Below are 72,089 nucleotides of genomic sequence, written 5' to 3' on the forward strand. Positions count from 1 at the left end.
ACCTGGTCAGAATAATCAAAGAACTGTATGACAATGCAACCATGCAGTGCAGTCCTCTAGAACAATACCAACTCGGCGACTTCTTCAGAGCGACGGTCGGAGTCCGACAAGGATGTATCCTTCCCCTGCACTCTTCAACATATTCCTGGAAAACATCATGCAAGAGTCGCTGACAAACTTTGAATCATCAATTTCCATTGGAAGCAGACCACTCTGCAATCCGCGCTTTGCAGACATAAGCGACCTGATGGCAGGTGACGGAGGAGAACTCCAAGATCTCTATATTCGGGTCGAAAGAAGTAGTGGTGCCTATGGTATGGAAGTCAGCACCCCCAAAAGCAGAAGAATGGCCTACAGTGCAGTACAGGGTACCAGAACAGCTGTAACAATGAGCAGCGAACTCCTCGAAGATATGGACCATCCGGGCCGAAAGAAGCAGTGGTGCCTATGATATTGAAGTCAGCACCCCCAATAGCAAAAGAATGACCAACAGTGCAGCACAGTGTACCAGAACAGCAGTAACAATGAGCGGCGAACTCCTCGGAAGATATGGACCATTTTAAGTTCCTAGGGTCCACCCTTAACAGGGACGGTGCATCAACTCGAGAGATAAAAGTCAGAATCGCTCAAAGAGCAACATCAGCATTAGCCAGACTCCATCCCATTTTACAGAGCAAGAACATCAGTCTGCAAGTAAAAGTCAAACTCTACAGGCCCCTCGCAGTCCCCATCTTCCTCTACGGCTGTGAAAGCTGGACGACAAACGCCGAGACAGAGCGCCACATCCAAGCGTTTGGGATGAAATACCTGCGGAAACTACTTGGGATCTCATACCTACAACAACGAACCAATTTGTCAGTTCGACAAGAGGTGGAGACAACATGTGGAACGCACGAGACAACCTGACCGCCGTAAAAATACGGAAGCTCAACTGGTTTGGACATGTATGCCGACATGACCCCAAAACCTTTTGATAAAAACTGGAATATTTGGAAGGGAAAGATAAAGGCCATTCAAAGAATGGGCTTGGCCTTAAAGGGGGACTTTAGGCAGGAGCAGAGGGGCTAATTTGGTCATCTTCAGGTGACTAATATATTAGGGCCCTGGGTCATGTCTGATTCAGCACTAAATATATTCCTCGTACAAGTGTGAATCATTTCGACGTACTGTGAGATGTGAGAGACCCCTATTAGCGACTTTGTGAAACTTTATCTTACCTGCCTAGCTGCTGCCTATATTGTCCCTTTTTAAAAACTTTTGTTCTGTGGCATTTGCCTGGTTTTGACATCGCATGGACATCGCATGAGTTCATCAGGTTTGCTTCTCTTTCAGTCTGAGGTAATAAGGACAAAAATTCAGGTGTGATGTCATTCCCGTTGGTGATAGCTAATGTGATAGTTGGAGTTGAGTGGTCGTTGTACGGTGTGTTACGACAAGACAGATTCCTTCAGGTAGGTGACACAGATTCAAATTACCACCCAGCCCGTGGCCTAGTATAATGTCCTTACGTAGAACATAAAATCATTCATAAGATTGCAAACAATTTCATATACATGCTGGTTCCTGTGAGTCCACATCAGTCCTCATTGCTGTTAGCGTTTAAACGGGTACATTAAAATGAGACCACATCCTGTCTGGAATGGGGTTCGATCGGATCGGATCGGAATGCGGTCTTATGCGGTATTTTTGGAAAGCGTCTAAACGGCCCTAATATCATGATTATGCCAGCACAGCAGGTAGCAAGTCCACTCCCAGACCAAAGGTGGATTACATAAGATTACTACAGCATGCTTCCCCCAGCTATCAGACAAATCAGAATTATCAACAATACTCAGCAGGAAGGACATCGGAGATGATTTCTTATTACTGAAAGTTTCTCTGAACCCAAATATCAAATACCAGTTCTCTAAAAGGGTCGCCAGCTAGCTATGTATTGAATTCCGAATGCGATCTACGTGTGTCTTTTTTACCTCATCTCAACAAGCATGAAGTCCTAATTAATCTGTTCTCCTCCAGTCAGCTCTAGTAAAGTTAGGCCAATTCGGATTCTATGAACGAGAGGAGAGGTTGATTAAATCCAGGCTATGAATACGATGATGCAACATCCCGCGTCCAGCATCTAGAATCCGTCATGTTGAGTCCCGCTTTTATTAACACCATTCCCAGAGCGTCAAGAATGCTATCCTCTATATGCAATCAAACCTTGATCGTAGAAATAACAGACGTGTAACCGTTATGTAATGAAACCAGGACATCTGGGTGTGAAATATATCAAGCTCAAAGACTTTGACAAGGAAAAAGATGCAAGCTGAAACCTCCGAATAACGCATTCTTTCAATTTCAATTTCCAACATCATGTGTAGAGCTGTTGGCAATAGAAGTATGGTGGTCAAATTCTTCTCACCAATTCCCTCTCACTTGCCAGGTCGAGGGCAGGCTCTCATTTGAAAGGCGGTCACCTACTTAAAAAGCACGTCATTCAAACGAGATGTGCAATTTTACCTATACAAGGCATCGTGGAGTATAAATAGTCTTATCGGGCAAAACATCAATCAATGGCAAAGTCTTGCGTACTGTTGAAATGTGGAATGCACCGATGTTTAGCCAGTTCAGATGTATAGATTTAAACCAGTTTCCACTCGTCATCAAGATACCATCAATGAGAAATATAGGTCCATCCGTATACAATTTGTTTCCTTCACACAATAAACACTTTTGCTGTCAACTTCTTACCAGAGCCAGTTTTTGGCCAGGCGATTATTCTTTCATTCGCATCAACAATAAGCATATGATTCGAGACAAACTGTGCATCTAAGGTCATTAATAACGTAGGCCTAGCTTCTACAACTGATTGTTCAAGGCATGGGCCAAAATTTAACATAAAAAGAAACAGAGTGTGTTTCTCAGACTGAAACTTGTAGGTATCTTTAGGGTCAGGAACGGTGCTGGTGACAGCCTTCGGCCGATGATCATCAATGACAACGTTATAAGATCCGAGCCAAGACACAATTGGGGAGTCTCCCAATTTTCTGAAGAAATTATCACGAAAAACAATCGTGTTGGATTTATTGTACTCGTACGGTTTTTCTAAGATGGAGATTGAGTGCGCGCTGCTTGAGTATTTATAGAGATAACCATTTAAATCGCATTTTATATATGTTAATATGATTTGATCTATATCAAGATTATCAGATATAGAAGTGTAGCGAATTCCTTTCAGGGTTTTAACATACTGAAGTTTAAGAACGAACCCTACGTTTACTATTTTATACCAATCCAACCAAGATAAAGATTGGGTTTTTTCCCTGTTCTTGTGCTTCGGAAATTTGTATCGAAAGGTCAACTCCAAGAAAACATTCTCACCACATGAAACCATTTTGAAATATTCGAACGTCGAATTTTTTGGACCGAGGCTTTTCTTGAGTTCATCATACGGTAGAATCAACTCTCGGCAATTATCATTTCCATTCAAATCGAATCGAAATGCTCGAAACGTTTCATAGGCAGAATTCCTACCAAGACTAGTGCTAACACCTATGACATCATCGCCATATTCGCCAGCAATGCAGGTGAGTTGGTTAATATGAAAATGAGATATCATTTTAAAATCTCCGGTTCTATCATCTTGGCTGAATACGTAGACGTTACGGTGTGGACTCATTGGGTAATGAAAAAGAGCCACTGTGACTATGACCCTTAACTTCGTGTGGTAAAAGACCGATTCCGTCCACGGTGGGAACTGACCATATATCCTTTCACCACGGTACGACCGATAGTTTCCCCTCTGTTAGTTCGGCGTTTTGGTTGAAAGTTAAGATATAACATCTTCAGGTTATGTAGGTTAATATGCTCAAGTTAATATATTACATGTGAGAGATGGAAGGCTGCTGCTCTCTTGCTCTTGAGTAGACAATCGTCAGTAATAATGCACGCATCTTGATTATATCTACCCATTAATGCCACTTATACACTGTGTACTAGAGAGGTTGCGCTCCATATAGACTCCCATCCGAACGGCCATGGCAATTCAACGGAATGTATGAAAACTCCAGAATCCGGGAAAACCTGCGGAAACAATATTTGTATATCCAGCCTGGTAAAATCACACGCCTCCGTATGAGATCTCGTGATATTAGGGTGGTCGTTCGCACCGCATCTCACGCCTTGAAGCGAATACCCAGTATGAATTGAGCCCGAACGCTCTCGCGCCAGGCCCGAGTGATATTAGAGTAAAGTAGCGTAAAAAATAATGACCGACTGGGTGTACGTACCTAAACTACAAAAACTACTCACTGGCCCTATTGGTCGAATTTTTCACATTCTGATATCAATAATTCTTCCATTACTAGTCGCTTCAGTCAAAATACTGCAGTCTGATGCTGCAATAAAACGAATGTGTAAACATGGTCTGCCATCTTTTTCAAAATCATATTGGTCGGCCATTTTCACCCCGGCTATTCAGACCTCCAAACTGATGGGCAATTCCCATTGTGACGAGCTGCCGATGCCAGATTTGATATGCACATAGCGATGATTTTTCAATAATTTTTCAATTTCTACAACAAGGAATTGCCTGACCAAGAAAAATTAATGCCTCCTTCGGATCTACAAACATTAACCAAGATATTTAACAAGATACATAACATTCGGTTCAGTAATAAGGTAGATTTAGGTAAAAAAACATGCTCGCAATCAACGATCGATGAGACTGCTCTGTTTGCCTTTGAATCGGCACAATCCACGATCATTTGAATCGCTCTAATTTAAAACATTAAGCATTCAAATTACAATATACAAAAATTTCTTGCAGTACAAGACGATTTTAGGAGACTTCATAGAAAATTTTCCATGGGGTGTATATAAATTATGGTTCCGGCAGATAGTTGGTATGGCAGTTGCCCGTCAGAATGAAGATCTGATTAACCGGGGTGATTTTTAGCCGAAGTAACTCGATCAGATGATCGCTTGCCCGGCCTAACACGAGATGAGGCGCCAGGACCAAAAAGAACGCAGTGGCGCTTACTCCCGCTTGGTAATCAAACATGCTATTAAACAGCGAATACGAGAATATCGATATTCAGTATGAATACGTTGTGTCTCCTCCCCAACACAGCCACGTGGAAATGGTCCGTCAAAAATGATGCAGATTATTTTTTCATGCACGTTTTTTTCCTAAACATGCCAAATGCTTGATATGTATTGCGGTTTAAACAGTTTCATAGCTATGAAAGAAATATTTGTAATATTCCATTGAATATCAAAGTGTTGATATTAAAACATCGATATTCTTATACTGTTTTTTTGTGGGTTTTTCCGCTAAATAGGCGCCATGGCCCATTTCGGAGTTCTTATTTCGCATTTCAGATGAGCCTTCTGGGCTTTTGCACGTTACTTTATCCCCGAGGTTCAATTACATTCAACGTTATCTGGTAATTATCCATTATAATGTATTCAGTTAATCGACGAAAATTGTATCAGTGCATACGATGGATACAACGAAGTGGTTATCCAAGTTGCAGTCCACGGCTTGGAATACGACTTAATTATATACACCTAAGGCACAGGTCAGAAATTCAAAAGTAATTTGGTGCAGGTACTCGTAATTCATCACTGTGGAATGCTTACCAGTTCAGTTCGGTCGAAGTTATCACCAGACTACTTTATTCACCAGTTGAAGTGTAGGCGTAAACTTAATTCTTCAGATGACTTTACGCCGTGATTTCGAATGAGAATTGGGTTTCTTCTTCGACAGTGACATTTACGGTGGCCCATAGAGGACATGCGTTTATTTTCAATATATTAGAATATTTTTCTTTTTACAATACGTTTTTTTTCTCTCGAATTACAACCGCCGTCGGATTTATTTCTCAACGCCGAAAAAATAATTCCCACCGCCGGGTTAAAAATAATAATTCCCACCACCGCCAAGGAAAATAATATCCACCGCGGTGGAAGTTAATATCCACCGCGGTGGAAATAATATCCACCCGGTGTCAATAACGAATTAGCTCCCGCTCCGATCTTTCTTATGTTGTTACTCTCCTTGACCTGATACTAGTCCAGCCACAATCGTGGTTGTAAACATATTATTTCCACCGAGGTGGATATTATTTCCACCGCGGTGGATATTATTTTCCTTGGCGGTGGTGGGAATTATTATTTTTAACCCGGCGGTGGGAATTATTTTTTCGGCGTTGAGAAATAAATCCGACGGCGGTTGTAATTCGAGAGAAAAAAAACGCATTGTAAAAAGAAAAATATTCTAATATATTGAAAATAAACGCATATCCTCTATGGGCCACCGTAGACATTGGTAAAAAAGTTACATAGTTTTTTTCCAGTTCAATTTCACTGTCGTCCGAGTTCCACATTTAGCGCACACGAATCATCGCCAAGTCGAGCATATTCCTCAACTCCAATGGTACTCGTGATAGGTTTATTACCTCGAAGCTCGCGCATATAGTGTTGACAGTTCCATGCTATTGTGTGTATATTTCAAGGGCATCGCATCGGCAATTTATAGGGAGCAGCAGATAAGCTTTATCAAAATAGGTGGCGTTGGTGTTCTATAAGGCATAGACTTACCTGTATCAAGATGTCTGTGTATAGGAAATTGACTCCAAAGGTGCATAACTTTTGAACGGAAAGATATTTTTGCGAATTTCAAAAGGTTTATGATGTGGAAATCTGGTACAGTTCATTGAGGTGGATTGCTTTGCTGGAAATAGATTTTAAAATTTCAGTAAGAATGATATTTTTCCTTGGAATTGAACTAAATGTAAGTTCATAGTTTCCGTGTTTTATTGGTTACATTAGTCACAATCTGTTCATGCCTAGTCAATGAAGTTAAATGGGAAGTAGACTAAATAAAAAACACTTGGCCTAAGTCGATGATTATTAATCAGCTATTTAGGTTACTTTGTCTGAACATGATAACGACGGACCACATCATTCTCCTTTGGAATCCAAAGTTTTTTTCGTTTCTTGATGGCAATCCTCCATTTCAATCTTAATTCATCATTTGTTGGGTACCCGTGACCCTTAATGTTTTGGCAACCGGGGACCGAGCAATAATCAGATATGTTCACTGGGATCCTGCTCTGCTGTGCCTGAGCATATGCTCTAAAAAAACAAATAATGCCTTATAGAACAGCTCTGCCACCTATGATCAACAGGCTTAAATATTCATTGGTGCTCCCTATTGTACGAGTCGTACAGAGATGACACGATTGCCAAAGAAAACCGTGCAGTACACTGGATTGTCGATCAGGCAAACGGACAGTTGTGCACGCAACAACAGCAAATATTGCCTTAATTGCAAAATAGGTTGCGAATATGAAAACTGAAATATTGGCTACCTGCTTTTTCCAAAGCCGATGTCTTGTTTTCCGGTCACGGCAATTCCAGCGCTTGGTAGCAGCATCGTTGTGAAGATGGCAGGTTCCCGTTTGATCATGGTCGTCATGGCCGTTCTGGGGGGTGGTGAAAAAGGCACCGCATATCTGAATATTCGAGCACGCCATACCACATCGAAGAATTGACTGAACTCGTAAGATTGCGAAAGTTAAATTGTTATCAGTTCCGTTAATGTGCATTGTCACGAAATGGAATGAGGAAAACACTAAACTTGCTGAAGCTCTGTCCATATTGTTCAGGACATGCAATAATCCCCATCTAAAGTATGAATTGCATTTACACGGTCTACCAACTCATCCAATAGAATTCTTGATTGGACGACCTGCTTTCTCGAGATATTGATGGTCTCATCGCAAATTAATACCACAGCAGCATCCCTGTGAAGATGACAGGTTCCCGTTTGATCATTGCCATCATGGCCGTTCAGGTTGGTAGTGGAAAAGGCATCGCGCCTCTGAATATTCGAGCATGCTACGCCACATCGAAGAATTGACTGAACTCGTAAGAATGCATTAGTTAGATTATTATCGGTTCCGATAATGTACATTGTTATGAAATGAAATGAAGAAAACACCAAACTTGCTGATGCTGTGTCCATGTGGGTCAGAACGTGCAACCATCTCTATTGATTTGTCATGAATTGCATTTACACGGTCTACGAGAATTCTATATCTGACGACCTGTTTTCTCGAGATATTGATGGTTTCATTGCAAATTTCACAGACAAAACTTGCCTTGGCCAATCTTTAAAGAAAATGGAATGAATGATATATACAATCTACACGTATAGAATCTGTATAGGTTTCGTAAAATACAACCTTATACTAGATCCTCTATGAACAAATTAGATACGGATTTTAAGTGGATTTGATGTATACTCAGATTCGTTATAACTTATACATAACTTTTTAAATCCTACATGAAAAATCTAAATAACACCTATTATAATTCAATTCAGAATTAATGAAATTCTGAATAGAAATTGTATTCATTATAGTGCGTCATGTTGGTTGATTTATGTTCACATGTTATCAGCTTGAAATGGAGACCCCTGATGTCTGAATCGCAGGTACTCCTCAAAACAAGGTTGAATAATGTAAGGTATGGACATGATTCCTCCAGGGGTGCTCCCAGGTTTTGGAATTGCCTTAACAGTTATATTTCATTCGAAACAGCACGTATGCAACATAGGCAGTAAAAAAGGTAATTAAGTAGGCAGGTAAAAACCATAAGGAAGTGACTATTTGGCAAGCCCGGCTCACCAAACAGCGCCTTTTTCTGCCCTAGATGGAGAGCCGAACTCATGCATATTCAACCATTCAGGAGCTCATTATCATTCGTGGCAACACGGTCAGCAACACTGGAGTACAGTGAAACGCCTTTAGAAATGCACACTAATGCATTTAACATGCTTATCAGTTAAATCACGTTTATGACTTTTTTTGTAAATCCATACAGTCATGTACATGTACATGCTTCTTCATGGATTATTGACCAAAACCCGAGTTTAGTAACAGAAATTGAATCTAGAGCGGGAAGTCGGCCATTGTTAAATATGCGCATATAAATTCGAATATGACGTCACTGCTCTCTGATTGGCCAACATGTTGTAACCTCTCCGGCTCGCCAAAGAGGGTAGTATTTTTGCCCTGTTTGGCAAGCCCGGTGTAATGTTTTTGAGTGTTTCTGTTTTTGAGTGTTTCCCCTCATTGTTTGGGAACGCTCAAAAATAGATTGACGAGTTTTTCTGTGTATCCCCCCTATTGAAAAGTCATGGTCTCTCTAGCTGCATATTGTTTGGAAACACTGAAACATGGGGAACAACCACAGATGTTACACCGGCTCGCCGAACAGGGTGGCTTTTTAGTGCTGTTTGGCAAGCGGCTCTCCAAACAGGACAAAAAAAGATGCCTGTTCGGCGAGCGGCTTGCCAAATAGACCCGGCCAAACCATAAAGTACTTCAGGCACAGATGGGAGGTTGTGCATCTATTCTAGATTTGAAATAGTATTTCCCGGCTACATTTAAAAGGGAGTATACGACTATGAGGTTCAGGACGTGCATAAGGAGGAGTTCATAATGTTGCGTGACGATGTGAAAAACACAGAATCATGGCAACCGCTTTATCAGTAGCTGCATTATTTTCGGAAATTCACTAGGTTTTAAATCATTCCATTGAAATCTTATATGCACGCTACTCCGTATCGGCTAAGCCCTGGAAAATGCACCGCCGACTTGTCCTACAGATAGCCAACAAATTGGAAAACATGCATGGGTTGGTTTTATGCGTTCACCGCAAAGTAAAGTTATATTGTCCATGTTGCCAGATGAACTGGTTATTTTAGTGTATCACTACCATAATGGACGTAGAGGTGTAAACGTTTGTAATCTAACTCCTCCGTCAGTTTAGATCGAATGACAACAAAACTTCTCCTTTGAGTCGAGATTGATAAAGAGTAACTCTTGGCGGGATTTAATTTTGGAATTCCGGGGCGATTATGGAGAAATTGCATTTTGTGTTGTTTCCATACAAGGGCATGGTCATCATCATAAGGCAGATTGTCTAAAGTCAACAGGAGTTCTCATTAGCATATGGAGCCATTTCATGAGTCAACAGTGTGGAAATATACCGAAACAAAACCAAATTGCAAAACAAATATCAGCGTAAATTGTTCAGGTACCTACAAATGCTATTTATTCTGCCATTTCATGTTGATTTCAATTGCTTTATTCACTTTTAACCGAGAGAAACAACCCCTTTGACCAGTTGATGGCTTTGCATGTGACCATACGATTCACCACCTTCACGACATGCAAATATTTCTAAACAACTTTATACTAGCCTCTTTGCACACAACAAGATAAGGGATCTACACGTATTGTGGCTCTGGCGCGTTAAGCATACATGTATAGCCTATAGACTAATCTAATATGGGAGAGACTGAGAACCTATTCTTAGTAAAGCAGGTATATCCCCGGGGGGGCTGATGATGGGGTGAAAATGCTCTGGTTGAGGAGATATTCCGAGGGACCCGATAGGGATATTGTTTATGGGTGCTGTGTTGGCCACATCTAGCCCTTGATTATAAAGGGATTTTCAAATGAAGGTAACCATGGTCTGTCTAAAAGTGCTCTACCACAGCTTTCAATACTTGGTGTATCTGAAGAGGCACTCATGGGATGGCCTATCAAGGAGCTGCTGCGCAATGCTGAACCTCTAGCTTGCCTGTCGACTAAATGCCTTGCCCGAGACCTTGCTCGGAGGAGCACGCATTTTAAAGTTATAGTGTGATATTGTAATTGGTTCGAACCATTGGGCAGCCGACATGACATATGATGGCATATCAGAGTTCTCCTTCTTTTTCTCCGTATATAAAATAGCTTTGCGCAGCCGACAAGACATGTGAAGGCCTATCTGAGTTATCTTTCTTCTTTTCCATATGAAAGGGGGCCAATTGCTGACTAAGGAACAAGGCATGTTGACACTGACTCATCATCTATATCGGACAAATTGATATACTTTTATACGCAAGCAACAGCACAGAGTCTGGGTCTGTGGACAATTGGATGGTTGAATTTGTCTCTTCGATATGGCCCCGTTGATATTGCATTAGATTTTCATTGCAATTCAATCTTTGGGCCCATGCAATTCAAGGTATAGCCCATTTGAACCTGCCTGCGCTAGGGGTATAATCAATGCTAGTATTTACCAATTAGGGCGCATGCGTGCTGCTTTTATAGTGATGCAGCCATATTCTCCTACAATAGCTCTATCCAGAAGTACTAAGGTAGCAGGAAGGGTTGGGCGTTTGTGGTTTCTGAGTCTGAGGGGGTTGGTGTCTGTTGACTGTGCTTTAAGAGAGACTAGGCATGGCGCCAGTCTCTCTTAAAGCACAGTCAACAGGCATTTGGTCTCAGTATTTGGGTTTTGATTGCCATGACTGTACCCCTGTAAAAGTCGGAGGAGGAGAAGTTTGGAATGATGAAAGCATTGAAGAAGAAGAAATGTTATTATTGAGGAAAGCAAAATTTATTATGAGACTAGAAGGCAGTGTCAGCTGCATTTGCAATGGCAGTACAGTACATGTAGGTGGAACAGGTCCCCCGTGGCCTTTGAAATGGGTGGGGGGAGAATGTGCCAAGGAAGTATAATGACTTGAGCTGCCAACTCTTAAGAGGCCCTTCGAGGGTTTGTGCATCTGAAATTAAGGATTTTGCGGGTGTGCTCCCATAGTTTAAGGAGCGAATTCTCTGACCTAAAGATGCCACGGATTTTGGTTGGATTTGGGGGAAAATAATGAGTGGGTTGTGAAAATCCTTAAGGGTTGGCAGCCGTGACTTGATTATTTTGAAAATGGCGATCTGAAGACATTAAAAGGTGGAACATGGCATTTTATCGGCTTTGAAGTGTTCCGCAGTTAAAGGGGGATTATAGGCAGCAGCTAGGTAGGCAAGATAAAGTCATACAAATTCGCCAATAGGGGTATCTCATGATTTAAAGTGTTCCGCAATCCTACTGAAGAAGTGGACTGCTGGGACAGCTCGCAGTTTACCACGATGCAGATCATCCGGATACATGAAGCAACCCATAGGACACCTGACAATTGGGTAACAGAATTCGTTCAGGGCTGACCCAGTTGACCACTTTGTATGCATTCGTGGAAAGTGCCCAGTTGTTTAGTAACATCCTGAAAATGTGGCTGCAGGTGTTGGGATCGTTGCATTTCAGGTGTCCAAATGTCCAGCACTGGTAGCCACGAGTCTCTGAGGGGGTGAGGAAGGAAGCGCATAAGTGTTTCACTATTTGCATACCCAGGTTTACTGAGTCATGTCCATATGACAGCAGGCCAACAATCCGCCCATGTAGCGGTCCGGAGTTTCTGTGTTCGAGGGCAGACAGAGGAGCAGCATTGATGGCAAACCAGCTGACCAGGTACTATACCAGATTTGTCACCATATTGGCGCTTGATGATATGTTTGTTGTTCGTATTGTCTGCATTTAATTCCTTTAGCGTGATGGGGTAGTGAAGAGTTGATGTGCGATGGCAGATAGCACAGTCGTTGCTTTGCATGACAGCTGAAAGTGAATGTGATATCATAGAACTGAGGCGTTTGCAATGAGACTATAGGTGAAGTAGAAGCAATGAGTGAAACGGGCCATCTTCCGGTGACTAATTTACAGAGTAAGGGCACTTGGTGTTGTTAGATTCAGCATCAAATGTATTCCTCGTACAAGGGTGAATAGTGTGGACATACAGTGAGAGGTGAGATACCCCTATTGACTACTTCTTGTAACTTTATCTTGGACAAGCCCTTCGGCGACATAGGCTCACTGGTTTAATGATGGTTTAGGTGGTGCATTGATCACTTTCTGGATGTGCGCTTGTTTTCGATGCGTGGAATTCATTTGAGGTGAGGGAGTTCAATTGTTGGGGTGTGGTAGGGATAGGGGCCGGCAGCATTAGGATGTGTGAGGGCCAATATGATAAATGTACAGTTTGGTTGTGGGCGAGGGGAACTCGAAACTGCTATTGTAAGGTACCCCACTCAAGCCTAAAGCCCTATTGACAAAGTTAACTGCCAGATTATAAAGTGCCGTGCCGGGGGGGGGGGGGGGGGAATCACTGTCAATTACAGTTATATTACATCTTTATTACGTACCGGTAATTATTACTTCATTAGGACTTAGAGTAACCATCAGACTGGTACCAATTTATAGGGCAAGTAACTGCACTGACTTTTTATTAACCGGCACAGGGGTAATTAGTGAAAGTTGGGGGGGGGGGATGTTTATGCAAGAATGGAAATTGTCCAAATAACCTCCTGTTCATTCTAGTGAGTGAAGAGTTCGGAGATAAATGTCTTTGTCAAGCCCGTTTCTTCATATTTCAAATAAAGCAGGTTCTTTTAATGGTTTCTTTTCAAAGAAACGTAGTGTCTTCATGGACCTATCAACTAAACTTTAGTTTATAAGGTCCAAGTGTCTTTTCAAAAAGGTTTCATTTAAAAAAACTTTTCAAAAACCTAGTTTCGTTTCAAAAACCAGGTTTCTTTACAAATAAACTTGTTTTTTATAAACCTGATCAAAGAAACGAAGTTTCGTTGAAAAGAAACCAAGTTAATTTAAAAGAAACCTGGTTTATTTGAAACTGATGAACAACGGCTTGCCATAAACGGCCGAGCAATCGATAATCTGTAAGTCAAGATGATAAGGCCCACCCAATCACAAGACACTGTGAAGGCATCAGATGCACAGGAACTTGACGCAAAAGAAGAAAAAAATGAAATATGTAATCATATAACAGATTCTCTTATGATTACTATGTTTTGCATCAAGTTCCTGTGATCAGATGCATCCTGCATCATCTTTTTACATATATGCTGAAACATGAGCATCAGTAAAAGTAACGGGAATTGATACAAATTTTCAATTGACAAGCCCAAGCCTTCTCAAGAACGAAAAAAGTTCCGAGTCCAAAACGTAAACAACAACACGTGGTTATGATCTTTAAAAAGATACGGACACGGAATTCTATGTGACGTCATTCGCGCCAAAGGACGGCACGATCTTGTCTGATTTCCCGCGTGCTTTCCCCCACAGATTTGTCTGACAATCGAAGAAACCTGTAATTGCCATTTTTCTTTGAACGTTTATGAGAACGATTATAGAATAGAAATATGCAACAGGTTTTATGTCTTTGTTGAAATGACGTACTAGATGTTTTAAGTACTACTTTCGTGTGCGATTCGCTCTGGGTGGTGGAATTAGTGGCGCGGTGGCAATATCATGAGATGCCGAAAGCGTGGTTACCTCGTTCCGAATGCTCACAACAACCTTCTTTTCATAAAGTCATACATGTGCAATACTTCATCAATCCCAGGTTGATCGGATAAATCGTTCCCACATCATGACGTTCCAATTTAATTTTGCTACATTTGATTTGCAATATCGTACATTTCTGAGGAAATAAGACGTATTATATATGTTCTAAACACCTTAAACCCAAATAAAGCCGCATTGAAACATCCAATTTTGAGCACAGAAACATTACACCAATTTAAAGCATGGCCGAGGGGACGAACTGTCAAGGGGTCGATTTGTACCAAGGACGATTTGACCGCTTTGCTCGTGCCATGCGGTATCTGCCCATTCCGCCTTAACCTTATTCGCCTTATCCAATTTTGCCTTCTCCCATTTAGCCTTCTCCTAACTTGCCTTTTCTCAATTCGCCTTCTACGATTTCGCCATCGTCTTATCTCGCCTTTGTTCCAATTGGCCTTCTTCCTAACTCGCCTTCCTCTCATCTTGCCTCATCCTAGTTTGCCTTTTCTTATTTCGCCTTTGTCCTATTCTGCCTTGGTTCCATCCTGCCTTATCTCATCTTGCCTTTTCTTGATTGACCTTTATGTCAATTCGCCTTCTTCCCGTTTTGCCTTCTCCCGTTTCGCCATATCTCACCTCGCCTTTTATCAATCCAAAAGTTGGTTTTGGAGATACATGTAAGCTTACATGTAGATGGTTCAGAAGTTATGAAGATTTGAAAATATTGGTAATTAAGCAACAGCCTTGGGTAGGGTACAAAAACATAATTCGTGGAAACACTCTTATATGAAAGATTGGCCCCACAAACATGGGTAAAACATGGGTAAAAGAGACAAAAGTCTTTTGTAATATGGTATGTAATGTAATATGACTATAATGGCTGAGAAGTTATCTACACTTGTAATTTTGGCAATGTCCACCGGGTTTTGGTTGCGGGTAACCCCGAATGGACCCTAGAAGCCCTTCAACACTGTTGAAGACACTTTCATATGAAAGATTGACTCAACAAACATGGGTAAAGACACCAAGTTTGTTGCAAAGTAGGAAGAAGGCGAAATGGGAAGAAGGCGAAATAATACAAAGGCGGGGCGGGTAAAGGCGAGATAGGATGAAGGCGAATTAGGACAAAGGTAAATTAGGACAAGGTGAAATAGGAGAAGGCAGATTAAGACAATGGCAAACTGAGACGAAGGCAAGAATGGATAAGGCAACTTGTGATAAGGCAAGATAAAACAGAGGCAAAATAGCATAAGGCGAAAAATGAAAAGGCGAAAAAAGACAAAGGCGAGATAGAATAAGGCGGATTGGGAAGAGGCAAAATTGGAAAAGGCGAAATAGGAGAAGGCGAAATGTATATTTTTTAAAGGCAAAATGGGAAAAGGCGAAAAAAGACAAGGCGAAATGGGCATGAACCTGCCATGCATAAACTCGTACGAAATTCATTCCTTTATCTGCACATGTTTGTCGGCCGTTTGTCGATCGATTCGATATAAATACACAATATATAAATATGAAATAGATAGTTTGTGGCGATGACGCCAACACTCGTGGATTTGCACTGCTCGGGTTTTTTCCAAAAAATATTCGAAATTGCGAAGGTAATGGATTCGCTGAAACATAGAACGCTCGTCCCCATGCATGAGCTTACGTACATAAGACCATAATAAATCCATATTACTCACCCCCTGGACAAGGGGCGTTCCTAAATTACATGGCAAATCGACAAAAACGGATATATTCGGTGGTTTATGGTCCAAAATCACTTCACGAGACACAACTACGACGCTGAACGCAGCCACTGATACCAATTGCGCCCACATCGGTCAACGCATATAGACAAACGGTGTAAACGCAAAATGAGGTTGAAAATCTGACATAAAAATAATGGTCACTATGGGACAGTGAGCCAATAGACAGTGAGCCATGACAGATTAGCATGATGATTGAAGTGGTCGTTTATGCCATGCTACTTGCTCTGGTGCAGTAGGCGTTAGGAGTATAGTCTGCTGTATACTTTTTTAGCGAGTTTAGGATGACGTTGACACTTGGCAGGGGTGATGAGATGCAGTGGCCGAGTATTACTTACTTTATTTGGACTTTTTCCGAGTTTGCTGTAGTAAGACCCACGGCCGCCGACCGGGTGTGAAAAGCTGGCGGTGCCTCTGCCGCTCTGGCTTCTTTGCTACAAACTCGCCTACCCCTAGGCCTAGGCTACCTTTCATGCAAACAGCAACTGCATAACTATATGAATAATGAATTGTTCATTGACCTGCCTGGTTACAATACATTACAGGGTCAGTGTGAGCAGGTGTGTGACTGTTAGCGATTCGACTATGGCTGGGCCAATAGCCTTGCGCTTATTGCTTGACCATGTCCATGTCGTCATGATACCTGTATGCCTATACGTATACGTTGACTTCAGAATTCACCGGCCATCCGCATCAGGCTGCAAGTGCAACTCTGTCAGTCAGTGTCACCCAAACCAGGTCATACCAATGCTGCCAGCGATTCACAGACAACTAATTGACACTTCGATGAGTATTTCCATCACCTCGACATCTGAAAACTTACTGATTTTGTACGGAAAGCAAGCAGTGAACGATGTAAACATTAATGGATGACGGGGTGTAATGAAGAAGCGTGATTACCTCGTTCCGAATGCTCACCATAAGCTTAGTTGCATACAGTCATACACCTGCAATACTTCATCGATCCCAGGTTGATTATCGGCTAATGTAGCATATCATTATCACACCCCCGGATCAAACCTTACTAATCAAACCTGAAACTATCGAACTGACACGATATTCGTTCTTTTCTTTAAATATTTGTCGATGGAATCAAATGGAATCAAATGGAATAAATTGTTTGTTGCCGATTTGCACTACTCACACGCTTCCAAAAAATCAACATTTTGCGAATGTACTCGATTTGTTGGAACATAGTAAGCTCGTCCCCTTGTACGAATGTACGTACATATGACCATAATAAATCAATATGAATAACACCCTGGAAAAGGGGCGTGGCAAAATTACTTGAAAAAAACGAAAAAAAACAGATATATACGATGGTTTGTTGTCCAAAATCACTTCAGGAGACACACCTATGATGCCAAACACGGCCAATGATGCCGATTGCGCCCGAACCGGTCAGCCCTTATGGACAAACGAGGTTATCGCAAAATGAGGTTAAAAAAACCATGCAACTTTAACTGGTCACTATAGACAGTGAGCCAATATTATATTAGTATTGAACTTCTCGTGTTTCGACAGATGACTATGGGGCATTGGGTCTTGTTAGAATTAGCGCGCTGAATGTATTCCTCGTACAAGCGCGAAAAGTTTCGACCTGCAAGAGGTAAGAAACCCCTATTGACTACTTCATGTAACGGTAACTCTATCTTGCGAACCTAGTTCCTACCTATAGTGTCCCTTTAAGACGGAAACCCACTCAGGCCACTGTGTGGGGATATTGATATTTACCTATACTGCTACTTGGATAGCCACTGTGTCGTTGAGTGGAAGAGTGCTCTGTCGACGTGTGCCTGTAATGTCAATGAAAGTATGATGAGGTGATGACGATAGTGGAATGACGAAATATTGGAAAGAGATCTATTCCTAGAAGAACATAAGTCGTGCTTTGACTAGGTGGCGCATTTTAGAATCAGCAGTGAGCACTGCGTGTAACATGGTGGAGGCAGCGGAGATACTATAAACTGTGTCGAAAGTATTGTTATAGGGCCTTCCCTAGGCCATTGGGGTTAAATTTACAATCCCTGATTGGAAAGACATAGTTTGATCGCATTCAACTATAAATCCATTGAACAGTTGTGTTCCTTTAGTCAACCGATGACCCTTTTTTTGGCCATGATCGTGGATTGTAAACTCTAAATGTATTATGGACTGGAAGACGGGGAAAACACAAGTGAAATAGACCAAAACAAGTGATTTTGGGGCTTTGGTTTAGACGCATATGCCACATGCGCCATGCGGGATTATACGGTTCATGTTGTTGACATCTACATCTAGTGCTGTTATTGGTAATGGTACATGGTAGGCCTAATCATCATGCCTATATGTTTCAGGAAAAGCTCGGAGTAAAATGAACTGCCGATGAATAATTATGTTGTTCATGTTTACCATGTTTACTAGTACATAGCCATAGGGTATGCACTGGCCAGTGCACTTTCTGCACGTCGTCATGGTCATGCACGTGATACCTTGCACATCTTGTTCTTTGCATGCGCATGCTTTTTGGGCAAAATCACTTGCACCAACACTAATGAATAATGTCTTCTTATCCCTATGACTCCATACACAGTGAGGGCATTGTCCCATTCCCATCAAATGGTGACTCTGAGTACCGTATTAGGGTGGAAGTTGGGGAGCAAAAACCTACCGTTGCACGCGTCATGGTCAGCAGTGGTCACCTTAGCGCGATATGGAACATTCTTTCGAAACTCATGAGAGTCTGCTCATTAGCATATCTCGCGCACTGCTCCTTCTGGTCAAACATCGTAGTGAAATCGTAATGGAAAACGTCTGGCTTTGCGCCAGACTAATAAGTGAAAAACTGATAGGTAAAGAACGGCGCGTTGGCCCTTGCGCCAAGGGCTGGTTGCTTGGGACGTTTGAAGACCTGCATTGAACTATATTGCTTCTCGGTGACATGGGGAGACCTTCAGGGATAATGTCAAAATTGGCGAATTAAATTATGTCACTTCATGAAATATATCAAGACATTCTAAAATATTTTGGTATCATAGCTTCAAAAAAATGCTTTAGCCTCTTTCTTTTTGCGGAACTGAGATTTATGGAAACTCAACCAAGAGCCTCCATTTTGCATGGCACGAGCGTAATGCATTTGTGTAAAAATTACATACGCTGATCTGCAGCCAGTGGTTACCCTAAACATTCGCCGGCCAAATGCCTGACACAACAACTGTCCTGGTTTTATGGAGCCACGTGTAATTTCCAACAACATTATCAAAGGTAAAAAGTACACCATCCATTTACCATGCGAAAAAAATAATGAGGCATATCAAGCTTCGCTTGGACAACATTTTGCCAAAGGCAAATCAACTTTAAAGTAATTGATGAGGTCACCGTTTACTGAAAGCCGTTGTGGAAATTGCCTGACGATCTCACAAATTCTTGATACTGAAAAGGAGGTTTGATTTTTAGAAATAAAAAATCGGCGCGGGTTTCGACGAAATTTAAGCAAAACCAAAGAGGGTTCGTATTGGTATCTCAATATTGACCCTTAGTCTCAGATCCAATTTCAAAGTACAGTTAGCCTCTTTCCTGGTACAGGGGCTGTTGTGGCTTTTATCGGGGAAAACGGCCGACTTGATGTTTGAAACATCAGAGCAGCATCAGAGCAGCAGCAGAGCTCCGCTACAATAGAGGCGTTGATAAGAATAAAGTTGAATTTCAAACACAGCATGTTTAGTATTCACCTCTCTGATCTGGTGTTCCTTGTTCTGCTGCGACACACATAACCAAATACATGAACTGGTTGGATCGTGGTGGCATGATTACTGTTTCTATGATGATACAATGTTTCATCAACTATAAAACAACCTGTGAATTACGAACACGGCAAGGTTAGTCGCCTCTCTGATCTAGCGTTCCTTGTTGCTTCCATTATATCCCTGCGACTCACACAACAGAATGCATGTACTCGTCAGAGTACTGTTTATATAATAAGACAGTGTTTCATCAATTTCAAAACCTGTGTCAATGACTGTATAGGAAAAACTGGTCTAAAGAAAGCAAATAATGAGCTTATTTTAATATCGATTACTTTGAAAAGGTGATCGATTTCGTGAAATTGATTCCTAACCCCATACGCACAATGTTCACACAGTTACAATGGGTCAGGTCAAGTCTTGGGGTTGAGAAAGTGTTAGGTGTTGGTGTTGGTGTAGTGTTCGTGTAGGAGGCCTACCCCAACCCCCAACACCGAGCTTGGGTTGGACATCGGTGTAACACTTTGAGCAACACCAGGGTGACACCAGGTGTAAGGTCCCGGTAGGTGTAACACTGGTGAGTTGACTAGGTGTTTGAGTTCACGCCATCTTGTTTTCTCGCTTCAACCAAAAAAAGACAATTTTACCCTTATTGGCGATTATTTTCGAGCCCTAAGTGAGATGTGAGACCAGGATTTTTGTGAAGACTGCCGATTTCGTCTCAGCGCGGCCGAAGCGGAATCGATGATTATCACATCAGTGTAGTTGACTGCGGCACGGCAAGAAAAAATCGATATGTGAAGCCGCATGTGTGTGGCGGAAAAACTGTGTCAAAAGTGCTATTTATACCAAAATTCCTTGTTTCTCATATCTTTATTTGGATAAAACATTACTCAAGGATTCTAATGAGTGTGACTGTTTGGAATGGCATCGCCTTTGTCGGACATTTGAGTCATTTGATGAACTCAAAATTTCACAAATTTTCCAAAAAATGGCGGCCGGAAACGTCAACACGATATGTCACTTCGATATTTTCGAATTTTGTTGTTTCTTCTCTACTTACAAATTAGTGAAGTATCTCTAGAATAATTTTTAAAAAACAATAGTTTGTTTGGCTTTGTTTGGCGTATGTATGCCTCTGTCGTGCTGATGATAAGCTGACCTGGACTGTTATTTCACAAAAAAATGTCACTCTCGACTCTGCACGAAAAAAAGTATAAAATGTGTTGGTTCGAAAAATTTTCATTAGGCCTAGCGATTATATTTCACTTCACATCGCTCGTTCTTGGTCATACATCGTCCGATTCTGGCTTAGTAAATATTTTTAGATAGTTTTGACTTTGAAGTTTCGGATGAAATGTAAAATTTTCTTGTCAAAATGTTGGATTTTATGTGCAAAATCAGCAAATATATAACAGAGTGCAATTTTTTAATGAAATAATTAGAAATAAGACTAAATTTGGTCTGAAGCGTAACCTTCCTAATTTCCCCTACATTTGTGGTCTTGTGGTGAATCCAGGCTGCATGTTAAACCATAGCATTTCGTCTGCTCATGAGACAAGACCACTAATTAATATTCATAGGTCGAGGCCTATCAATTAGACGAGTGCATATTTTTAACTCTCAAGTACATATTTGGAAAGATATTGAAAAAATATTTGTTGTGGCAAGTCTACAGAAATAAAGAAATTATTTGATGAAAAAATTAATTTCGAATTTTGCTAATTTGGTAATAGGGGGCGTGTTTTGATATTTTTCTGCCAGTTGGCTGAAAAGAGTGGAAATATCAATGTCTGTCTAATTTGTCGATTATCAAAAAATTTCCTTGGTCAACTACCAGTTTATTTTTCACCATTTACTTGCCCGACTGTCCGGAATATCATATCAAAATTTCAGATTCACAAACCCACGCAGTATTTGATGCGTCGCGGTCAAACATTGACAATGTAACTGCTAAAAGGCTTAAAAAATCAATTGTGGTCTTGTCTCTCATACACACTATAAAAAATTTACACCAGAAGATTCATTTCAAGCCAAAAAAATGTCTGAGAAAGCCAAATGGACTGAAATACTAATTGAAAATTTGCTGACATTCCTGCTGAATAACCACAGTGATTTTCTTAAGGCAAAACGTTGCAAAAGATTCCTGAATTCCATCAGAGGGCAGAAGATGCAATTGGTTTAAATTTGTCTGGGAAGAAGGTGGATGATTTCCTTAAGAACATTGGGGAAAGAGTATCGGCAGTTGTTTGAGGTTGTCCAAGAATGTCCTCAACTCAATACAAAACTCACCTGCTGTTTTGTCTTGTGTTGCACCAGGCAATCCTGTAATTATGTGGCGAACCCTGACATGTCGGTCAACGATGTACTGCACATTCAGAGAGTCGCAGCATTTTCCGTGGCGTCCGCAGTAATATGCATCCCCCGCTCCATCAGGTCTTTGTATCTTGATTATTACACCATCTATGAAGAGCAGGACCTGCAGATTTAAAAAAAAACATATATTGGCTGCGAAAGTAAGGCTGTGTCAAGTGGGGACACCTTGTTGAGGTGATGATATCATTTGGCTGGCTGGTTGTGACTTTGTCTTCAAGAGGAAATTTGGGGAAAAAGAAATTGCTTCAATCAAACACAATTGAATTCTGGTAAGACTGTCTCTATCTAACTAACCTTTCTCTCTCTTCCGCCAACATCCACCGCTGGGCGTGCCAAATCATCGTACTCAGTTGGGTCAGGGAATGAAATTGCCTCGGGTGATATATCAAAGAAGAATTGGGCACACTCGCGAGCATGTATAATCATTGTTGACTTCCTCTGTCTTTTGCCACCACCCTGTAATATCCTCCTGATGACAGCATGGTGAGGAAGTTCTTCATCCTCCGAAAAGTGGCGTGAGACTGACATGGCTGGAAATTGTTTCTTTCCTCACGCCATGCATGAAATGAATCTGACACTTGCTCAAGTTGTTGGTCGTTCAATCTAACATGTTTTTCAACAGGTTCCTCACTTTCTGATGCTTTTCTGAGTAGATTATTGCCCCGCCTGGCAATGGCCTGCTGAACTGGGACAAAAAAACATGGCTGCATGAACACCTTGACAACCTAAAAACTTGACCACTCCCAAACACCTACCTCTAGGGGTAGGTGTTACACCTGTACATTTCTCCAATGCATTTGCCTTGTTTCTTCAGGTGGGCCAGGGTAGGTGTAACGCTTGTGTCAGAAAAAACTTTCCCAACAGTAGTGTTGAAATCTTGGGGATTCCCTCCTCAAACACCGGTGTTACACCGGTGTAACCCAACACCGAGCAGGGTGGTCAAGTGTTGGTGTACTGATGGTGTTACCTTGGTGACGGTGTTACACCAACACTTTACACTTTCTCAACCCCAAGACTTGACCTGACTTATTGCCTTGTCAATGTTTGTGATGCAGATCGTCTTTGCGATATGTGATCATGATTTCGTGCGCCAAATATCGCTTGTTTACAATGGTCATCGCAGGTAACTGCTACGGGAATCGGCTTTTGCTGCTCTTCTAGGCCAAATTCATGTAATATTCGCATACTATTTTAATATTTTATTTCAGTTTTGTGAACAATTGCATGAGCATTTCGTTACAGTCGTAAATGAATTATGATAATATACATGTAAATGACAAAGCTCTTTCAGTATTTGATGCATTTGCTGGCGATGACCCCTTTTATTACAGATCAAGTAACACTTTCGGGAAAGACATTGCAAACGCAGTTAGACATCTTTGAAAAATTGAATCAAGAGTACATCCTTAAGGTTTCTCTCGCACTCCGCTGCTTGCACTCGTTTATAACCAGTCTTCCAAATAAAACTCACCTAAGTATTGCTAGGCGCTGGCATGTGGCATCCGTTCATCTTAGGTTTACTACATCTTGCTTATATATACTGGCGTTATTGGTGCCTGCAACTTCGGAGATCTTGGTTGAGATCAGTGGCGCCGGCCGCAACAGGACCAACGATTCTGGGCACTGTTGAAGACGTGTGGAATTTGTGTTTTATGGGTGTGACTACGATACGTGTTAATTGCGAAGGGTATACGCAGTCTCTTTAATCACCTCGATCGACAGAGGGCCTATAGCTGGATGCAATGCCAATAATGACATGGAATTCTTGCTGAAAATGAAAGGAATTTCGCGGCAGAATGTTTTCGTGGTCATGACCTACTCGCGAAATTTGTGAAAACTTCCTAAACGCAAAATTTTCTGTTAAGACAAGCATATAATAATAATAATTTATTATTTTTATAGCGCCGCTTAAAAATTAATTGCCAGTAGCGCTTTACAAAAGTACATTCATACAGTAATAATAGGAAAGACATTTAAAACATGATCAAAACAATTACAGGACAGTTTAAAACATAGTTAAAACAATCAGTGATAAAAGGCTTCCTTAAACAAATATGTCTTGATGCATTGTTTAAAACTTTTAAAACATACAATCTGCCTAAGATGTGTGGGCAATGCATTCCAAAGCCGCGGAGCACAGACCCCAAAAGCTCTATCACCAGCAGTGACTTTTTTGGATCGTTTCCACTCCAGGGCAGGAGCAGAGTGAGCTCTGGTTCCCTGCCTAAGACGCTGGAGTGGAAGCTGAAGATAGTTGGGGCCGGTGCCCTGCACGGCTTTGAAAGCGAAGATTAAAATGTTGAACTTAATACGTTGTTGAACGGGGAGCCAATGAAGGTCATATAAAACAGGCGTGATGTGATCATATTTTCTAGTACCCGTCAAGAGTCTGGCTGCTTGGTTTTGAAGTTTCTGGAGGCGGTTAATTTCACAGAGAGGGAGACCATAGTACAATGAGTTACCAAAATCGAGTCTAGATGTAATAAAAGCATGTACAAGATTACCTAAAAGGTCTTCAGGTAGATATTTCTTGACTGACGCAATCTTGCGCAGGTAAATGACCGGACGAAACAACCTGTGATATTTGTTTGTGAAAAGTAAGGTTATTGTCAAAAAGCACCCCGAGATTGCGCGCCGACTCGCTTGAACGAATTTCTGCATCACCGATTTTAAGACAGACATCACTGAACAGTAACTTGTCATTTTGATAAGGAGAACGAAGCAGTAAAAACTCTGTTTTTAAGTCGTTTAGTTTGAGCTTATTCTCCATCATCCAAAGGCGCACATCGCTTAGACAGTGTTCAATTTTAGTGATCACTTGGGCTAGTGAGGTCGAGTCATAAAAGCTGAACGCGTGCCAGCTCTGTGTGTCGTCAGCGTAAAAATGGCCGCTAATATCGTGATTGGCAATGATCTCATCCAATGGGTAGGTGTAGCATGAAAAAAGTAATGGCCCCAGAACACTTCCTTGGGGTACACCAGACTGCAACTTGTAGGTGTCGGACAAACTAGAGCCGACCTTGACCCTGAATTGACGATCAGACAGGTATGATTCAAACCATGAGAGCGCACTGCCCTGGATACCAAAAACAGTTTGTAGACGTGATATCATGATCTTGTGATCGATTGTGTCGAAGGCAGCGGATAAGTCCAAGAGAACCATTGCGACACCGTCTCTTTTGTCGAAGCTCTCAAGAACGCTGTTGGTAATGGATAGCAGCGCAGTCTCCACACTATGGCCTGGGCGGTAAGCAGATTGATTTGGGTTGTACATATTGCTTGCCGCCAGATGGCTGTGGAGCCTGGCTGCCACCACACGTTCGAGGAGCTTTGAAAAGTACGACAAATTGGAGACGGGTCGATAGTTCTTAAGCTCGGACTCATCCGCTCCCTTCTTTTTCAAAATAGGAGTTATGATTGCAAGTTTCATATTGTCAGGAAATTCCCCGGTTGACAAAGAGTAGTTGATAAGCTGGACCAAGGATGGTAGTATATTCGGCAATACATCCTTCAAAAGTGTGGAAGGAATGGGGTCCAGTGTAGATGTTTTAACTGGGGTGGACCTTATAATCTTTTCCAATTCTGCTGTCGTAGTAGGTTGGAAGTCGGACAAAACCATGTTGGATGTCCGTGGTATTCTTGAAGAAGGTTTATATGTTTCTTCACACTTATCAAGATGTTGCCGTATTGTCATGATCTTCTTATCAAAATAGTTCGCAAATCTATTCGCACAGTCAATATCGGCAGTACCAGTAGCGGCCTGGTTCTGAGGTCCAGAAGAGGAACGAGTCAAGTTCACGAAAGCACTAAAGAGCTCACGCTGGGAGCCCCGTTTGTCGGAAAGTTTAGTCGCATAGAAATCTTGTTTTGCATTCTTAATGGAGGCGCTTGTGGCCTTCACTTGGTCCATAAACATTTCCTTGTGAACCGTTAGTTTCGTCGTTCTCCAGCGAGATTCCAGACGTCTACGTAACGCACGGGCTGCCAGGATTTCCTTGGTCATCCAAGGGTCTGGTTTGCGTACTCTCGGTTTGCTCATCCGTTTCGGTGCATGTTTATCCAATGCAGAGCTGAGAGCCTCGTTCAGGCTTTCTGCCACATCGCTCGCGCGCATGGGAACATGCTTTTGAAAGGAACCAACAACATCATGCGAGAACTCATCCCTATCAACGCGTTTGATGTCCCTGGTGACAACTTTTGAAGGTTTACGTGCTTTGTCCTTTTGACATTTATCGGGCAATTCAAATGAAACAAGGTAGTGATCGGAGAGACACATGTTTGACACTTGTAAGTTGAATGCTGATTGACTCTGCGACTCCAATAAAGGTGCAGCCGTCTTTGGGACAGCTACCGGGTCCAGAATGTGACCCTTTTTGTGGGTGGGACTGTTCACGATCTGGACTAACCCAACGCTTTCAAAAATGTCATATAACCGAAGGACATTGAGGTCATCAACTTTGTCAAGATGGATGTTCAAATCACCTGCAACTACAGTTGTAGATTGCGACATAGCTGTATCCGAAATATGGTCATAAAACTCATCCAGGAAAGATGGTATGGAACCATCCGGGCGGTACACAAGGACGAACTGCACATGGCTGTTAGAAGAGCGCAACGTATACTCTTGGTGCTCGTACGTTTTTGAGTCGAATGTCTTACAGCTGACAGAATACGTGTCCTTGTAGAGGATCGCCACACCTCCTCCTCGTTTACTATCCCTTGGTTTGTGAATGATCCTGAAACCGTCTGGCACTAAATCGTAGAATGTGGTACCGTTTTCAGCATCCTTGAGCCACGATTCGGTGATCAAAAGTATGTCCAAGTCCTTGTCGATAAGCAATTCGTTGATTTCAATTGCTTTATTGCACACTGATCTGGCATTGAATAGTCCAATTTTCATTGGTGCAAGTTCAGTGTCAGGTGCAGTCGGTTCGATCAGGGTTAAGTTCCTCGAATCGACCCCATGAGGGCAAGATCGAAATTGATTCACTCGTTGATTTGCGATGACTGGAATAATGTTTGCAATGGCTTTACCTCCACGTTTATTACGCCTGGTAGAGTTCCTTTTGTAAACACCAAGATCCCTGAGAACCAATTCAGTAGTCCTTGAAATGGACACCTTTGGTCCTGCCTGCTTGAGTGAACATAATCCTTGGGTAGTGTAGGAAAAGCACATGACTGAAGTATTAGAGTCAACATGTATATCAGGTATACAATGTACAGCAATGGCTACCTTCCTTTGCAAAGTAAGTTCACTGGATTTCACAAACAGTAATAAAAACGGAAAACATAGCACTCCCATCACTTCAAAACTTCGATAGTCCTGATCATTGAATGTTCATAAATCAACTATGTCAGTCCATTTGAGTGAAAGATTCTTTTAAACGGGGTAAAAATGACTTTCTTTGCAGACTGAAGGAGCAGCTGTCTGAGCGCTCACTTCACTCGACAATATTAATCGGGAATGGATCAATGACGATTTGATTGTCGAAGTGACATACTAAAATACATTGGTATCACAAATCAAAGTTAGCCTCTTTCTGTTTGCGGAACTGAGAGTTTTTGGAAAGAGCCTCCTGGGTTATGTTAAAATGCAGAATTTTGCATGGCACGAGCGTACATGTATATCTGAAATGCATTTGTGCACATATTTCATACGCTAAGACTGCAGTCAGTGGTGACCACAAACATTCGTCGGTCAAATGCCAGACACATCAACTGAAACCAAGGACGTTAATTGATACAGCGTGCGTAATTCACGACAACATATTTCAAAGGTAAAAGCACACATTTTCCATGCGAAAATAATAATTTGGCATATCCGGCTTCGGTTTGTCTATTGTTCGCCAAAAGTAAATCAATTTCGAAGTAATTGATGAAGTCAGCGTCTACTTAACACCGTTGTGCAGTTTTCCCGGTAAGCGGAACAAGATGGAAAATCGCCGAAGGAAAATCTTGATCTACTGAAAAATGTTTTTTATAAGTTTTGAAAACCGGCGCGGGTTTCGAGGGAATTTTAGCAACAAACTCAAGGGTATTGGTATCTTAATATAGACCCAAAGCCTCGGATCAAATTCCGAAGTACAATTAGCCTCTTTAATTCCTGATCAGCGCCTCTAGCGCCGGAGCTCAGCTGTTGTGGCTCTGTTGTCGGGAAAAAACAACCGACATGGTGTGCGAAGCAAATATGTTTCCCCACAACATCAGAGCTCCGGAAGAGGCGCTGATCAGGGTAAAGGTGCATTACGAAATAGCATGTTCGGTCACCTCTCTGGTATCCCTATTTCTGCTGCAACAGACACAACCGATGCAATAGAGCATGATGATGACACGATAACTGTGGCTTAATCAAGACAACGTTTAATCAATAACAACACAACCTATGGCAAGCCAAAGCGGAATTTATTCAAGACCGTGGAATTACTATTCAAGAAGTTAAATATATGTTCAAGACCAAAATATGTTCAATCCTGAATCAAATATTGTCAACCTTGAATCAAATATTGTCAACCTTGAATCAAATATTGTCAACCTTGAACAAAATATATTCAACCTTGAACAAAATATATTCAACCTTGAACGAAATATATTCAAGACTCACGTGACCATATTCAAGACGCACGTGACCACAAAAATTGATGACGTAGTTGCTCATGTTTTGATGCTTTACGGACTTTCCCGAACCCGCGTCCGGACTTTCCCGAACCCATGGTACTTGTGTTGCGTTTAGGAGCTCGAATTGTTCGCACGAGGTTTTGACACATGGTTGTACACGTACCTAGCCGCCTACACCTGACATGTACTGTAATCCTACACATCATGACATGGATGCCGAGTGAATGTCAGAGTCGATACATGTTTCACAGACATATCAGGCAAATTATAGGTTCAAAATGCGCAATGCCTGTCGTGAAACAGAACGCATCGGAAGTACCACAGATTCTACGCTCTACGTCATCAATTTTGTGGTCACGTGCGTCTTGAATATGGTCACGTGAGTCTTGAATATATTTTGTTCAAGGTTGAATATATTTTGTTCAAGGTTGGACATATTTTATTCAAGGTTGAACATATTTTATTCAAGGTTGAACATATTTTATTCAAGGTTGAAAACATTTGATTCAAGGTTGAACATATTTTAGTCTTGAACATATATTTCCTTCTTGAACTTATATTTAACTTCTTGAATGGTAATTCTAAAGTCTTGAATAAATTCCGCTTTGGCTTGCCATAACAACCAGCTTCAATAATTGTATTTGGTAAAATTGATTCATAGAAAACAATGCATGGCCTTTATATTTTGACATCGATTGCTTTGAAAATTTATATCGTGAAATAAAATCAGACCCCATACGCACCTTGTCCATTATAATATAGTTACGTAGCTATTTGTGATCTAGATCATTGAACCTAAAGTAGACTAGTGCTTTTTGTCACTGCGACCTTTGATTATGTTTGCATGCGACAAAAATCGGACGTTTACCATGTTCACGGTGGTCATCGCCGGTGACTGCATGGGACAGGAATCAATTATCGCGGCTATCCAGGCCCAAAATCCAGATAACATTTTGTATAAGTTTTAAAGATCTTATTTCAGTTCTGTGAACAAGTGCATGTGCATTTCGTTGCAAGATTTCTTAGTTAAGATCTTAACTATATGAAGAATGTTGCTAGAATATTCTTACGAATGTAAAGTCTAGCTCTTAATAAATGAAGGCAAATATATTATCTCTATCGTCTTATCAGTTGTTCAATCGGGTATAGCATAAACTTCTAAACCTGTGTTTCCTCCATTTAAAATCATGTTTGCATTCCAGCATGGGTTATGTTTTATGTGATACCCAATCGAGTTGTTCAAAAAGACTATAAAGCGGGTTGGCATTAAAAGATCATTGGCATTGTTAAGGGCAATATTACTCAGCTGTCGGCTGCCAAGTCACCACTTATTCTACATAGTTTCCATCAAGAAATTGCACAAAAAGAGGAAAAATTCAAAATCTGACTGAATTATCACCCTTTTCCGATGTTGACTACGATTTGATCAGAGTTAGCTCTCCATGCGTCGACCCTTTCCACGTGGATCGATGCACTAGTAACGCGTTTCCTGGAGCCATGGATCTACCCTGTAATACGTTTTGGTGCTGATATCGATTTTTCCGACGTCACGTTGATGGCGCCCTGATTACCCCGCAACTGCGACGATAAATGGAATGCCGTTTCGTCTAAATAGTGGGGTGATCGACGTGAACTCGAATCTCAGCGTGCACTCACGTGGCGGGAAAGGTCGTTCGTGCCAAGACTTGAGCGTACCAGAAATAACGAATAACATGTTTTTCTACAATCTAAGAGCTGAAACATAATTGGAAAATCATCATACACGTTCAGAAAAATAGTTTACTCATAATGAACCAGAGCAAGAACAAACTTACTGCAATAAAAAGCTGTCCATTACTTTAAGCAATTAAAATTTAAAATTCCGACATAGGAGCAGAAACATCAGTGTAACCGCGACCAATCTCACTGTCACACTTCATTCAAGGTCATTTAGCATGATACAGTAGCTAAACGAGACAACTCGGGCTTGGAATTTAGCATGCGAGGAGGATAGTAGAAACGCCATTGGGGTGAGGACGGGGTCACCTCCAACATCTGCTCCTGGAATGGTCCTGGGCACGGTTGTTCAAAGCACCGATATCTCTTGTCGGTGGATAGTTTGCCAACAAACCACCGATAACTTTAACCACCGACAGTTTTGGGTTGTTAGAAGCTCCGACAAGCTCGAACTGCCGACAAAACCACCGATATATTTAACGGTGCTTTTGTGCACCGATAAACCTAAAAAACCACTGACAACTCTTGTTGTCAGGCATTCTCAGAAACAAAATGGCCGCGCACAGAAGGCTCCTGTTTCCCAATTTGATGAAAAAACCCAAAACTTTCCGGCATAGAGAGAATGATTTGGATATATATGATGATGAAGGGTTAAGAAAACGATATAGATTCAGCAGGCTAAGTATTATTTACATCACTGACTTGATAAGGGACAAACTGGAGAGGCCTACCAGGCGAAACAAAAGCCTCTCTGCTGAAAGGCAAGTGATGTTAGCCCTTCGCTTCTACGCCTCAAGATCTTTTCTCCAAATCGTTGGAGATTTACAGGGATACGATAGGGGCACAGTAAGCAAAATTGTCGTGGCAGTTAGAAATGGCCCACAGAACAGGATGAGTGAAGAAAAATTCACACAGGATTCTATGAAATAGCTGGGTTTCCAGAAGTCATCGGATGCGTTGATGGTACCCACATTAAGATACAGTCACCATCAACCCCACTGTGGTTTCCTGAAAATGGAGAAGGCCCTAATAAACCGACCTACGAGTCTTGCTTCGCCAACCGTAGGCAGTACCACAGTATCAACACACAGGGAATCTGTGACCACAGAGGTAAGTTGAACACATAGGCCTACTGCTTGTACTCCAGCAGTCAGTGAAATGAGTGTGAGTGTATCTTAACCATTGACTTGTGTACATCATGTACATCATGTCCATCATGCACATAGACTCTCACCGCCTACACTACACTCGCTCATTTCATGATTTCTGTGGCCATTGGGCACCTGAAAACTTATCAAACGCACAAAAAAGCGCTTTGTAAACAGACATCCACTTATAAATTATTTATTTTTTTATTTATTTATTCGTGTAAAATACATGTACAATATTTGATATAACATGACAAGACATTGGATTATGAACAAAATAAAACGTACATGCATTACACTGGTAACCATGTAGGTCGAGACCTATTATATGGCACCAGATAATATGGGTTGTGTCGTCGGGGTGCCGGCGACATGCGCACTAAGTGGGCCGACAGTTTGCACAACGGCAGAAAGTGACGAAAGTGCACATGTCGTCGACATCCAAACGATCCAACCTGTCAAAATAATAAACATTAAGGGACGATTTAAAATGCATTTTTTTCAAATTATGTAATTGGACCGGGAGGCTGTTCCACAGCTTCGGTGTCCTCACCCAGTATGAGGCACCGAACGTCTCCGAGTGGAATCTCGGCTGCGCCAGTCGTAAACCGTCGCCCCTTACAGCCGGGGTTATATAAAAACGTGCATTAAAATCCAGGACATTATAATAAGAATCGCGCATAAAAACTAGATCCTTGATTTCCCGACGGTACGACAGGGGCAGCAGAGACAACGCTCGCAGACGCTCCACATATGGCATATCAGGGCCTAAAATGTGACGAGTCATCCTCCGCTGGACACGCTCTAAAGTTTCAAGATCACGTCGCACATGTGTGTCGAATACCACCGTACCATATTCAAGGCGACTACGCACAAGTGATTTATACAACATGATATTCAAATTAACGTCTGCAGTACGCCCGCATACACGCCTGATCATACCCCACATTCTACTTGCACTGCTTGCAATACCATTGACATGAGATGACTATGACAGGTCCGAAGAAATGACAATACCAAGATCCTTGAATTTATCAACCCGACACAATGCAAAACCATTGATATTGTAAAAGAAGTGTGTCGGATTTAACTTCCTAGTAACACTCATGACCATGCATTTGCTTGGGCTAAATGTCATGCCCCACCGTTTACTCCAAGCGTACAATTTATCAAGGTCGGTCTGAAGTAGCAGACAGTCGGTTACAGACTCTATCTCCCTACACATTTTGGAATCATCAGCAAAAAGATCCATGGCAGTACCGTCACTAACGACCTCAGCAATATCATTTACGTACAATAAGAATAAAAGAGGGCCTAAAATTGACCCTTGCGGCACACCAGACAGTACATCTAAAAGTGATGACTCCGAGCCATTAATCACAACTCTCTGCTTCCTATTTGTAAGATACGACGTTAACCAACTCAGAAGACGTCCACAGATTCCAAAGGAACGAATCTTATGTAATAAGAGGCAATGGGGAACGGAATCGAAAGCTTTAGCAAAATCCAAATATATAACATCAGTTTGACCCCCACTATCTAAGACCTGGCCCAGTCTATGCTGGAACTGAACAAGCTGAGTGGCCGTTGACCGCCTGTTACAGAAGCCATGCTGGCCTTTATAGACTGACGGACTTAAGACTGGAGAGATACTGTTATAAATGCAACGTTCCATTACTTTAGAAACCACAGATAGGAGAGACACGGGTCTATAATTTGAAATCAAATGCTTGTCTCCCTTCTTGTACACTGGCACAACGTTAGCGATTTTCCAATCGTTTGGTAAAACACCTGTCTGCATTGAAACGTTGAATAAAAATGCGAGTGAAGAACACAGTGTAGAGGCACACTCCCTCAGAACACGATTAGAGACCCTGTCAGGCCCACAGGCCTTAGTCTTGTCCAGCCTGTTTAATACCGATTTCACCTCAACTGCTGTAAAGTTAACAGAATCAAGGTTATAATTATCATACATGGTAACATCAGGTTTTCTCAAGTCGTTGTGATGAGAAAAATTGGAATAAAAATAACCATTGAAGGCTTTTGCCTTGCGCAGAGGAGTCACAAAATACTCATTGCCCAGCTTCGCTGTCTCTGGTATATACTGCGTACCTACTCTGCCAGATTATTAATTTGGGAAGAAACCATGCGATTTTGTGTGTCAGAACAGTCATGACAGTGTGTGATAGCACAAATTTCCTGGCATATGGGATGACATATCTTTCAAAATCGTAACTACAGTGTGATTCAAAAAAAATAATTTTTTATCAATTTCTGTATAATATTTATCTAAACTAAAAATCTAATGAAAGCTTGATCTATGAATAGGTGATTCTTATCATTCTAATGCTCAATCAAAAAAAACTTAAAGGGGGACTATAGGCAGAAGCAGGAAGCTATTAAATTGGTCACCTTCAGAAGACTTACACAGTTAGGGCACTGGGTCATGTTTGATTCAGCACTAAATATTCCTCATACAAGGGTGAATAGGTTTGACGTAATGTGAGATGGGAGAGACCCGTATTGACCACTGTGTGTAACTTCATCTTGCCCCTATCCTCTTCTTTGTGTCACTGTGGTACTTATCACTGCCCGAGGATCTCTATAAGGATATTTAGATAAAACTACTAAACATTCTTTTTAATTTATTGCAGGGAAACTTATAAATGTGGTAGCTCGCTGGCCTGGAGCCACACATGACTCCCACATCTTCAAGGAGAGCGAAATCGGACAGCACCTCTCCGAGAACAACATGCAAGAAGTCTATCTGTTGGGAGATTCCGGCTATCCTTGTAAGCCGTTTCTTTTAACCCCCTATCTGACGCCCACAACACGTGCTGAGAAACGCTATAACTCAGCTCAGAAGAAGACACGCAATTCCATCGAGCGTTGTTTTAGGGTGATGAAGAGACGATTTCATTGTCTTCATGGGGAAATCCGCATGCGTCCTGACAGAACATGCAAAATCATCATCGCTTGTTGTGTCCTGCACAATATTGCTATAGAGAGAAGAGAGCCGCTGTTAGGACGTCCAAGGCGAGAACCACGACAAAGACATGTCTACCAGGGTCCCAATGATGGGTTTGCTATGCGGAAATTTGTCACTGAACGATTCTTCTAATAGGCAAACTACACATTCAGGGTTCACCGAGTGTATGCAGTAAGATTTACTTTCAAAACAAGCATCACAGATACACCAGCATATCTTTTATGAGTTATTTCTTCCAAAAACAAATTTTTCTGATCTTAGTTCATACCAATTTTAATATTGAACCTGCTTGACATTCACAATGAAAAACCTAATGGTATTCACTTTAGCTAAACAGTAACTAACAAATTGGAATTCATGGATGTACGGCGTGTATGTGTTGCTGCAATTTGAAACTAAATCCTGCAAAAGAAAAGGATTTAAAGATTAATTCATAGATAGATAAATATTATTCTTGACGTTGAACTTTATATACAAGTGTCTGTAAGACGTAACATTTTGGGTGATAATAAAATATTTACAGTTCCTTCAAATACAGGAAGGGTTTAAATGACATTTGACATTCTTTGTGGAATGAAATGAAGACGAAAGTGGCAATTCTGGAGTTGTAAAGATCTAACAGTTTAAATCTTTCTCCAACTTCAAAATTTCCAGTTTCATCTTCTTTTCATTCAGGGCGGCATTCGACAGTTCCTTTAAGAGTAAAGCGTGCTGGACAGGGCAGATGCATCGGCGTGTTTTTACACAATCTATAGTCGACAATTGTCCATCAGTGGCAGGAAGTTGAGTAGACGCACTGCTTGTCTTCTTCCCCTTCCCTTTCCCCTTGCTCTTCCCTTTTTCGCCCCTCTGCTCTGTGGCGATGGCCATTTCTTTTGTTGCGTTGAATTCCGAGTCTGTGGATACCGGTTGTGACGGCTCTTGCTCCGATTCCCATCTTCCACTGGCCTCTTCAACAAGTCTCATGAGCTCCCTCTGCTCCTCGTTGTACTCATAGGAATGTTGACTATCTGAAATAACAGTAACACCAATTAGGATGGAGTGGTCCATGTAGTGTGTAGTGTTTTACATTGTGTCACAAAGTTTTCAAAATGTTTTTGAATTGTCCTGGAAAGTCGAAGTTTTAAAAATTTCTATGAACACAACAACATTCATGACATTAAAGTGTGATTGTTATTCACTAAGTAATAACTCGGAGAACGGAGGCAAGAAACTAAGCCTATTTCCTACAATATTTTCACAAACGGCACCCCATATGTTATGCACTTGCATAAATTATAAGGTCAAGGTCACTGGACCTGCGGCATCATTTCAACATGTTCAATCAGTGTGCAAGCATGCACTGCTGTTAAAGTTTGTTTTCTCTCTCAAACAGGCCCTATCTGAAGTTGTCATAAGATGAGATTATCTTCACATTGGTTATGAGTATCTAGAGTTCAGGATGTGTGAAGGTCAAGGACCAATTCGTTTGTTTTTACCAGTTTTTATGACTGGAAATTTTAACTTTTTGAAAAGAATGAAAAAAATGGCCGACATGCGATTTCCTGGCTGGCAGTCTGCCAAAAGATGGTGGTGGGCCCAGCAGACGTTTTTTTTTTCTCCTGAAAATGCAATTGAACATTATAGGCCTAAATGAAAGTTAAATCAGACAAATCTGTGTGTCAAACCTTCTAACTGTGTAGGTGGGGGAAAACCGGTGGCTAGTTGAGCCAGCATCTCTGGGGCTGTCTTAGAAGACCCATTTGACCTGGCATTTGGTGCTGTTGGCAGTGCTGCTGATGTTGATGGCACTGCAGATTCCACACCACAAGAGATTCCAGCCCAGCTTGGGCTGTCACCAAAAAGGCTCACTATCTTCGGTGACACGGGGTCTAACGGACGTGGGCCTGATCCACCTCCGATCTTCCTCTTTTCCTTAGCTATCTTATTCTTGGCTCCACTTGTCAGCCCTTGCCATTTGCACTTGATTTCCCTCCAAGTTCTCTGTTCCACCCCCTGGGCATTAATTTTTCTTGAAATATCATACCAAACACTCTTCTTTAGTTTGTTGGTGACAGTGTTTGTCAACTTTGATGTTAAGAGCTTGATGTGTGGTTCTGCTAGGTCGAGCAGCAGAGCCACCTCTTTATCCGTAAAGTTCTTCTTTCTAACAATTTTACCATTCTCTTCTGCAGCAGACAGCTCTTGGTCAGACGTGATACAGGAAGTGAGATGACAAGGTGCATTGTGGGAAAATCCACTGACAAATCCACTGACAACTAAAAGGGCCTAAAAATTGGCTTTGAGCAACTCATACTTGTCGGTGGATTACCTATCAGCCGACAACTGATTTTTATCCACCGACAACACTTATCGACCGATAACCTTATCGGTGCTTTGAACAAACGGGCGCAGGTCTTAGCAATGTTGATGCTACTCATGAACCTTTTCACAACCATATTGTACTCGATCATGTTGTGTGTGTTACCACTTGGGGATTGCCAAGATTTTAGGCTAAAAGGTGTTGGCTATGGTGAGTTCGTTGATTCTAGCAAATTCAAGTAGCCGGATCCCCCTCTCGTTTGTACTTCTAAGCCAAATCTCCCGATGTTGCCTTTCCCTTGGCCCTAGGCATTGGTGCCGATTTTTGCGTCACAGTCCCCAACTACCAGAATAATGTACTGCTTTGGGAGAGACTGCATAGTAGCTATGTAGTCTTCGTAAAACCCTCGGATCCATCGCTTATTGCAGCGTAGATCTCGAAAACTGACATGTTGAATGGTTTTGCGCTGATCCTCACAGTCATCATACGGTTGGAGACTGGTCAGTACTATTTTTAGAATCAAAAAGTAAAAGTAACTAATTATAGTAATGTTCTACTCTGGTAGTTGCTATTGCACTGAATGTGAAATAAGTTGTTATATATATATGTATACATGTTTATTCGTACACATCGGTACAATTAGAGTGCAGGGGTGCATTACAGTTGGTCGTGCATGACAGATAAATTAACAGTACTGGTAGCCTACTATAAAGAAATACAAACTACAAAAGCTAAGTAATTTACATTCCTACATGTTGTGTTCTATTATTACACAGAGATAACTGTGGCTCAGCAATTAATCAATTAATTAACATATAATTCAGAAAGCCCGTCCTCAATCCCCCCCCCCCCCTTGTCAAAATATTCATCCCTATCCCTACCACTCATTAACTCCCTAATTTGCTCGGCCACTCTTTCCTGCTCCTCTCATACATCCACCATTCTAACACCCCGCGTCGTAGAATATTACATGGGCAAATTACCCCTGTATCCCATCCATACTTGGCAACACAAATTAAAAGTTTTCCCAAGAGACGACCGGCTCCCACCCTCAATAATACATTTACAAAGTCGAAGGTATACATCGTTTCACATCCATAGAGTAAAAAAGATGACAAAGCGCTTTTCTATCTGAGCTCGAATTGGAAAATCTTGTATAGTAATTAACGGATTCAAAGCATTATGCGTACGATACGGTAAGCACATAAATTTTCTAATACATACTTTCAATGCCACATACATATTCTCAATTCCTTGAAATGATAGATCCCAGCCCTGATACCCATAGAGAGACATACAATGCGATTTGAAAAGCCTCTACTTCTCTTCGTGAGTGGCAAAGCGAAATTGAGATAATAGAATATTCGTTCTTCTATACAAGTCATTTATCGCAATCTGAACTTTTCTCTTCATCGTGTTTGGCCCAAAGATCATGCCCAAATGCATCTCAAAGGGAAATGGTCGAAGTATCAGCCCCTGAAACAAAATGACAATGTCTAGATCAGTTTCACCAAAAATAATCAGCTTACTTTTTGAAGCATTGAAACTTATCATAAAATCAATTGAAAACGACGAAGCAACCCATAATATATTATTCAATGCAAAAACCGTCGGAGCTAACAAAACCACGTCATCGGCACAGACGAAAGTGCCGACAAAGTGTAATCTGATGTGACATCCAACGCCAGACGTTGCGAGAGTAAACAAAAGTTCATGTAAGTAGACACTGGATAAAACCGGAGACAACACTCCTCCCTGTTTGACTCCCTGATTTGTATACAATATAGTCAAGAACCTAGCAACCAGTGGGCATAACCCCTTCCCGCAAAAGAAGTCGAAATAATGTACTAAAACGCACCTTATCAAACGCCTTCGAGGCATCTAGCATGACACAATATACATTAGTATTTTGACTCTTAAAATAATCAATCACCTCATTTACCACCGTACTGTAAGTGGCAGTAAATAACCCATGTTTGAAACCAAATTGCATATCTGACTAAGAAAAAACGTTGCTGGATTTATGAAGGAAAACGTAATCCAAAGTCTTGCCCATAATACTACTTTGTGAAATGCCTCTATAATTGTCCTATGAAGTTAATTGTTTTCTTGCATTCTTAGGTATAGGTATAACAGTAGTTTTAGGAAAGTCCCCAGCACAACACCCATGATTCACCATTGATGATAACAAAAGGGATATCATAACCTTCAGTCTGTTCCCCAATTGAGAAAATTGTCAGATTTGAGACCTTCAATGCTATCACTCTAGCCTTTGTTTAGCTTTTTCATGCCCCCAATTACATCTTCATATGAAATTGAGTGCCCTACTGACCCCCCCCCCCCCCCTCCCATTGCAACACATCTCATGCACACCCTTAAGCGCCTCCATCTCACCATTATCATACGAAATCGGAGTTACAAACCTGTTTAAATTCATCAGCAAAAACCTTACAAATGGCCTATGGCCCATCAACCTTGTCCATTGTTTTAGGGAGAACGCTACTTGCTTTATTGATTTTACTAACATCTTTACAAAATTATTTACTACTCTTGCCTTGCATTTTTTTTGTTAATTTATCAGCTGCTACTTTCTCATTGTTATTTTTTACCTTTCTCACAACATGATATATGATGCCCTAGTCCGACGACGAATGTCGGCCACTATGCCGTTCTGAGGCCACCCATTTTCAACCCAGAAGTATTAGGGTAGCAGGAAGGGTTGGGCGTTTGTGGTTTCTGAGTCTGAGGGGGTTGGTGTCTGTTGACTGTGCTTTAAGAGAGACTAGGCATGGCGCCAGTCTCTCTTAAAGCACAGTCAACAGGCATTTGGTCTCAGTATTTGGGTTTTGATTGCCATGACTGTACCCCTGTAAAAGTCAGAGGAGGAGAAGTTTGGAATGATGAAAGCATTGAAGAAGAAGAAATGTTATTATATATTGAGGAAAGCAAAATTTATTATGAGACTAGAAGGCAGTGTCCTGACTTGATTATTTTGAAAATGGCAGTCTGAACACATTAAAAGGTGGAACATGGCATTTTATCGACTTTGAAGTGTTCCGCAGTTAAAGGGAGACTATAGGCAGCAGCTAGGTAGGCAAGATAAAGTAATACAAATTTGCCAATAGGGGTCAATCATATCTCTAGGCATGGCGCCAGACTCTCTTAAAGCACAGTCAACAGGCATTTGGTCTTAGTATTTGGGTACAGAATCAAGGCAGCTCAGAGAGCAATGATTGAACGATGCTGTGGACAAGTCCAAGGATACTGCATCAGTCACGACCAACTTCTCATCAGAAAGCGTCACCACCAGCATATTCAATGTTCAGTTCCAACCTGTACCAGTCCAATGCACGCCTGTCATGGTCAGCAGTGGTCAGCTTAGCGCGATATGGAACATTCTTCCGAAACTCAAGCGAGGGAAGTCTGCTCATTAGCCTATCTCGCGCACTGCTCCTTCTTGTCAAACATCGTAGTGAAATCTTGGTACAGTGGGGCGTCCTCGAGGATTGCAGCTGGTCGGACAGACGTGAGGTGGAATGTGGGTGGCTGCACTTCTTCGTTGATGTGCGATGGCAGATAGCACAGTTGTTGCTTTGCATGACAGCTGAAAGTGAATGTGATATCATAGAACTGAGGCGTTTGCAATGAGACTATAGGTGAAGTAGAAGCAAGGAGTGAAATGGGCCATCTTCCAGTGACTAATATACAGAGTAAGGGCACTGGGTGTTGTTAGATTCAGCATTGAATGTATTCCTCGTACAAGCGTGAATAGTGTGGACATACAGTGAGAGGTGAGAGACCCCTATTGACTACTTCTTGTAACTTTATCTTGGATATTATATTAGTGTTGAACTTCTAGCCATGGATTATGAAGAAATTGAAGGCATGGAATATGAAAAATTATTCAACGTTGAAAGACATTATTCCATGAGGCTTTGCCGTGATCGCAAAGGACGCGACGCGATTGGTTCACATGCTAATGAGGTATGATAATGATAATTACCTCTATAATGCTACTTGGATAGCGACTGTGTCGTTGATTGCAACAGTGGTCTATGTCAATGTGTGCCTGTAATGTCAATGAAGTATGATGAGGTGATGACGATAGTGCAATTGACTAGGTGGCGCATTTTAGAATCAGCAGTGAGCACTGTGTGTAACATGGTGGAGGCAGCGGAGATAATAACTGTGTCGAAAGTATTGTTATAGGGCCTTCCCTAGGCCCATGGGGTTAAATTTACAATCCACGATTGAAAAGACGTAGTTTGATCGCATTCAACTATAAATCCATTGAACAGTTGTGTTCCTTGGCTTTAGTCAACCGATGACCTTTTGTTGGGCCATGATCGGGGATTGTAAACTGTAAATGTATTATGGACTGGGAGACGGGGGAAACACAAGTGAAATAGACCAAAACAAGTGATTTTGGGCCTTTGGTTTAGACGCATGCCCCACATGCGCCATGCGGGATTAGGCCTATGCGGGATTATACGGTTCATGTGAACTTGTTGACATCTACATGATCTAGTGCCGTTATTGGTCATGGTACATGGTAGGCCTAATCATCATGGCAATATGTTTCAGGAAAAGCTCGGAGTAAAATGAACTGCCGATGAATAATGATGTTGTTCATGTTTACCATGTTTACTATACATAGCCATAGGGTATGCACTGGCCAGTGCACTTTCTGCACGTCGTCATGGTCATGTACGTACGTGATACCTTGCATATTTTGTTTTTTTGAATGCGCATGCTTTTTGGGCAAAATCACTTGTACCAACACTAATGAATAATGTCTTCTTATCCCTATGACTCCATACACAGTGAGGGCATTGTCCCATTCTCATCAAATGGTAACTTATTGTACCGTATTAGGGTGGAAGTTGGGGAGCAGATACCTACCGCTGCACGCCTGTCATAATCAGCAGTGATGAGCTTAGCGCGATATGGAACATTCTTCAGAAACTCAAGCGAGGGAAGTCTGCTCATTAGCATATCTCGCGCACTGCTCCTTATTGTCAAACATCGTAGTGAAATCGTAATGGAAAACGTCTGGCTTTGCGCCAGACGTTGAGACTAATAAGTGAAGAACTAGTAGGTAAAGAACTTCTACTTGCGCGAGACTGCTCTGATAAAATTATCATTGCAGAGACTACGGTGACGTACACATATATTTTTTACAATCAAAAATGCCCTCAAAAGACGACATGGAATGATTATTTTATTGATATTTCCTACTATATACCTTCCAATTATAACTTTATACAAATAGATCGGCGTTAGGTCGCATGCTTTTCTTTCCTGGTGACACTATAAAGCAAAATAGTTGCAACCCCGTAAATGCGCTATAAGTCCAATAATAAGTGACGGTGACCCGTTATAAATGTTTTGCCAGCTTCGCTTTTTTGCCGCTACGCGGCGCGTTGGGCCCTTGCTTCCAGATGGAGTGCCAGAGAATAGCTTTCTCCCTAAGAACATTGACCTCATCGTTCCAGTCAGTAATACATTTAAATTGCTTAACACTTTGGAATAGATACATCAGCAGCACTAATACATGCATCAGTTTTTCAGTCGTGAAACCTTTCTATTTCAGCTTGATTTGCCTTACAGAAATAATTTCTACAATTTATTACATCCACAGGAATATCAACAGCACTCAAGTATTCATCCAATTGCAATAATTTTCAACGTCCCCGGTGTGCGCTTTCTCCCGACATGGTTCATTCCCACGTGTTTCAGGCCTGTGGCCCTCCCGAGAACTACAAGAAATATTCATGCAGACTAGAATGATCAGACAAATTGTGACCTTCGTGTAACACCTCATATAAATCAAAACGTTCAAACATGCTTTCAGAAATTAAGAAATGATTAATCAACGATCTACTATACCATTTGATGCGCTCTCTTAACTGAAGTCCACCTGCAATACATTATAATTAACCGCAGAACACAAATGTTCCTGTTTTAATTAACTATCGAAATGGTAATTCTTAACCAATTTGATGGTATTTTTACCACCTTTTTAAGTTGGAACAAATCATCACTGGAAATGAGTGACATTGGTTCCCATTGGCTGAATACAGTAAGGAGAATATGGAGCCGATTGGTAATGGAAATTCATTACAGCATTACAAAAATAGTTTCAAATTGCTTCCACAACCACTTTTTTTAAAGATCCAGCTCGTATGCAGCCTTAAATTGCATAGCCAATATTTGATACAACTTATTTTGTTGAAATTATTTGTGAGTTTTGTGCACTTTTAACAGTTTGGCAAGACCACCGAGCTGCATACAACCAAGGAATTTACTGTGTATAGTGGGCTGACCTAAGGTCGAAAATCACCTCTCTTCTTGAAATCAAAGCAAAGTCATTAGCATCCCCAGATCAATTTTCAAAGTTGAAATACTCCAGGATTTATGTATCAAATTAGCTACTACGAACGATATAAGACATTAGTGAACTTTTTCTATAAAAAATAGACAAAATCACTCACTCAGAACGACGTTATTCCCACTGTGAACGAGTTTTTGATACTAAAAATCCATGAAAATCCGAAGTTTTTTTGCCTTTTTTCATCAAGTTTGCTTGTCGCCACCATTTTCTAGCTTAAATCATGTGACAAAAGCTTAAAACCTTGACCTCATTTACCTTAGAAGTGTTCAGAACCTGTACATTCAACACTAGAAACCTCGACACCAGGTCAACAGCGTTGTCAGAACAGGCCGCCGCTAGATGGCGATATCGCTTGGTGGGGCCGTCTCCACAGTGGTGAACTGCTCAGAGAAAAGGACAATTATATGCTATAAAGACAAAGCCGGAATCAATGCAAATACCACCCTAGCAAATGGAATTAAATGGACAACACTTCCAGATACATACACGTTCGCTCGGTTCTGCCATAGCGTGGTTTCAGTGTTGGAGGAGCGTGCAACGTTGCCGCGATGATACCGCCCCCGAAACAACAGCGCGGGAATGACGTCAACGCATAGCGCTGCCATATATTAGGAACTGAGGGAACTATTTCACAATGTCACTCATTTCCAGTGATGTAATCGTTGGTTTGTTTTTACTAATTTCACTCGGTGCAATTGGAACTACCAATTAGTTGCTTTTAGAACTGCTGAAGCCGTGTCCTTATAAACCCAGACTGCCGTCCCATGCCCACGCTTGGAATGTTGACCACTCAAGAAGTGTCTGCGTCCATCGGTTGTTGTCATCTCACCTGTGCCAGTGAGCCTTGTCTCAGGCAGACCAACAATGTTCCACCTGTATCGCCAAAGTTCATACTCGAGCTGTTCGATCTTGGCCGCAGCATTCCGGGTTCGCACATGACATGTTCCGATAATGTTGTTCTGTCGCCGAAGATAGATCATGGGTGTCTGGGTGCCAGTAACACAATTATCAGCGGCGTGTGGGAGTCGCGGACGTTGTTAACCTGGGACGCGTCCGATCCGGTATGAATCTCGTTGTTTTCCTTGCCATGTTGATTCACGGGTAGGGTAACTCCTTGCAGAGCCCAATTCCTCTCCAGGAGTTGTTAGATGGCCGTTGGTTCAACAATGAGCTCATCGGCTCTTAAGATGGATATTGGCCATGGTCCTCCACCTGTGTGTCTGGCATCCCGCCACACCAAAGTCAAAGACTCTGATAGGGGTACCGGTTTAGTCGCCGATGGTCAGACCCTGAGCAGGTTGCACTGGTCTACAGGTTATACCAGTGGTAGGCCATTGGCCGGAACTGAAAGAATCGCAAGCCATACAATTTAAAAAAGGTAATGAGCAAAGTTGAGCTGAACGTTGCGATTCCATGGGACAATCAATTGGGAATTTAGATAATAACGCTAGCTTACCTGACCATATATACTTGAACGCGAACGACACAGCACAACGAAAATTGCGGTAACCGGAAAAACGCCGACCGACCGACCGACTGACCGACCTACCGACCTACCGTCATATACAGTATCCCTTTCGCTTTTCTGTAGCACATGTATCTGTGTAGTGCCCAGCGCAATGGACATGATGGATTCCGACATGTCTGACAGCAGCATCTCCAGTCAATTATACCGGTGTAATGTTTTTGGGGGTTTCTGTTTTTGAGTGTTTCCCCTCATTGTTTGGGAACGCTCAAAAATAGATTGACAAGTTTTTCTGTGTATCCCCCCTATTGAAAAGTCGTGGTCTCTCTAGCTGCCTATTGTTTGGAAACACTGACACATGGGAAACAACCACAGATGTTACACCGGGAAAACGAGCCCACGCGGTAAGGAACTGATAACGATACTCTAAAGATATGCTTTGTTTACATGGTCGGTGATTATAAAAACATGATTTGGGCCTAATCTATGCCCTGTAGTTTTTCTACTCGAGTGTCTCGACCGATGCAATGCACGAACTGCAACGCGAAACATGTATTTGTTGTCATTTGAACAGCGCACGTGCGCTTGTTTACAATTTCATTTCACATGACCTGCTATCGTGGATTGGATATATCACATTGACTTATGAGACCTGAGACTCAACTACGAAACTCCTTAGGTTGGTAGGTTGGTAAGTCGGTCGGTGGGTCGGTCGGCGTTTTTCCGGTTACCGAAAATTGCAGCCGAAACCAAATACGATCAAAAATAACAAACGGCTTGTAGGGCGGGCATGTTATTATTTCTTTCCAGATTAAGGGTTCGATCGAATCTCAATCACACTTCAACTTACTGGCAAGTGTCTTCTATCTCACCATTTAATCATGCTCATCAAGTGATCCCAGGAGGCTTGAAAGCCTCGTTTGTGAATGATGACCGCAGAACCACAAGATTAATGATAACATTACTCGACCAGCGGACATGATCGACAACTCGGTGACTATACATGCACTCGACCAGCGCTCATTGAAACACGGACGTACACTCCCACTCGGTGACGACATTCAACCAGAGATCTTTGAAACAGGGACGTAAACACCGATTCGATGAAGATAATCGACCAGATATCTTTGCAACACGGAGGTGAAATCATCGGTTCAATGAAAAAAATGAACTGGGTCACACATCCAGTGTAGAAGTGGAAAATATCCCCCTGGAAAAAGTTTCCGGCCGTATTGTATACTGATGGATTGTATTCTATGGTCTGGTAGAGGCCATCACCGGCAATAGAAGAAGATGCAAGCTGAAACCCCCGAATAACGCTTTCTTTCGCTTTCAATTTCCAACTATTGCGTAGTAATGCAATAACAGTTTAGTGTTCGATCTGACTCTTTCCAGACTCTCATCTGAAAGATGATCTCTAAAATACCGCGACCGTCACTCAAAGGAAAAATGTGTCCTCGACTTGCTCAACGTGTTTTTCATATCGTTATATCTGGCCAAGGGCACTTAGTTGAACTCCCGAATATGACAACATCTCATTAACCAAAATATAGTGGTGTTGCACAAAACTAGAGTAGGGGCCTACTTATTATCATTGGGGTTGGCCTAACCAATGCTTCTTTATGGTGTCAACTATCAAATATGTGACACCGGCTGCCTAAGGCTGTGCAACACAACTATAATATTTCTGATCATACTATCACAGTTTAGTGACAACAGACGTGCCACGTAAATATGGCCAGAACTAATGAATCCAAAAAACACTTTACTGCATGTGTACTTACTTTTCCTCACAATACTTATTGCGACAATCATATCTCCCGGAATATCAATGAATTTATTAATGCAATACGGCAATGCCTTACGGTGGAGAGTGAAATGCTACGCTGTCTGCTTTGATCTTGCATACATATAAGGATTTAAAGAACGATTCTGGTGTGAAAGTTCCAAAAAATGATTGATAGTAATGAATTATAAGACCTATTAGCAGTCTGATATATTGCATCCAAAGCTGTGCCGTATCCGTCTCACCTTCATTTCTTAATCAGCTACTGTGACATTTATTCGTACAGTTCAGCTTTAAAAACAATATAATAAGCCCATGCCCACCCGAGTACTTTTTTTACAGAGTAAATACCTTTGCGGTCATTTGCTTACCAGTACCGTATTTGGGCCAGGCAAATAATCTTTCATTCGCACCAACAATTAACCAATGATTAGAGACAAAAGGGTCACGTAACGTCATCAATAACGTATTCTTAGCTTCCACCTCGGATTCATCCAGGCATGGCCCCAATTTCAACCTAAACAGAAATAGAGCGTGATTTTTGGGATTCAGCTTGAAGCTCTCCTCAGGAGCCCCAATTATATTCATGGCAACTAATTTCGACCGATGAACCTCAACGACGACATTATATGATCCGAGCAAGGAAACAATTGCGGAGTCTCCCAATTTTCTGAACAAATCATCACGAAAGATAATCGACGTGGATTTATCATACTCGTATTCTTTTTCCAAGATGGCGATGGAGTGTGTTCTGGCTGATGATTTATAGAGATAACCATTAAAATCACATCGAATATTCTCTAACATAATGTTATCCATATCAAATGATTCAACCCTTTCGACTGCAGGCATAAGAGAGTAGTGCACCTCTTTTAGGCTTTCAACATACCGAAGTTTAAGAACGATTCCTACGTTTACCATTGTATACCAATCTAACCAAGACATTGACAGGGTTTTTCCCCTGTTCTTGTGCTTCTGAAATTTGCATCGAAAGGTCAACTCCAAGAAAACATTCTCACCGCATGAAACCATTTTAAAGTATTCGAACCTCGAATTCTTTGGACCGAGGCTTTTCTTAAGTTCACCTTACGGTAGAATCAACTCTCGGCAATTGCCACTTCCATTCAAATCGACTTAAAATGCTCGAAACTTTTCAGAGACAGATTTCCGTCCACGACGAGTGCTAACACCTATGAAATTATTGCCATATTCGCCAGCAATGTATGTGAGCTCTTTAGAATGAAAATGATACGACAGTTTAAAATCTCCGCTTACATCATCTTGGCTGTAGACGTAGACATTACGATGAGGTGTCATGGAGTAATGAAAAAGAGCCACTGTGACTATGACACTTAGCCCTGTGTGGTAAAATACCGATGTCGCCCACGGTTGGAACTGGCCATAGATCCTTACATCGCGGTACGACCAATAGGTGCCCCTCTGCTAGTTCGACGTTTTGGTTGAGTATGTTCAAATTATAAAGTTAATAGATTGCATGTTGGAGATGAAAGGCTGTCGCTCCCTCTTGACGCAAGGGCCCAAAGCGCCGCGTAGCGGCAAAAAATCGATGCTGGCGAAACATTTATAACGGGTCACCGTCACTTATATTGGACTTATAGCGCATTTACGGGGTTGCAACTATTTTGCTTTATAGTGTCACCAGGAAAGAAAAGCATGCGACCTAACGCCGATCTATTTGTATGAAGTGATAATTGGAAGGTATATAGTAGAAAATATCAATAAAATAATCATTCCATGTCGTCTTTTGAGGGCATTTTTGATTGTAAAAAATATATGTGTACGTCACCGGAGTCTCTGCAATGATAATTTTATCACAGCAGTCTCGCGCAAGTAGAAGTTCTTTACCTATTAGTTCTTCACTTATTAGTCTCAATGTCTGGCGCAAAGCCATACGTTTTCCATTACAATTTCACTACGATGTTTGACAAGAAGGAGCAGTGCGCGAGATATGCAAATAAGCAGACTTCCCTTGCTTGAGTTTCGGAAGAATGTTCCATATCGCGCTAAGCTGACCACTGCTGACCATGACAGGCGTGCATTGGACTGGTACAGGTTGGAACTGAACATTGAATATGCTGGTGGTGACGCTTTCTGATGAGAAGTTGGTCGTGACTGATGCAGTATCCTTGGACTTGTCCACAGCATCGTTCAATCATTGCTCTCTGAGCTGCCTTGATTCTGTACTTACCCAAATACTGAGACCAAATGCCTGTTGACTGTGCTTTAAGAGAGACTGGCGCCATGCCTAGTCTCTCTTAAAGCACAGTCAACAGACACCAACCCCCTCAGACTCCGAAACCACAAACGCCCAACCCGTCCTGCTACCTTAATACTTCTGGATTAGACAATCGTCATAAATAATGCATCTTTATTATGTAAACCAATTATTAACGTCAAGGCTTATAATGCCTCTTTAGGATACCCTGTATATATAATAGAGAGGTTGAGCTCCACCATGCATCTCATCTCGACGACTAGGGCAGTTCAGCGGAATCTACGAAAACTGCGGAATCTGGAAAAAAAGGTGGGCCCAAACACCCTAGTGAAAATAAAAAGATCGATATTACATATATGATATTTATTTGTAAAGATTGCTTCGTTTTTCCTTCTCCCCACCACGACCGATAGGGAAATAGACCGCGAGAAAAATAATGCAGATCATTGTTGTCATGCATGTTGGTTTTTTTCCTCAGTCACCAAATACTGAGGTTTGAACAATTTGATACTGATGCTGAAACATTTCAAATATTTATTGCATATTTCGAAGATATGCAGTAAATATTTGTAATATTCCATAAGTATCAGAGTGTTGATATAAGATATCGATATCCTCATACCGTTTTTAGGCAGTTTCCGCAGATTCCGCTAAATCGGAGCCATGGCCCGTCCGAGTCCCACTCCGACTTCATCTGCGAGGTTGGATTACGTACAGGTATCTAGAAATACATGTATATTCAGTTAATCGGGGAACGTTTTCATAGTGCCATTTTATCTGGATTTTGTCAGAAATTGTTTTACTATCAATTTGGATCGGTGCATAAGATGGTTATCCAAATTGCGGTCCACAACTTGGAATATGACTTTGTTATATACGCCTAAGACTCAGGCCGGTTTGGAATTCAGAGTAGTATTGTGCAGTTTTACGTAATTTATCAATGTGAATGTTTACCGTTCAGTTGAACCGATAAGTTATCATCAGACGACTGCAATTCAGGTACATACTGTACGCCGTGCTTTCGCACGAGAATTTTGTTTCTGTTTTAACAGCTGCTTAATGTTGAATATTCCAGTCTAATCTGGGACCTGGTTTTATAAGGACTAGTCCTACCAGCAGTTGCCCATCTGATTTCATGACTAGTCATATCAGCTTGCTCGTGGTTACCGAAAAAAGGTTTTGCACAGCTTGCCCAAACTACCAAATAATACACTTACCGCTGGTTAAGGCAGCATGCTAGGCCTATATGAACATTTGCAAAGAGGCAAATCCAGATTTATTTAATGAAATACATGTTGAGTCATTAAAGGGACAACTTGCATGGGCGTGAGATTTACCTAGCTAGGACCGGAGGATACGCCAGTAGGAGGCTTTTTCCGACTTATTAGCGGTTTCTCTACCTTTTTCCTGATTTATCCGACATTTCTCCGACATTGTCCGACTTTTTTCCGACTTTGTCAAAAAGGTTTGATTTCCAGAAAACCTGTGAAAAATACTAGCTAGGGCTTCCCAAAATAGGCCAATAGAGATCAAAGGCCTTAGTTGAATAGGATTGATGAGGTGTGATGCATACACCCAGAGTGAACCTAAGTGTAAATAGTAATTAGCTCATCTCCTTCGACCCTTTTCATGTGATGAAGTTTAATACAAAACACCTGTTTCACAGATGGTATCCAACATACATGTATGAATTGGTCTGTATTATGCATGAATATCCTGTGAACTAGGTTGACCTCACGCTGTATCATTTAAAGAGGCATCTTGCAGGAAGTTAAATTGTTGTTAAAGGGTAATGATGCTGTTAACTTCCTGCTATAGGTGGCGCTTGACTAGGCTGAAATCACGATATATCTCGATCGATCAAAATATTACTAGTAGTATCTTGGATGGGCGATCGAGATATTATCGCAGGCGATCGAGTTTCGAAATCAACATGTATACCACCGTGAAAAGTCTATTCCATCTCGGGCTTAGTCAAGCTGAAATGTGCTCTGTTCTCGCTCAGAGATTCGATTATAATGTAAGTAAATGACAATTACGTAGAGTTTTTTCAAGGCTTCGTTTGTAAAGGCGGAAATATTTTCTGATTTAGATTGAGATGAGGTCGACTTTCTTGGCTACCGATTCATGCAATTGAAGTGCATTACCGTGTAGTTAAGAAGCTGTTCAAAAAATTCTGAAGCTTCTTGATCCAGAGGGTGTTGGGTTGAGAAGGCGCAGAAGACTTGTGAAAAGGAGGTATCGTGTAAAGGGGCCAAATTATGTATGGCACCTTGATCGCTATGATAAACGGAAGCCATTTGGTATATGTTTACATGGCTGTGTTGACCGGTTTTCAAGGAACATTTTGTGGCTTAAAGCATATAAGACGAACACGGATCCCGCCGCCAAAAGGGTTGACCTAAAAGCATTCGAGCCGACCGTGGAACGGAAAATGGGCATGCAGAACACATGCAAACGTTTCTTCGAGAGAACAACGTAAACGACCCTCATGAGCGCTATTTTCAGTACGGAAAAAGTACTTCAAATCAGGGTATTGAGTCATTTTGGGGATTCTGCGAAGGCAAAATGCTGAATATTGGATCGCCTTACTTTAAAGGAACTGGAAGGACAAGGCCATTTCAGTGGCAACTAGAAAGATAAGGAGATGGTACGATTCTGCTTCATGAATCTGATGCAGGTAACGATTGTAGCGTAAAACCGGGTCGAGCGGTAAGGCGTCAGCTTTAAAGAACAAAGACCATGTTACAACCCTGGGCATCCAAATATCGACGACATTAACTTGTTCATCGAGTACTATGTCACCAATGGTTTGTCACCAATCTTATCCTAACGGACCAAGGAACTAAGAAACAGACGACTAAGACTTCATATCTAATCAATACGTTTTAATGATAAACTGAGTTAGTAACTACTTACACATTTCTACAGCATCATAATTCCAAGCAAAACACTTACGCACACTGATATCTCCCTCATAATCACCAAAAAATTGTCCTTTCGGAAGAACGCTCGCAAACAAGGTGGCAAAACATTAGTCCCAACAGGCTCGCTCGTGAGGCCTTATATAGTTACAAGAGCCCATTAGGAGGAGCTGCGGGATGAATAGCTGGCGAGTGCCCGTGGTCAACTGTCCTGATATGTTTCATGGCTAAAATACTCTCATCTTAATTGCATAAAAGTGTGGACGTGCAAATCATGTTCTGATTACCTCATGTTTATTTGAAGAGACAGTAACATCGTTAATGTCATCAAAAGAATAACCAATAATCAAGGCCCTGATAAAAACCACATACATACGTAAGAGGCCATATTCCTAGTTCAGTGTATTACACATACCTCAATCATCATCCCCGGATTCTATACAGGAGGTAGTAAAACAGTCAAGCAGTCTCAAGTTACATAATTCAATACTCACTTGATCTCTCAATGTATGTGCATGACCCATGTAGATGGAGACAAAAAATAATGACCTGAAGATTTTAACCAGATTGTTCAAAATAATGTGTTGCACTTAATACAACCGATTTTACACGGGCAGACAAGCCATCCCCAAACACGAAAACCAGACCGACCACAGTTAAGCCTTATCAACACGTTTTGTCCAATCAAGCTAAATCCTGATCAGATACTCTATACTATCTCTTTCGCTATCGTTCTAGCGTGCACTAATTATTTCGGATAACGTGTTTTGCCAATGTCCCTGTGACTGTGTGAATTTCGTGACTGAGACACACAAAGATGTAAGTTGTTGTCATGAAGTTGAGCAATGGTTGGCCGGGGATAAGAACGAGGACACCCTTAGAGTCAGCGGAAAGCCAGACGTGGTACTGCGTTATGAATAACTGAAAAGAGACATAATAATTGTGTGACTAATAGTTTAGGGAGGATACCAACAAATATCACGTCGTGCTCTTATATCATGTAAAATATAATCATAGTCACGTGCAAGCTGTGCTCATTTTATCCCAAACATACCTAGGTGGAGGATGATGTGTTCCAGCTTAACGCTTGGTTGACTTAGGTGGTTCTTTCCATAAAAACCATACACGTAGAAAAAATGCCGTTTTTGACAGATTTGCGACGAATGAAACAAGATACACTTTGTACCTTTTGGTATTTTCATATGACAAACCCAGTGTCCCCAAAGCCTAAATTAACATGCAGCAATCGGGGAACATCTTGCATGCACCAATTGTATGCAAATAACACATGAGCTTGCATTATGACTGAAGGGCGCTGCCGTTCGTACGAAATAGAAACGATGTTTAATATGAACCAACAGTAAACGTATGTGAACAAATGCAGTGCTTTGAAAGGGCATCGGCTGAGAGTATTAGCGTCCAGCCCTATTGCTGATAGGAAATTTAGTGTCACACAGTATGGCCTCTAGACAACGTGGAGAAGGCGTTGGATTCAACAGCAGTATATCTTTTGAAGTGAATTCGGATCGGAGCACCTTTTTGCAGATTGGCGCAGAATTTGGTCTTGATATCATTGCAAAGTATTATGATTGTTGGTAGTGAAGTGATGTTGTAGCCAATGTACGCTGGTATTTTTCGATAGAATGAGTGACAGAGTTGCCGTATAATGTTGCGGCTAAGGTATTCATACAGTCCTCGCAGTGTCGAGGAAATGCTCGGATTCAACATGTTGATTGGATATAGTGATAACAATGACAACTTACCTCTAGTGATATCTTCCCGACCCAGGCAAAAGCAGCACTATATTTCCTCCGGATGACATAAAACGTATTTCTTAATAATATAAAGGAAAGTATCTGGAGAAAAAACAAGGAATATTACAAGTCAGTTACGGTTTTTCATCCTCCATATAGCAGGCCTCGGATCGTAACTGAAATGTACCCATCCCCCATTGACATTTGACTAGTACACGAGCTCGTGGTGGTCAGAAAGTCGTTTTCCTATTAGAAGGCTCGATCAACAAACAACATTTTATCACAGCCTAAGAAAGTGCATGCCACACGTCAATCTGGCCAATGGTGGTGTCAACCATGTAAACGACAAGTTGACGTCGCCTCTCTGTCGACGTGCACCTTATAGAATGGAAGTAATTTGCCAACTGGCACATACAAAATTTGATCATCAGAGTTGCTGCGCTAGTAACTAAATTTATCAAAACTTGATGCATGTTTGAAATATTTCAATTACAGACCTGAGCATTGGACGTAGGGTAGTGCAAATTTGTTGTAGCGGAGGACCTTGTGGGATCGTTCAATCGTTAGGAACGATAGAAAGGCCTGCTGTGTAAGGTAATTTTACCTATCATGATCAATCCCATCATGCGCGTCTCTGATGGGTCTAGTACTGCAGCCAGCAACTAACTCCATCCCCATGGTTGCTATGAATACATGTTGCTTACTATTTGCCCTTGAGCATTTTTTGAGTAGTCATGAAATAATGCACCTCATTAAGGCAGCCTAAACGTGGTGATGACTTACTGGTACGAATGTTATGTAGGGGTGAATTCTATTGCATTCCTCTTTAGTATGACAGAATGAAACGAGAATGGCGTAACTCTGAAATGAAGAAAAATAATCAGCAACATAAAGATACAATTTATTTACGTTCTATATAACATGTATGAGATAGAATGGGGGTATTTGTAGCCAAGGTCTAATTTTCTGCATATGATATTGATTGATATCCCCATGCATAAAATAATGCAAGGGCTACAAATAAAACGGGGTTTCAAATACCGCATTTTACACTTTTTTTCACCCCGCTCAACTACGATGGGGTTGCATCTAAATTTCTCCTTCAATAAACAGCCTCTCATCACAAATATTTAAAGGGAATACGTAAGTAGTCGTTTCAAACAGCACCTACTTAATATCAAGCACTATGATATCAGACCTCACACTGCAAAAAGCGTCATTTTAAAAATATTTTGAGAGCATAAGACATTTAGCTAGAATTGATAGACACTTACAAATATACCAAAGACAGATAATACTGTCACAAAACAAGATATACATTTTGAGAACAGCATATTTTCTTCGCTGTCAGTAAGAACTTTGAGTTTCTTGAGCAGAGCACAACAGAAGGCAAATATCATGCCGTAGATGGCACTCTGAAATGACAAGATAAGTACATATATATATCACAAGTAAAATCGCTATTCGTATGCAATGAAATTCGCGTATGGTGCGCAATATATGACGGATTAACTGTATTGTTGAATATATTCATGGGAATGAAAACAGCTCGCTTGAACCATGCGCAATAATACTGATTTTAAAATGACATGTCAAAATATGTATTGTCCAAATTTCACAAAATCCCTCAAAGACCAAATGGTCTCGCGATGTCCAAATATCACAAACATCGTTAAAGACCAGATGTTCTCGCAAATTCAGAGCGCTGGAATCAAAGAGACCAGGTAAATCCGTATAAAAATTCATACATTTCTTAACCTATATTTTTCCTTTAGTGCGTGTTAATTTCATCATGATATTTTTATGGGTATTTAGTAAAGTCAAATAAAAGAGTCGGCCTTTCTAAATGCCAAAATCATGGGCAAAGGCTCCTTAGAAATCACCAAAGACGTGTTTTCGACCATGATTTTGGCCGAAAGAAATTCAAGAAGTGTCATTCTGAACCCCGCCTTTTTCCCACATACATGACACCTGCATGCAGCGTCTCGGTGACCGTTATGGACATTGCAGTTTTTTACGAGCATTCTTCAATCGGGGGCCAAACAGAATATCACAACTTTTAGCGCTAAATTGAGCAAAACAAATCCTTAACTTATTGGTGGATAAAATTTATTACCGTGCAAGAAAATTATCAGAGGTTATCAACCCTTCACGAAGTTTTGCGGGGTTTTTTATCCACCCAATGCAATCATTGTCACGTCATGATGGAGGTGACGATAATCCCATACGACTTGGCGAGGCCTCAATCCGCCATAATTGCATTATACATGTTATAACCCAAATAAATTTACTCACGTATCTGTCCAGCTGCAACCGGAACATCCACTCCCTAACAGAGTTTTTTCCAAGCACGAACAATGTCCTAATAGGCGGTAACAGAAATATCTTCTCAGTTGCGGCCTGGAAAGATCAGGTTATGAGTAAAACAAAACAACGCAAATGAAAAACTAACTGTTGCAGTTTTTGCGTCGTATAATACATTCAGAACTTATCAGCTTATTCCGAGGCGAATGTTGTGCCACGACGAAATGCTGACAGTGGCCAATCACCGCCACCCATTGCCACCTGTGGAACATAATGGTTGAATGACTCTGGCTAAATATATAACAATGTACTTACCGAGGTTAGAAACATGCCTGACACAGCCATTATGAGAATAACCAACTTGACTGTTACATACATGTACTGACGGCTATTTGCTGGAATGAAACATTGGCAATAATTAAGATACTAGGTTACATGTAGTTCACTGACCCGATGTCCGATGCCAATAATGGGGAGGCTTGGCAAAAACTGTTTGGTTTTACGTACTCGGGTTCGTTATCCCTAAGATTCTAGATTAAACAAAAAGTAGTTGTTTTTCTTTTCTGCAATTAAGATCATAAAATTGAGTGCAAAAACTAATCTAAATTATCAACCAATGCCGCAGAAGATTTAAACCATAAAACAATGGTCTGCTGCTGTAGCTGTTACTCGCAACACTATAGACTCTTGCGTTAATAATGAACGCTCGGGGGTTATTTTTTCCTGACCCAGGAGTGCCCGGCTTCACGGCAAAACGCATTCATTGTTCGTCAATACGCCTGCAGAAAAACTATTTTTTGTGCTCCTTCGCGAGTGATAAGCATTTTCCACCGGCTTATCGTGTTGTATATTTATCACAATATACATGATGGGCCAACAACGATACATGCTTCAATATTATCAATTAATGCGAACCAACATTTCGGGTTGCAGACATGACGTGATCGGTAATGGCACTGAACTGTTTTCGTCCCGCTTAAGCTTTGTTTCATTTAAACCGATATTCTTATCAAATGTATAATATTGGAAAATATGTGGATGTTACACATGTGATAATTAGAGAACAGAATAAACTTGTTGGAGTACTAACAACCAGTAAGGAGATACCGGAAATTTGAGAATTTGTGAGGGAGTGAAAAAATGCTACTCGTTTTACTTAAGACCGGGGTAGTCTGGGCTATTTCAAATTGGAGGCAATCTTTTTCGCTGGGCGTATATTGCCATTGGCAACTAGTCGTCGTCTGACTTAATACTCTTTCTGCAACTCTAGAATCAAACCAGAGAATCGCATGCGCATACAAAGCTTACCGTCTGCTTCTGTTACCGTTTGCTTACCTTCTGCTGGCGTTGCTGTCGCACGCGGCCATACTGCCATGGTGGCACAAATAACAAGAAACCAGAACGAGATGAGTGGAACAAAGTAGTAGTGTTGATACGACCGGTTCATCGTAAAGCACAGACATACCGTCAACAGGTTGAGGCGGAATAAGACCTAAAACTTGAAATCATGATGGTCTTTATCATGATAGGCAGCTGGTTGTACTGGTTGTACTCGTATGTGCTTTTTGCACGTCTAGTATTATTAATAATTTTAATGAAAATAGCTGATAGCTTGCACTCCTTGAATGAAAGTGATAAGATCGTCATCAACTAAACCAAAATATCCAAGTGCAGCTGCTTTTAGAAATGCCGTTTTCCAGGATTATTGGCAAAAAAATGATGATCTATATGTGGTACTTATATACACACGTAAGCAAAGGTAGCATCTCCAAAGTCCAATCAGTAATTCGGTACACCGATGATAAAAAACAGCATGCTGTTTTTTTGCGGTCGTGACCAAAATGCATTTAAACTAAAACCGAAAATAGATTTAGACAAGCGTTGATGTTAATAGCCAATTTATGTTATCCACGTCGCATCGGTCTCTGGAGCGCTAAGTGTTGGTGGGATTCAATCACGGTTTTTTGGCTCTTTAATTAACGACCAAAAACAATATTTGTCTTCAAAGAATGCATGTGATATGATGTCGTTACTATTTCCACCGATACCAACCTGAAAAACGCGGTGAAACTCGTACGTTCCCTTGTTCCAAAAAAATGAGAAATGGCCGTATCCTGACAGAAAAAGATATGCAGCAACCAGTACTCGGATATGCATGTAAATAGGTAGTATCTATAATAAAGTGAAGAAGAAGAAAAATTAAATAAAGTGGAAAAGAACGGGTAGCGTTACAATTTTCAAACTACTGTTCAGCATTGGGTGGCTTTACAATTTTCTTCGACCAAACTAAGGTTCAGCATTGGGTGGCAATACAATCTTCTTTGACAAAACTACTGTTCAGCATTATTAATAAAAAATCCCAAACAAACCCTAAAAAGACGCGGAAATTTCACACTTTCAACATTCATTACCGTTTCTAAAATATATATAATTGCTTACCAATAGAGGACTCTACCAGCTAGGAGACGCGCATAATTTGCACTTGAGTTGGGTATTTTGCCTGCTCAAGCAAACCGAAGTAGGTACGGCGTACCCAATCAGCAAGTATAGTGATCGATACAGGAAATCTCAGTGAAGTTGATACAAGAATAATCATAAACATAGATTGATTTCAACAACTTCACCTGCCAAGGGTCAGGACAGACGAGTCAGCGTTGAGATTATTAGCACGACAATTTGCTGTTTTCTCTATGGTCAACTTACTTTACTCGCGCCAGTGATGTGGTAGATGAGAATAATCAACTGCATCCAGCCCTTCCATTCATCGGTTTGGTCTCGATGCAGCAAAGTTGTATGTCGTGAATTGCTTGTGAATAATAGGCCAAGTGCCATCACAATACCCAATAGTACGAGGAAGGTAACAAAACTAAAGTATTTGCTCTCGTTCATGAAGAGCGTCGTTCTGAAACAAGCAACTCTGCATTCAAAGATTACTTCGCCAAATATATATAAACGATGTTAATATGCTTTTGCTTGGGGAGACGGTCGCTGCATGGCCTCCTTAACCTAGGTGAAGGCAACAAGTCTAGGGGAGACAATTCTAAAATTAAACCGGGAAAACTGGGCTCGCGATCGTCAGCCAGGAATTGGCAGCCAGACTATAAGGAGACGTAATCTCCTATAATCAAACTTGACAGTAGATCGACGAAGCACCGTACACCGGCCATACTGACATCCAACTGGGTTGGGGGCAGAACAAGAAATGGAATTTAGGAATGTTTCGCCAACTTTCATTAGAGATTCGAGTCGGGAGGTTTATCTGAGCCTCATTATACTTATCGATCGCATCTTACCTGTCGCAAATAAAGAAATACATCATAATCAGCCCAAGTTTGGCCAATGCTAATGATATTACGTAATAGCAGTCATCATCGCACTTTTTTGGCTTCGGTTTTTCGTGGATAATCGGAATTTCTTCTGAATGGAGAGAAAATAAGACTACATTAAGTTGAAAATGGGTTTCATATCCATTAACAATTATTTGCAGAAAAACAAACAAAAGGTTTTAATGTTATAGAGAAGGGATATCGGATGCTCTTATAAGATTTGGAATTTTGGTTGGCCTTGTGAAAAAGGTTTGAATTAGCTTTCATTGGTACATCTTAAAAATTTAAGGACCCAAAATGACCAGTTGTAAGTTTTAAGGAATACTGGACAAGTGATTTATTGGTTTACGTTTGCGTATAATTTACATCACTTGCATGTTGAACAAAATTACAATATGTCGATCACGCCGGGTAACTGACCTTTTTCAACAGAATTGCTGAGCAGATGGCATATTTTACGATACATCCACATCAATGAAAAATGGAGACAACTGCAAAAAAGAATGACGGTTCAAGATAGAATTCGAATGTGTGTTAATCTAATTATACCCCGATCAACTAGAAGAGTATGTCCCTATATAAAGGATTGGACAATGTATCAGTAAAGGCTGCCGCTATGAACTCTAAACCAATCGCTATAGAAACATGACAGTTCCTATACCCTCGTCAAATATTCAATTACCAACGTCTTTCGCTGAAGCCGATTGTGGCGTAAAACCTTTTGTTGCTCCCCGTATTTCAGTGTTTAGATACTATAGGCAGTCAGGGAACCATGTTTTCTCTTATAAGGGGAAACACAGAAAAAAACATGTCAATCTATCTTTCAGCGTACGAGGGGATAACTCTCAGAACCGGGTACACTGAAAAAAAAGTAACAGCGGTTACCTTCGTTTCGCACTCGAACTTTGCTGGCTATTATCACCATGATTGAGCAACTGTGCAAAGCCAACGTATTCTGTCGATTACACAGACTTTTAACAAAAGCTAACTACTTGCAGGTTCACGGGGAGGACCCCGGCGAATTTGGAGAGAAGGTGGTGAAAGCGACTTGAGAAAGGCACAGTTTACATTATTATGACCAGGTAACTGCAATTACACTCGTCTAGTATTTCTCAGTGACCAGGCAAAGACAGTTACCTATAGCTCAGTTTCCTTGTTTTGTATGAAAAAAACCCCTAAAAACATTGAAAATAAGACAGGGACCTAATCATATGAAGAGAGTTGCAACTTTGTATGTGCGTTGTTGTGACATGCTTTGTGATAAAACTCTTGGGCTAGGTTAATAACGAGCAGAAATTATGCATGGCAATTGTACTTGTTTTTACCATATTGCAAAGAAGATTGCAGTCCCAACTTGCAAGTTGGTGACAGGTTTAGCTCCTCTGCAACACGTGCCGGTATTGAGGCCCATTTTGTTACAATGTACGTTGACGATCATCTGCATATCCTTGAAAAAAGAAACATTGTTTAACTTACTAGTATTCACGACTATAATTATTGTAATTTTTAGGATGAACGACTATAGGTAAGTCGTCTATTTATCTCGGAGATTGACTAACAAAAACGAGGCTGGGCTTATTACTTAAAGGGGTACGTCGTTCGTAATTACTTGTGGTCCAGTTAAATAGAAATGCACTGATACACAATGCCGTAGTGCAGTTATTATGAATACGAACTAGTAAAGCCTTTAATTGCATGTTATTGCTATGTATGAGCTTGCTACATGTTTATTCGATGTTATCAAGTTTGTAATTATTTTTGCACGTTTTTGTTATCCGCCTGATACGAACAAAGTTTAGTGCGTTTGGACAATATGACTTACAGTCTAACCAAGCAGCGATACATACAAAATATGGGCTATACATGTACTTGCCGTGCTACAACTGTTATTATACTGGTTGATTTTAAAGAATATAAACCATTGAACATGTGATTTCCGATGCACCACCTACCAAGTTTAAGGGTCTTGCTAATATATGAATTCCGTCACGTGTACGATTTGGCTTGCTTTGGACGAATTGCTGACGGGAGGTGTTCCAAATCATTGCCGCAGACTTCTGCCTAGAAAAGCAAGAAATATATCTCATTACAGATTCAGAAGTAGACTATAAACTTACAGCCTCCGATTCGAACCATTCTCCTGATCGGACAGGCCCGCCTCCGCCCCGGGGTTCAATGTGCACTATTCAGACCATAAAGACCTGAATCATTGATTTTTGTCAGGCTGATAGTAATACTAATAATATTAACTTTAACGTTCACGAACGAAAGAAAAGGAATCTTCCTGGACTCGAAACCGTGATCCCATGGCCCGATGACACGCGCTGGCCACTGAAACATCGGGTTGGTGCCATAGGCCATCCTTAAATTGCTTTTGAGAGACGCGACAATAGACAGGATAAGCAGCCGTTAGACTCCGACTCCGAGTACGAGAACTACTGGGAAATGCACTCGAATGCTCAATACGACCAGTTCTAGCACGTTACTCCTCTCCGACTGACTGGATGAACATGAATGTAATCACACCAGCTTTAAAAACAGATCAAAACTTTAACCCGACAAAAACTTCCATTTCACAATCTGCTCATTTTGCCCACAGAAGCACGTCGATGGTGTATTCGTGTATTACCGCCTCACAGAGATCAAAAGATTTAGAAGCACTAAATATATGTTGAAAAAAGCCGATCGACTGCGGGTCTTGTAAGATTCATGTAAATTGTTAATTAACGTATGGAGCCTCATAACCCGTCGGGTACTGACTCGGGTGTTAAACGCCGTCAAAAATCACCCTCCTAACTTCAGACCCCCCACCCCCCACCCTGAAATTATCATTTATAACGTACAACGAAAATGTCATGGTTTGCATGACAGGCTAGGATTGATCAGAACGAAACTTACAAAACGTGGTCAGCTGCATCATTGTATCGATCAATCCAATAATTGGTAATCCTCAAATATTTACCAGACAAATAATAGTATTCCACGGGATCTGAAACAATAGAAGGTAGCGATGGCTATTAGTTGGTAATTTGGTTAACTCGGTTACTTTTTCGATCCACTCTTCGGTTGAGGCACTCGCTTTCTGTGCCTAAGTCATTAATTCTTTAATGTCAAAACAAATCCCTTACTCTTGCGACGACTTTCCGACTGAGCCACAGGCAAAAGCCTGCTACAAAACTAGATTCAGCATCAAACGTACTGTGGCATGATGATGTTTAAAAATATCAAAAGCTTATTAAAAGCTTAACAGAATACAATTATCCACATTTTAAGCATTTCGGGCAAGGAGTTGGCAAGACGAGTTGGAAATAGGTGGTGATACACGCATCGAGCACACTGTACGTCTATTGAGAGGGCCTCGGGTGGATCAAAATGAATATCAAACAACCTTGTATCCTCCAAATGACTTTGGTAGTTTTCCTCAGTGCGTCGATGTATGGTACTATTTGTGTAAGATTGCTTCTGTAGTATTCAAGTACAGTCGAGTTGCCCTCTACTGGAGCAAGAAAAAACTGAAAGCGAAGACATAAAGTGCAAGGAAATTTCAAGAAATGCGCAAGGTGATTGCAAGGACGTAACAGAACTATCTTTATAAAACTTAATCAATACATAAAACAAGTAGAAATTCGTCTTTTGCATAAAAAATAGACATCATGCCTACAAAAAGGAACTAACATTTAAACTGAATTCAATGTAACGAAAATGCATTCGAGGTGCAAAGTAAAATGGTGATTATATCGGAGAAGTTTTCAACACAGAGCAAGTCAGAAGCAGTTCCTATACACCTTTCATAATCCTAATAATCTAGAAGAAGCTTTACGTTGGTGAGTCAAGAAATGAAAGAGTACTTAAAGATCGTATATCGCTTTTTCGAACTTGGTAGTGATTGAAAAATTGGTCAACTATGGAAAGTTATCTTCCAGTTGCGGTCATTGAATTTCATGTACTTTGTTAAATATGATCGAGCGACTGCATTTTATCGGTAGTAACGGGATTGGCAATGTTCGAGTTCTTTCTCATGTTACTGTAGCTGGTCTGGTATCATTGGGTCAACAATGAAATGAAGGTAGAACTTCAATGTCAGGCATTCGACTGCACTCACAATTGAATGAATAGCCACACCAGTTACAATGAGACTGGGTCTTGCTGATTCCGACATGTGTTCCCATTTTCGATATTCGTTCAACATAACTTTGTCCGGGAATTGTCTCCACAGAAAATCCTGAAAATATATCGAAAATCACATGCAAATTCCGTTCTTCGACAGGCATGTCGCTGTAATTAACATCGTGGTCATCTTGCATCGATACGTGTGGTAAAATAGAACGTCACTTGCTAGTAACACGATAAAATAGGCCATTCAACCATTTTGGTTGTGTTTTCGATCAAAAGAAGAAAAGAAAAATGAAATGGCCAGGGCCATTGCGCTCACCTCATGTGGAGGAAAGATGGATGAAGAGCATGGTATTGTGTCATGTAGTGTTAGGTTTGATGTAGGTCCAACCAATTACAATTTCCCCAAAATGGCCAATTTACAGTACATTTGACCTCTGTGACCTTGAAAAGTAGGTCAAATAAAAAAAAAACCCGGGTGACACATTGATTGGTTGTAAGAATTAAATATACCTGTGATATAAAATTGGTGCCAATCGGGCAAGTAATTAAGGGATAATAGCATTTTGAAGAATTTTTGATTTGGCCCCCTCCCTGGAGGCCAAACGGCAAATCAGATCGCACCAAACTTCGGTACCTGAGATCACCTGACCAATGGGTACATATGTACTTAATTTGTGATCAATAGTCATTGCGGTTAAGAAACGTACCATAGTTACGGCCTGACGGCCAATTTACGCCATTCGACCTCTGTGACCTTGAAAAGTAGGTCAAATTAAAAACCTGTGTGACATATACTATATGGTGGTTAGATGTACCCATGATATCAAATTGGTGGCAATCGGGCAAGAAGTGAAGGAATAATCAAATTTTTAAGGTTTTTGGATTTTGCCCCCTGGTGGTCAAGTGGTGAATCATATTGGACCGAACTTCGGTCCCTGAGATCACCTGACTAATGGGTTCATGTGTACCAAATTTGGGATCAATAGTCATTGCAGTTTAGAAACGTGCCATAGTTACATCCGAACGGCCAATTTACGCCATTTGACCTCTGTGACCTTGAAAAGTACGTCAAACCAAAAACCCGTATGATATGTGATGTATCCTTGATGGAGTACCTGCCATAAAAGTTTTATTGAAAACGGATCATTAATAGGAGACATATCACACTTTTTATGTTTTCAGTTTTGGCCCCCTTGTGGCCAAGTCATGAACCAGACCGGACCGAAATTCAGTGTCAGAGTACCTCTGACCTAGGAGGTCATGTGTACAAAGTTTCAAGTTCATAGCACAAGCGGTTAAGAAACGTGCCACACAGGATAAGGACGACGACGGACGACGACGACGGATGACGACGGACACAGGGTTATCGTACAGACTCCCCTAACGGTGAGCCAAAAACTAATTGAAAAAAAATTGCTGCAACAAGAGCTAGCTGGTACACAACAAGAAATATGACTCGCGCCAAAGTCAATTACTCCATAATGTAATTGGTACTTGAGTAGAGGATTTGCAACATCTAATTAAACAAGAATCGCAATATGATCCGTGATCGATGAGATACCATTTTTCGTACATATGGGATAAAACATCTCCCGGTTTATGATAATTTGCATTTTTCTAAGCTTATTGTATTAACTCACTCACTCACCACTTTTAAATTGATCTCCTCAACGTCGAAACTCATATCATAAAAAACACCTTGTCTCCTTTTACCATATTTTGACGTAAACAAAGCAGAAAACTCGTAAAACAGGTTCCGTATTCGTGAGTCTCCAACGAAGACGATCTTGGACGTCCTATTTTGGGATGAAAAGCATCTTCTTGCGTCACTGGTTAAAGATAAAAATACCCCGAATTATTGTTTAAAACGTTTCAGCGCGGTAACCTATCGCTTATGCGGAGATCACAGCGTTACCATTGATGAGCGTGTCATGCAGGCTTAGCCAGATGGCGTCGACTTTAGAAATAATCACCGTTTTGAGACTCAACTTATTCGTTAAAATTGCTTTTATATTTCAATATGAGAGGAGCAAACAACATAAACACTCACAAGTTTTGGTAGCGGCTGATATACAGTGAGAATTCAATTAATCGGTGGTCGATTGGAATTTTACAAAGTCCAATATGGGGCCAATATGGGTAAATGGTAAGTTCAACCACTGGTCGATTTATATAGCTCCGATTGTTGCAATTGATATAAAGTGTGGGCACAAACGAGGTCCAGGGTTACATGATTTTATGCACTATTTAAGGCCAGGGTTTATTCACCCCTCCATTCTAAAAGTCCGAACATGTTGAGATATAACCTTGTGATTTTGATGGTGTTGGTGGTTTTATTGCCACGTCTTATAAATTATGTCTTGCCAAGGCATTCCAAAATTGACGACGAGAAAATGTTGCAGAAAACCACGTGAACACCCTCTACAACTTTAATGAGACTTTTGCTCAGCTTGACTTCCCTCATATGTATATGGCAGAGGTAAAAGGGAAAGTCTATGTCAACGCCTGGTGTCCGAGAGGGAATGCTTAGCTCAAGTGTACCATGGGACTTGCTATCGGATCTAATGGGGAGAAGCCACCGGTCCATAGTGTTCAGGGAATCAGGTTTTCTCCGTCAAATTCGTGCTCTAAATGACATTCCAGCAAACGTACGCGTAACCTCATCACGATCTGGATGGGAAAACACATACTCTTTACAACACTGGTTGCGACACGTCTTCTTCCCGTATAGTGTCGAATAGAACCCAACCGACATCTTGATTCTTGTGGATAGGTTCCGTCCTCATCATGCAGATGAGTTCTGCGAACCACTTGTTGAAGCTGTAATTCTGCTGGATGATATCCCAGCTAAGTGTACTTCTTTGGTACAGCCTCTGGACCTTACAATAATGAGAGGTTTGAAAGCCCTAATAAGAAGGTACTGGAAACAATAGAAGATAGAAAATACTGACAATGACGGGAACTGTGATCAAATATCATTACAGTCATTGTTAGTCGAGAGTGGGATGCAGTGCCCCCGGAATCTGCGGCCTAGGCTTCTCGATCAAGTAGCCGGGTTGACACCTGAGTCCGATGGACATTACCGTGATGCAAACGCAGATGAGTTACTTTGGGGGTTCGACGAACTGTCCGACAATGAAATGGGGAACAATGATGTTAATTTTGAAGAACATTGACAGTAGAAACACGGTTTCGTTATATCATATGCTTGATACACCACGGAAAGAATCAATATTTTTGAAAATGTCTGTTGTGTTATTACATTTTATTAGTCAGGATTGTACGGTAAGATTTCTTTAGGCTCATACCGTACAAGGAGTGTGAATTACCCTTCCCACTGCTTTGAAAAGTGATCTGAGTCGTTGTGCCAATAGCGCACATTCAAAAATAGAGTCAAGAATTTTTGACAAAATGACACCATGTGGTGAGAAAACAGACTGGTGTCAAATTCCATGTATTTTGTGGAAGTTTTTTTACTGGCTATGCAGAACTTTACCAGACTACCAAAAAGGCCTTAAATGCATAATAACTTTCCTTAGAACTTGTTCACCACCAAACACTACTGCAATGCAAGGCAAGTGTTTGCTTACAAACAGAGGTATACGATGCTGTACCAAAGTGTACACTGATGTACACAAAATATATTTTTGATCGCATCAACGATTTTAAATATCTTTTTTACACTTGATGTAAAGAAGAAAAAAATCGCAAAATGTTGAGATTATTTGGTCATGGCACATCATGTGACCAAATTTTCTCAACTTTTTGAGATCATTTTCTGTATTGTAGTACTCACTGTGTATATTATTTTGCCGTGCCTGGATCGTTACTTTATTTTTTTGTGTATTGTGTTATTTACCAAAGAGGCGTGCTAATAATAAACTGTACCATTGTAAAACTGTTCTTATATTTGAGAAAATGTGTGCGTATTTGTGAGAAAAAATATGCACTAACGCTGAACTGTCTCCATAAAAAGAGCCTGCGCCATGTTTTAAATGAAAAGGCCAGGGGCCATTGTATTCACCGTATAGATATTTGATGCTTTGGAATTCATCCAGGTTAAGAAACATTGTACATGTATAGTATATAGGTCAAACCAAAGTCGGTATGACATGTGATGTATCGTTGCTTGGAGTAAGTACCATAAGAATATCATCAAAAACATGTCAGTAATAAACGAGATATTGCACTTTTTACCTATTTTACTTTGGCCTCCTGGTGGCCAAGTTGAGTACCAGATCAGATCGAAAGTCGGTGTCCGAGGTCACATGGCGTAGGGAGTCATGTGTACCAAATTTCAAGTTCATAGCTTTAGTGGTTAAGAAACGTGCCATAGTTACACTCAAACGACCAATTTACGCCATTTGACCTCTGTGACCTTGAAAAGCAGGTCAAATCAAAAACTCATATGATATGTGATGTATCCTTGCAAGGAGAACCTCCCATAATAATGTTATTGAAAACGAATCACTAATAAGGGGGTCCTTTGCACAAAGTTTCAAGTCCATAGCCTTAGAGGTTAACAAACGTGCCACAGTTACGCTCAAATAGCCTATTTACGCCATTTGACCTCTGTGACCTTGACAAGTACGTCAAATAAAAAACCCGTACGATATGTGATGTATCCTTGGTCTGAGTACAAATCACTAATAAGTGAGATATCACACTGTTTATGTTTTCAGTTTTGGCCCCCTAGTGGCCAAGTCAAGAATCAGACCGGATCGAAATTCATTGTCAAAGGTCATCTAAACTAGAGGGTCATGCATACAAAGTTTTGAGTCCATAGCCCTAGCGGTTAAGAAACGTGCTACTGTTTTAGAAATAGGATACGACGACGGACGACGGACGACGGACGACGGACACTGCCGTTTTGTATAGACTCCCCTTCGTTGAGCCAAAAAGGAAGCCGGGCCACCGCGCGACTACCTGTAAAAAGCAACTGCCATCAACCTTTACATCCGGGGTCTACTTGATTAGCATTAAAAATGGCTGCACTTCTAGACCCTGGATACTCGTGTACGTCATATCCAATCATATCGCTCATCACCGCCAGATACCTTTGACCGGGCACTACGTGTCAGCACTGTTTCAACATGACCAAAAACCGTTTGTGGCGACCAAATGATTGTAAAATTGACCAATCATCTCAGGATGTATACAGATGGAAGAGCCTTATAATCGAATATGGAAATAAATTATCAAAAGAGATTTTGAAATAACATGTTAAAAGTGCTGGCGCGATTGGGTATTGTAACACGTGCTTGTTCGGTTCTATTTTGCTCTGAGTGCCCGAATGGCTCGACTAAATGACGTAATTTGTTTTTGTAGAGTAAATCAATTCTTCATATCAACATTAGCTCATAAAATCATCCGTGTCCAGGAAGATCTATTAGGCGGCCAATTGATTTCTGATCGCATCAGGGTAAATGGTTATGTAGACTGGAAGTCGCCCTTTTTACCGATTCAATAATGCCATGAATATGCCAAGTGTCAAAACATTATTTACATCTTATTTGCATGTCAAACGTTATTCGTTGACCAATCGAATATGTTTTAGCTCAACATGACACCAGGGGTAGCGCAAGTGACCATACGAGCGCGCAATGACCCCTTGGTAAACGAGGTTGCAACTATACCACCACCCGCCATGTTTTAAATGCCCTCATATATGATAGACCACCTCCCTTTGTAGGTGGCGCTGTCATTCAACATTTCAGAAGCCGACACGACAACAACTCTCAATGGATTCCAATGTAAGTGCTCGTTCCTGTCCTCCGACATGTACACGGGCCACAATCGAAGCATTCCCAACGTACATGCAGTGTACAACTTGCGACAGGCCCTGTCCAAAACATGGCACGGCTCCTGAATTGGTGAGCGACAGCGCCACCTACAAAGGGAGGTGGTATATCATATCAGCGGGCGTTTAAAACATGGCGGACAGTCCTTTAAAACATTGAAGATGGTAGTTGCTATAGTCGCACGATGGCGCGGCTTCCTTTTTTTAAAACATGGTGCAGGCTCTTTTTATGGAGACAATTCAGCTTTAATGAATGTAAAGGTGTTTCTAAATTTTGGTGAGACGTACTAACCTTTTCGAGTAATTATGCATCATACACCCAAAAGGCTGCCACGTTTCCCCATAAAATCTTCCATACTCGAGTAGTCTCCGACACGAGTCGTTCCCTAGATAGGAAGATACGAAAATGAAAGAATATACATGTACACCCTTGTCGGAAAGTTTAAGAACACCAGTTTTTTTTACAATTTTCTCAAAAACTACTGGACCAACTTGAACCAAAGTTTTATCATATCTGGATAAGCTTCTTGGGTATCATTTACAACAGGTTTGGTTTTTATAGTCAATTAGAGGCATGTTTTTAAAACGTATTTGTCTGCAGATTTTTCTGCCGTTTTTTTTTTGCAATATCATCTGGACACAATAACCAAAGCAACTTTAAGAACAGTTTGTTGTTAAAAGATTGTTGCAAAGCAATTTTTTGAGGTTTTTGTCAAAAAATACTCCCAATTGCTATGACTTTTCAGCAAATCTCGAAATGACCCCTCGGACCGACTTGCTTACTGGCATTGTCTGTCTGGGAGTTTGGTAACTCGTGTAACTGAACAGTGTCCTACCACAGTGTGTGGGCTGAACAGGTCAGGACAAGGCAATTGGAACGATTCAAAAGTGTTTTACATGATGGAGTTCTTGTCATACTGAAGAAGTTTTGGTTGCTATACCCAATTCAATCGCAAGCGAACTCATGTCCTGTGTATTTCGGCAACAAGCTAGGTCACTAAACCCTATGCCCCTGATTGCTGTTCATTGCAGACCATGCCTTTACAGTTAAAAGTAATAATTTGTTCCTGGGCTTTGGTCATTTTTCAGGCTTAGTTTTAGAAAAAACTTCTTGCCTGTGGTGGATGTTTACAGTAGAAAGAAACAGCACTGCAATTGGCTTGGCCTGTTGTCTGTGGTGAGGTAATCTGACATGGGTTGAGGCCCTGACCCAAATGCACATCATATTGTCAGATGTGGTCTCGTAATCTGACATGGGGTGAGGATTTGACTGGAGTGCACATCAATGATTGTGACCAATAACCACTGTAATGATCATTGGGCTAGTGTCAAAAGGTGTCATCTGGGCCAGCAAAATATCATTAAGAAAATGGCAAAAAACTATATCTTTTTCTTTAAAACCTTTGATCAAACTTACTATTTTTTGCTAGAAATTGCTTTTAGTTAATGTGTTCAGATGATGTTGCAAAAAATGGCAGAAAAATCTACAGACAAAAAAGTAAAAAAAAAACACATGCCTCTGGAAAAAGGTCCATAACGTTTTTACCCAATTGACTATAAAAAACAAAGCTATTGTTAATTACACACAATAAGTTTATCCAGATATGATAAAACTTTGGTTCCAGTTGGCCTCCTAGTTTTTGAGAAAATTGTAAAAAAAAGTGTCCTTAAACTTTCCGACAAGGGTGTACATCGTATTCGAAATAAACTATTGAATTAGGCACCGATGCTATTTTTTATGGCAACCTGGAAGATTGCCTAAATGAACCAAAGAAGCATAATTCACCTTTCCAAATAAGTCTGTGCGTGCACGTTATGGTAACCAAAGCTTCACTTCCATTGATTAATATTGTGTACAGCAATAACGACGCTTTCAATACGTACGGTAAATGTATGTTTGGAATCCGTGATGAAATGATATTAGCGTTACCACCACACACACTGCCACAAATTGGGCATACTTCACGTTAAAAAAGCGTTTGGTTGCTTGACACGTAGTCATATCGAAATGAATCACTGCACTGTACCAGGTGCCAACTAAAGCCAACTAAATGTGTGCTTCTGAATGATTATTTCGACAGCTTGGATTGGTAGATAACTAGAGGACTGTCGGCCTGGGAGCTTCGCTTGATGGATGGCGGAGAGTTATGCTTGATGAATGTGTGAGGATGTTATACATACTTTAAGTAATCAAAGCCGTCAAAATGCAGACAAATATCGCTAAATAAAGATATGGCAACACACTGGTTACGTTCCTAAACTAATAATAATCAGAGTACCTGGCTTTGAATAAGATATTCCGTTGATCAAGTGGTGAATTTAGATGCAGTTTACTTCAAAATATTTCAGGGAATTTAAGGATACGCCATTTTGACAGGAAATCACATGACCAATTGACGTCATCTTCGCCTCGGTTCGGGATATCCTGAGGCGGCATTGGATTGTTGACGTTAAAATGTTCCTAACCACATCAAAATTACAGATAGTATCATGGCTAAAAAGCATCCTGCAATTAGTGCAGAATATTTACAATCCCCCTAGATAAAATTACATCAACAACTCTATGCATCATGCACGTGTAGTGAATCAGACTATTTTTACCGGTTAATTTCTTTTTGTTTCGAAATAAATTATCCCAGTTAAAAATCGCCAACACCGTTGTATTTTTACAAGGATACTGGGTAAAAGAATAACGAATGGTCATCACTTATCAAGGCGTCCATACCGTTTTTTTTTCCAGTAGGCCGCCCTTGGCAAGCATGCATCTGCCTTGCTTATTTTACAGTAGTATAGTGATGCTAACACACTATCCATTTTGCACATTGTCGGCCATCTTGGATTAGGGTCGTGTACTATAGTACTTGGTTGTTTTGTGGGGTGGTCGGCCATTTTGTGTTACCATGGCCACGTGCATGTTTGTGCAGGTTGTTCATGGAGGTATTACCTCCATGGGTTGTTCAAAGTCCTTGAGAAAGCGTTTACTAAACATTCTTGTTTGATGGGAATTTTGAAGGGGTTAAAGAATGTTTAGTTTGTTGCGTGGAAGCTTAAGCTTGGGTTTTCACAGGTTTCTGGTAAGAAATATGTTCTAATGTCAAGGTATACGCCTCCTTTGTACGAATTTATGCTA

General features: G+C 41.0%; 2 protein-coding genes across 2 annotated transcripts; both read right to left on the reverse strand.

Annotated features, from left to right (window-relative positions):
- Positions 1 to 35,167: 35,167 nt before the first annotated feature.
- Positions 35,168 to 36,990, reverse strand: LOC135500855 (nuclear apoptosis-inducing factor 1-like). Its single transcript, XM_064792522.1, has 3 exons — positions 36,939 to 36,990; positions 36,220 to 36,735; positions 35,168 to 35,562 (listed from the first exon to the last, which is right to left on the reverse strand). Exons 1-3 carry the CDS (start codon positions 36,988 to 36,990, stop codon positions 35,168 to 35,170), a joined length of 963 nt encoding a protein of 320 aa, XP_064648592.1.
- Positions 36,991 to 51,667: 14,677 nt separating this feature from the next.
- On the reverse strand, positions 51,668 to 59,968 carry LOC135500856 (N-acetylneuraminate 9-O-acetyltransferase-like). The gene is made up of 11 exons (XM_064792523.1): positions 59,929 to 59,968; positions 59,011 to 59,134; positions 58,421 to 58,619; positions 57,770 to 57,889; positions 57,053 to 57,209; positions 56,033 to 56,112; positions 55,709 to 55,813; positions 54,688 to 54,828; positions 54,197 to 54,274; positions 53,423 to 53,515; positions 51,668 to 52,580 (listed from the first exon to the last, which is right to left on the reverse strand). The coding sequence occupies exons 1-11, from the start codon at positions 59,966 to 59,968 to the stop codon at positions 52,404 to 52,406; spliced, it is 1,314 nt and encodes a 437-aa protein (XP_064648593.1). The 3' UTR covers positions 51,668 to 52,403.
- Between the last annotated feature and the right edge of the window lie 12,121 nt (positions 59,969 to 72,089).

Source organism: Lineus longissimus, chromosome 16, assembly GCF_910592395.1.
Source record: "Lineus longissimus chromosome 16, tnLinLong1.2, whole genome shotgun sequence".
In the NCBI taxonomy this organism is placed as follows: Eukaryota; Metazoa; Nemertea; class Pilidiophora; order Heteronemertea; family Lineidae; genus Lineus; species Lineus longissimus.

Bases quoted from the DNA above. Each gene is read 5' to 3' on its own strand.
- LOC135500855 (XM_064792522.1), bottom strand. From the start codon at position 36,990: ATGGTTGTGAAAAGGTTCATGAGTAGCATCAACATTGCTAAGACCTGC. The intron at 36,736-36,938 runs GTTTGTTCAAAG...CGTCTGACCAAG, and splicing joins CATTGCTAAGACCTGCGCCC to AGCTGTCTGCTGCAGAAGAG. The intron at 35,563-36,219 runs GTTTGACACACA...CTGTTATTTCAG, and splicing joins CCCACCTACACAGTTAGAAG to ATAGTCAACATTCCTATGAG.
- LOC135500856 (XM_064792523.1), bottom strand. From the start codon at position 59,968: ATGGTGATAATAGCCAGCAAAGTTCGAGTGCGAAACGAAG. The intron at 56,113-57,052 runs GTAAGCAAACGG...GTTTCATTCCAG, and splicing joins GACAGCAACGCCAGCAGAAG to CAAATAGCCGTCAGTACATG. The intron at 52,581-53,422 runs GTAAGTTGTCAT...GTCTCTTTTCAG, and splicing joins TCGGGAAGATATCACTAGAG to TTATTCATAACGCAGTACCA.